Source organism: Schistocerca americana, chromosome 7, assembly GCF_021461395.2.
Source record: "Schistocerca americana isolate TAMUIC-IGC-003095 chromosome 7, iqSchAmer2.1, whole genome shotgun sequence".
NCBI lineage: Eukaryota > Metazoa > Arthropoda > Insecta > Orthoptera > Acrididae > Schistocerca > Schistocerca americana.
Genome location: NC_060125.1, coordinates 632,749,262 through 632,821,350, shown reverse-complemented (window position 1 = coordinate 632,821,350; position 72,089 = coordinate 632,749,262).

Sequence of the window (72,089 nt, the reverse complement as noted above, 5' to 3'; positions counted from 1 at the left end):
AATCTAGGTTTAAATTAAGTTTCACAAAAGAGAAAACTATCAAAATGGTCTACAGTGACCCTAAATTATCTTTAATTACTTATCTAACTTGTCGTAAATTACAGTGACTTCTCAATAATTATATAACAGAAAAATCATCGCATTTCAGATTTTCACTTATATAGCAAATGTGAATACCATGAGCTTCAATTGACGATCGACACTAGCATTACATAAAAAGGTGATGTAACAGATGAGACTTCTGCAGTTCTGAGTGAAGCCTTATGCACTCAAAAATGCGGCATCGCATGCGTTCATTACCTTGTCGCTGTTCGTCAGGGGGCGGCGGACGGCACAGCTCCCCGCACCTTGCCATCTCGGAAGCAGCTCTTTCCTACCTTCTCCTTACTACAATTTACCGAAGTTAGTTTTAAAAAACAACTATCTGGCTGTGTTTTCATCTGACCAATCTGGGTCTCAATGTTAACCTTAAGCTCCGCCTACAAAAATTCTGTCTATCCAATGAGAAACGTTATAGTTTTCGTGGTGGGGCAATGTTTCTAACGTTTGCAACGTAACAGAAATGCGAAAAAGTCTCATGCTAAAACTTGCATCTGGTGTGGCCCTTTCAGTGTTATCGTAAGATATATACTGTTCTTCTGGAGGGCTCTAGTTTTTTACATGGGCTGGGGGGGTGGTCCTAGCGCCTACTTTTCGTGGTGGGGGAATGTTGTTTAGGTTTGCAACGTAACAGACACGCGAAAAATTCTCACGCTAAAACTTGGGGCTGGTGTGGCCCTTTTAGTGTTATTGTAAGATCTATACTGCTCTTCTGGAGGGCTCTAGCTTTTAACATCGGCTGGGGGGTGGTCCTGGTGGTTAGCTGCCGACATGGGTGTCCGTCCCTTATCGTAGGGCCTTCTAGCTTAACACAGTTCTGCTCTCGGCTTCTGTTCTCGTTTCTCCCCTCGGAACTGCGTCTGTCTCACGGTGGGATGGTATGACATGCATTTAGGCATTCTTGTGTTAGTCTGTGGTTTTCTATTTGCCACTCATTACTCGTATTACTTTGGTTAATTTAATGTCATGAATTATTTGGAGCTATGTGACATACTACTGGATTTGCTTATCATGTCAGAGTTTTCATGGAAGGTGTTGGATTTGCCTGACACCTTACATATCACCACCCTTCGAACTTAATCTTTGCACTGAAGTTAGGCAATGATTGAATCGTTGTCTAAGTCAGTCAAAAATTATTCCTTTATCTAAATTTTGTTGCTTACTGTTCATCCACATTATTCTGGTTCTATGCTAGTTTGCATTACTAATTTATATTTTTGTATTCTTCCACATTATTCTCAAAAATAAGTTTATACTGACAAGAGAAGAATTTTTTTGTTATTATTATTATTATTTATTTTTAATTATTTGCTTTCTTTACGTAAGTGTGAAGTTTGTTTTTTAAGATGTTTGTTGTCGAAAGTGGGGAGTCTTTCACATCGAGTTTCTTAGAAATATTTTTTTTATAAATGTAGTAATTAAGTAAAATCTATTCCTAATACATTTTCTAAATATCACATACAAGTAAAATGTTTTTGTTTCTAGACACTCATTTCAACATTGTTACGCTAACAAATAAGAATTATTTCCAAGAATTGCTTTGACAAAGAAATATACATACACAAGTATTGAGATATTATCCTAACAAATGGTACAAATATTAAAAAGAAGGGAAAACATCCAACAAGATAATTTTTTATTCTTTGTTTTTATAAGGAGAAAATAAGTAAAATATAGTTATTCTTTTATTTTTATGAGGAGAAAATAAATGGCATATAGTTTTAGTGTTTATTATACCTTACTTTTGTTCTTTATATACTGTCCATATCAGAACTAATGACTTATTTTTATCGATAGTCTATTTTTTACTTAAGTCCATAGTCAATGACTGTTATTTTGTAGTTTATTAGCTGTCTGGTGTGCTTAACTTATTTAGTTTTTCACACATTTCTTTTGCACAATTCCTACATCACATAATTTGATTTCACACATTCACACAATCCTATGAATGTTTAAGCATGAGGTTGGCAAATGTTTTTGCACGAAGGTGATGCACTTGAGCGAGATGGATGTGGGTAAGTATTTGATGTACAGCTTCGTTCATCGTTCCTTGTTGCCTTTGCAAGTGTGTGTTGTTGTTGTGGAGGTCCCATAATGGAATGGAGCTGTGAGTGCAGAATCTTGTGGTTTACTGGCTTTGTATGCGTGAAAGTCATCGTTATGTGTAGCTGAAAGCGGCTGTTTTACGGTGTAATACTTCACAGACGACTAGTTTATAATAGGATAGGGATTTGGGAAGGTATGTCATCTATTCTTCACCCATCTTCTTTCTTTGTCTCAATCTTGCGAATCTTCAACATCTGTTCTTCCTGTTTTCTGCTTCTTACTTGATTCTTGGTTCTTCTCTGGGGAGGATATGGGAATATTTATTGATAACCAGTTGCTTTGATGTTCTCCTCTTAGTAACAGTTTGATAAATTGTTTGGACATGTCATTTCTACTTTGTGGACGTTTTCTTCAGTTTCGTGCATCAGCATGCTGTTTAATAGCAGCAGTGTGACTTTTACACATATTTTTTGCCAGTGGTGGCTTGCCCAAGCCGTCTTCTCGTCAGGCCGTTTTTTGCTTGCTCCACTGAGTCGGGGCATCCCAAGACCCTCTTGGCCTACCGTGTTCTGTCACAGCAGGGTTCTGCTTAGCGGGCAGATTTACTGCCCACATCAGATACAAGAGCCCACTGTTGGTCTCTCTGTCCTTTCCCTTCTCTCGACGCTTCTGCCTTGTAGGAATCATGTCTTGTTAATTACGTCCTTTTCTTTCTTGATACTTCTCGTGTTGCAACTTGTGGGTCCTTGCATCTGGTTGTTGCTGGAGTTTTTACCATGGTTCTTACAAAAAGTTTTACTTATATCCATCTAACATATGTCTAGTACCTACATTGTTTTACGCCTTCTTGAAAAGCTTGACAAGTTTTGGCGCCCTTTCCATGTTACAATTCTAAGATATTTTGAGTCTTAACTTCTACAAGAATCCTCAAATTCGTTTTTTATTTTTGTGTAGTATCGTGGTGTATAGCATTTTAGTATTTCATGCTGTTAGACTATCTACGCTTTATCCCTTCACCTTAATCTATGGTACTATTGGTGTTATTTTTGTTTTTGTTTTTATTGAAACTACTTTCTTTTTCCCACCTTCCTATCTCTTCATTCTTCTTTCTCCTGACGATCTTTTCTGCAACATAATCTTGAAATATTGTGCTGATTATTTACCAGTAATAAAATTAATCTTCAAACTTGTACTGAAAGTGTTTAATACTGCCAGTCTTAGGTAAAAATACCTCTGCTTTATCTCGTAAAATATCCTCTAATTCTCTTTTACTGTGTTCCAAATACCTTGAACCTCTTGCAATTTTTTGTCGATTTCTTTATGGACTTCTAACATGAGTTGAGGCGATTCCCCCTTTTGTGCATACTATTCTAATTCTTCATCCTTTTTATCTCACATCATTCTTAATTGTTTGTTTATAACTGGTATTTCTTCTAATTTTAGCTTTTGCTCAAAGAGAAGTGTGACAGTCCCGAATGTTACGCTACCTTTCCCCATATCTATTATCGCTCATCTCTCATTTAAAAAATCTGCACCTATAATCAAATCTACAGTTAGTTTAGGTATAATCACGAAGTTGGCTTCGATCTTTTGACCTTGGCACGAAAGAGTTAACCTTGTTTGTCTCATAATTTCCGCAGCATTGTTTCTAATAGGACCTCTTACTTTAATCTTACGTGTTTTCAGAACTGGCAAGTCCTCATTGGCATTACACTGTATGAATAAATTTTCTGAGATCGCAGTCAGTTCACTTCCGCTATCAATTACAATATTGACTGGGATATGCTTTACCATGGCCTTCACAATTGGTTGAATTTGAAAGGGTTGGTTCTGTTCTTCTTCTTCTTGCATAAACGAATCCTCCACTGAATCATACATGAGTCTTTTCAGGAATTTACCTTGTGAATTCGAACTTTCTGTAGGATAAGCTTCGACTGCTACTTCTCTCTCTTTTATTTCCTCTTCTCTATTTCTTCCTTCATTTACGCTTTCTTCAACATCCTCTACTTTTTCCTCATCCTCTTCTATCTTCTCCTTCTTCGTCGCTGCTTCCACATAATCGCATCTAAATGCTCTAATTATCGCTTCATAACTTCCTTCATTACATATGTTGGGTTGTGTGCCCACTAGTAACTTATTTTCAACTTCTGTCGACTGCGCATTATCCTCATTGAATTCGCTTTCCCTGGTTTCCATCCCAAATAGCTCTGAAATACTCTTTACCTCGTCCTTCCCTCCTTCATTCGTTGTGCATGCCTCTGGTAATTCATCTTCCTCGTCAGTATTCTCCCAATTAATTTCATCCCAACACGATATTGTTATTTTCCTGTCTTGGTTTTCATCTGGTCCCTGCGGTTCTGTTTCTTCCTTCTTCTCTTCTCGTGATAAGGTATTTACTTCTCTGTTCAAGATGCTGCAATTGTCCTGGGTCGGTGCGTCATTCTCTTTGGCATGGGTGCTTAGTTGTCAATTCGAACGTTTATCAGGGTTTGGTGGTCTTACCTCCACCTCTTCTATCTGTATTCTCTTTTCTTGTTCAGCTTGTTGATATCGGTTTCTTTGTTGGTAACGTGTCGGTCTATTGGCGCTATACCCGTTCCGGTTGTCGTTATTCCCTCTGTAATAGTTGTTGCCGTTCCTGGGTGAATTATAGTTATTGCCATATTCTCTTCTAAATCCATTACCGGTTCTTTGTTGAAATCTATTGTCGTTCCTTGGTGCGAAGTTATCACTTGGTTCGTAATTATTATTTCTTCGTACTGTGTGTTGTGGATTCCACTGCTTTTTGCTTTCGTTTTCACGTGCGCTTCGTCTTTTTCTTGCGTCATCTTCCGAAAATATGAACTCTAGTTCCCTTAGAATACCTTTAAATGCTTCGACGTCATTGCCTCCGCGACCTACTAATGATTGCTGGTATTTCAATGGTAGCTTCATCGCGCACAATTTAATCAACTCTCCGTCACTGTATGGTACATCTAAGCATTGATTTTTCTTTGCCATTAATTCGAAAAATTTCACGGGACTCTTCTCTCCTGAATTTTCAAAATATGGGTTCTGTAATAATTCGTACTTCACTCTGTTCTGTGCTTCGCTGGACCAATATCGTGAGAGAAACTTCTCTCTGAAATCTTCGTACGATCGGCATGTCGCTGCAACATTCTGCATGGTTTCTGCGACTGTTCCTGACATGTGTGCACATATAAAGTCTAATTTGTGTGCTAGCGTCCAGTGTTCTGGTAATCCTACCCGGAATTTATCAATAAAAGTTAGTGGATGTAATGAGTTTCCTTCTCGAAAGTGTTGAAGTTTTCTGACTGTGAGGAAATGATCGTTGTCGTACTTCGTCATAGTTCCATATGAAATTCGTGATTCTTCGCCACTTTTGTTTCTGATCATTTCTCCCGTCGTTCTTTCCGGTTGTGGGAGATCCATTGGATATTATCCACTGTAGCTTTCGCCTACCCTTGCGTAGTATCGTTGGAGTGGTACGCAATAATTTTCTTCCATCGGTTGTGAAGGTGTAGCTGAATGCATTGCACTGTACTCTTTGCGACCTGGCTTTCCATTGTCAGGTATTGGTTCGGTATCTTGTCTGGCTAACCTTGCTGCTTCATTGCACGATCCAAACTGTCTTGAAACATACATTTGTGGTTCCGCATGTATTTGTGATGACGTTTGTTCATCAAGACTTTCGAAACGTGTTTGTTGCAGACAGGCTGTCTGATTTCACGTATGTTACTTTCCGCCTGTGATTGGAATCGAAAATGCATGATATCTTCGTTAATTGCTTGTTTTTCCGGTGCTGTTACAGATACGGATGTGGTTGCAGACTCTGTGCTTGTTCGATCCTGTTCACTACGCTCTTCAATGGTTTGCAACAACTCTGTTCGCAATTTCTGAAATTGTCGCTTCGTTTGCGCTTCTATTTTGACTATGCGGTTATCATATCTTTTCAGGGCTGTTTTTGTGGTACGTTTGTGTAACACACTGTTTTCAACAAATTCACGCGCTGTACCTGCTGCTTGTCTAGTAATTACGTTTATCTGTTTCTCTAGTTTCTTGGCTTCTCCCTGGGTGTTGTTACGTAATGTGTTGATCTTGTTCTGAGTGTCATTACCCAATGTTTGTACGTCCGCTTGTACCTTGTCAATGTCTGTTCTCAATTGATTGTGACCTGTTACTAAGTTTCCTATCACTTCTCGAGATTCTCTTACCTCGTCTTCAATATGACTTAGGTGTAACTGAATTTTTTTGTTGTGTTCTTTAATCTCACGCATTTGCCTCGTGGTTTCTGCAATTTGTTTCGTCGTTTCTGCATTCTGAACTTTAATTTGGTTCGCAGTTTCTTTATTTTGTCTTGTCATGGTTTCCGTCATTAATTGTAATAATTCTGCCAGATTGGGGGGTCCTATTGCGTTTTCTTCCGACGTCCTACACTCTGTGTTTTCGCTCAATTGTTGGTTTGCAACCGATTGCATTGAACTGTGCGGTGACACGTTTCTGCTCGCATTCCTTGTACTCTGTGGTGAAGGAGCTCTGATTACTTGTACTATAGATTCTACGTATTCAAGACGCAAGTTAGAATCCTCATCGCCTGTCTCTCTACCTTCCTCCTCCTCTGTCGTATGCTGACTTATGTTTTCTATGCCTTGACGTACATTATCCTCGTTATGGTGCGTTATCTGTCCTATTTCTCGCGATACTGCATCGTCTGTTGTACTGTCCTCTATTCTCTGTCCGTCTTCATGTTGGGTCTCTACCTCAATTCGGTCAAGGTCTCGATCTGCCATTGCTAATCTTTCCGAATCCCTTATTTTCTGTTTTAAAAGCAATTTACGCGCCCTACTTCGCGTCAACATGCGCTCATACGATCTCACGCATTTCAGAAACTTTTTCAACACACGACTTGACAATCAATTCACTTACTTGTTGGGTCAGAACCAACTTGTCAACGGTGTATCCGCCACCTGTGTGCTTGCATTGGAGAGAAAACTTATTTCTAACAATATTAAAATTCATAACTTAATTATGCTATTGTGTCTGCTAGAATGTCTCACTTTCTATTGAATACTTTCTTACTATCTATCGCTGCAGCTACTGTTTTCCACTATACATAACTTTAAGAAAAAATTTTTTACTACGAAAATTTTTCAACAGGATATTTTTCTGACCTAGTTAGGCATGTCGTCGACCTTCAATCATGGTATTTTACCATCCTGGCAGGGTCGCCATTCTCTAACATTCTGCATGGTGTCTGTTGTTCTAAGTCATCTCTCCCTACCACTTTCACGCAACGATACTCTGAGTGTGTTTTTTAGGGAATTGACTAGTTTGGACCTGGGACCTGTTGCTGGTAAGGAGACGCCAGACCACATATGACATGTAGAGTTCAGAAGAGTTCAGTGAGACTAGCGATGATATAACCAAATACTTAATGATTTCAGCGTCAGCTCCACTGCACTCCCTGTAAAAGAATCTTAATACTAACTAAATTTAGTGGAAGGGGTTCAAGACTTTCCTATTTTTAGTTAGCTGGTAAAATAACGCCGAAAAAGCAGATAAGCTTACCATTGGAAATTTTTTTCTACTCACAAAACATTGTTTATAAATTGCACTGTTGATAAAAGGAAATACTTTAATACAGGATGAACTGCGTTCAACAAAAATGTGAACGAATATTCCCTGAGTGGGTTTCCAAGTTCTACAATGGATCAAAGGATGACCTATGACATTTCACATCTATAATCTAGGTTTAAATTAAGTTTCACAAAAGAGAAAACTATCAAAATGGTCTACAGTGACCCTAAATTATCTTTAAATACTTATCTAACTTGTCGTAAATGGCAGTGGATTCTCAATAATCACATAACAGAAAAATCATCGCATTTCAGATTTTCATTTACATAGCAAATGTGAACACCATGAGCTTCAATTGACGATCGACACTAGCATTACATAAAAAGTGGATGTAACAGATGAGACTTCTGCAGTTCTGAGTGAAGCCTTATGCGCTCAAAAATGCGGCATCATGTGCGTTCATTACCTTGTCGGTGTTCATCAGGGGGCGGCGGGCAGCACAGCTCTGCTCACCTCGCCGTCTCGGAAGTAACTCTCCCTAACTTCTCCTTACTACAATTTACCGAAGTTGGTTTAAAAAAAACTATCTGGCAGTGTTTTCATCTGACCAATCTGGGTCACAATGTTAACCTTAAGCTCCGCCTACAAAAATTCTGTCTATCCAATGAGAAACTTTATACTTTTCGTGGTGGGGCAATGTTTTTAACGTTTGCAACGTAACAGAGACGCGAAAAAGTCTCACGCTAAAACTTGCAGCTGGTGTGGCCCTTTTAGTGTTATCGTAAGATCTATACTGTTCTTCTGGATGGCTCTATCTTTTAACATGGGCTGGGGGATGGTCCTGGTGGTTAGCTGGCGACGTGGGTGTCCGTACTTTATCGTAGGGCCTTCCAGCTTAATACGGTTCTGCTCTCGGCTTCTGTTCTCGTTTCTCCCCTCGGAACTGCGTCTGTCTCACGGTGGGAAGGTATGACATGCATTTAGGCATTCTTGTGTTAGTATGTGGTATTCTATTTGCTCACTCATTACTCGTATTACTTTGGTTAATTTAATGTCACGATATATTCGGAGCTATGTGACATACTACTGGATTTGCTTATCATGTCAGGGTTTTCATGGAAGGTATTGAATTTGCCTGACACCTTACAAGATGTTAATATAAAAGTAAACATATGTCAAGCAGAAGTAGATGCAATCAAAACTGATACTACTCGTATTTTGCAAATAGTAGATAATGTTGAAATGAGAGTAGGAAATTTTAGTACTAACTTTGCTAACATTCCTAACATTGCTCTGCAGATGACGAAGAAATTGAAGAAATGTATGATGAAATAAAAGAAATTATTCAGATAGTGAAGGGTGACGATAATTTAATAGTCATAGCTGACTGGAATTCGGTAGTAGAAAAAGGGAGAGAAGGAAACGTAGCAGGTGAATATGGATTGGGGCTAAGGAATGAAAGAGGAAGCCGCCTGGTAGAATTTTGCGCAGAGCATAAATTAATCATAGATAACACTTGGTTCAAGAATCATGAAAGGAGGTTGTATACATGCAAGAACCCTGGAGATACTGAAAGGTATCAGATGGACTATATAATGGTAAGACAGAGATTTAGGTACCAGGTTTTAAATTGTAAGACATTTCCAGGGGCAGATGTGGACTCTGACCACAATCTATTGGTTATGACCTGTAGATTAAAACTGAAGAAACTGCAAAAAGGTGCGTATTTAAGGAGATGGGACCTGGATAAACTGAAAGAACCAGAGGTTGTACAGAGTTTCAGGGAGAGCATAAGGGAACAATTGACAGGAATGGGGGAAGGAAATACAGTGGAAGTAGAATGGGTAGCTTTGAGGGATGAAGTAGTGAAGGCAGCATAGGATCACGCAGAGAAAAAAGACGAGGGCTAGTAGAAATCCTTGGGTAACAGAAGATATATTGCATTTAATTGATGAAAGGAGAAAATATAAAAATGCAGTAAATGAAGCAGGAAAAAAGGAATACAAACGTCTCAAAAATGAGATCGACAGGAAGTGCAAAATTGCTAAGCAGGGATGGCTAGAGGACAAATGTAAGGATGTAGAGGCTTATCTCAAGAGGGGTAAGATAGATACTGCCTACAGGAAAATTAAAGAGACCTTTGGAGATAAGAGAACCACTTACATTAACATCAAGAGCTCAGATGCAAACCCAGTTCTAAGCAAAGAAGGGAAAGCAGAAAGGTGGAAGGAGTATATAGATGGTCTATGCAAGGGCAATGTACTTGAGGACAATATTATGGAAATGGAAGAGGATGTAGATGAAGATGAAATGCGAGATACGATACTGCGTGAAGAGTTTGACAGAGCACTGAAAGACCTGAGACGAAACAAGGCCCCCAGAGTAGACAACATCCCTATTGGAACTACTGACGGCCTTGGGAGAGCCAGTCGTGACAAAACTATGCCATCTGGTGAGCAAGATGTATGAAACAGGCGAAATACCCTCAGACTTCAAGAAGAATATAATAATTCCAATCCCAAAGAATGCAGGTGTTGACAGATGTGAAAATTACCGAACTATCAATTTAATAAGTCACAGCTGCAAAATACTAACGCGAATTCTTTACAGAAGAATGGAAAAACTAGTAGAAGCCGACCTCGAGGAATATCAGTTTGGATTCCGTAGAAATGTTGGAACACGTGAGGCAATACTGACCATACAACTCATCTTAGAAGCTAGATTAAGGAAGGACAAACCTACGTTTCTAGCATTTGTAGACTTAGAGAAAGCTTTTGACAATGTTGACTGGAATACCCTCTTTAAAATTCTGGAGGTGGCAGGGGTAAAATACAGGGAGCGAAAGGCTATTTACAATTTGTACAGAAACCAGATGACAGTTACAAGAGTCGAGGGACATGAAAGGGAAGCAGTGGTAGGGAAGGGAGTGAGACAGGGTTGTAGCCTGTCCCCGATGTTATTCAATCTGTATATTGAGCAAGCAGTGAAGGAAATAAGAGAAAAATGCGGAGTAGGTATTAAAATCCATGGAGAAGAAATAAAAACTTTGAGGTTCGCCGATGACATTGTAATTCTGTCAGAGACAGCAAAGAACTTGGAAGAGCATTTGAACGGAATGGATAGTGTCTTGAAAGGAGGATATAAGATGAATATCAACAAAAGCAAAACGAGGATAATGGAATGTAGTCAAATTAAATCGGGTGATGCTGACGGAATCAGATTAGGAAATGAGGCACTTAAAGTAGTAAAGGAGTTTTGCTATTTCGGGAGCAAAATAACTGATAATGGTCGAAGTAGAGAGGATATAAAATGTAGACTGGCAATGGCAAGGAAAGCGTTTCTGAAGAAGAGAAATTTGTTAACATCGAGTATAGATTTAAGTGTTAGGAAGTCATTTCTGAAAGTATTTGTATGGAGTGTAGCCATGTATGGAAGTGAAACATGGACGATAAATAGTTTAGACAGGAAGAGAATAGAAGCTTTTGAAATGTTGTGCTACAGAAGAATGCTGAAGATTAGGTGAGTGGATCACGTAACTAATGAGGAGGTATTGAATAGAATTGGGGAGAAGAGAAGTTTGTGGCTCAACTTGACTAGCATAAGGGATCGGTTGGTAGGACATGTTCTGAGGCATCAAGGGATCGCCAATTTAGTATTGTAGGGCGGCGTGGAGGGTAAAAATCGTAGCAGATTCAGAAGGATGTAGATTGCGGTAGGTACAGGGAGATGAAGAAGCTTGCACAGGATAGAGTAGCATGGAGAGCTGCATCAAACCAGTCTCAGGACTGAAGACCACAACAACAACAACAACATTGCTAACATTGAGAGTATAGTAGCTTCAGTAACTTCTGGTAATGGTAGTATACAACAAGTTGTAGCTGCAAACGCCGCATTTATCTGATGTCCGCAGTTCTTGCGGTTCAATCCAGATAAAAATATCCACCCGCTAGATTTCTGGAACGATTTTGAAGATGTGATGCCACCAACTTGGTCTGAACGAGAGAAAATCTCGTTTATTAGAAGCCATTTAGCAGGTGACGCCATGCGTTGGTCCGGTGATGTTATGTTGAAATGTAAAACGTTAGCGGAATTTAAAACAGCTTTCATTAATGAGTATTGGTCTAGCAATAAGCAAAATGAAGTGTTGAGAGAATTTTGGAGTGGAAAACGCTTCAATGCAGGCAAGGAATCTATTAAAGAGCTTGCTAGTTCATGGATTTCATGTTTGTCACATTTGGCGGAAAAGATGAAACTTGAAATGATAATACTAGGTCTTGAAGCCAAACTGTCATGGTATTGGCAAACTAGAATTATATCTGCCCCTAGAGACAATCTTGATCGTTTCGTTGAGTATTTGGAACGTGTAGAGCGTGTTGCTGCCAATGAGGAGCAAGCATGTAATAACAGAAATGGTAATAACACTAGTAGTAATTTTAAGAACGAGCAGAATGGCAATGTAAACATCAGAACAGTAGGTGTTCGCCATCCTAAGAGAGGTAGGAATTGGAGAAATAATTATCAGAACCAACAATGGCATCCAAATGATAGTAATTTTGTTCCGAACAAAATTATGCAGGTAAAAACAGTGCAGAAAGCAATGCTGTGCCAGTTAACTATAACGGAAATAAAGGAAACAGCAGTAGGCCGAGGCAGGAAAACTAGTTCCCGTCTATGAGGACACTGGCGCTCACCAGGCTGTTACTTTTCCTAAGCCAGTAACTACAGTAATTGGTAAGACAGATCAGAATTCTCAGACTGAACTTGTGGATGAGGGGTCGGTAGCATCCAATGATACTGCAGAAATATTAAACCACTCACAGTATTTAATAGATACCATGTTAGAGAAGCTTTCTAAGTGGGAAGAGAAAGAGAAGGCGCAGCAGTGTAACGGTAGGGAGGAGCTACAAAATACTGAATTGTCAGGTGAAGAAGCAGAATAAATTCATGCTTATATTTACGATAAGGATGATGTGCTCTTATCTAAAGTCCCTGTGCAGGATGTTGATACTGTACTAATAGATTTAGGACAGGAGGTAAGTGAGAATGTAGAGGATAGCCTGTTGTGGGTCGATGAACCCAGTAGCTGTGACCAGTTGTCACTTGAGAAGGAACCCGACGATAATAGTGAAAGTGGTTTAGCTGTAACTAGTGTTATGCCCGGTCTGGAGGCGCAGAATCGCTCAGACTACAGTAATTTGGGTCATGTTCAGCAAACTAAATGTAATAAAGTTGTGCGGTGTTTCGATTTGAAATTAATAGACCGACTGGAAAAGGCAGCTGAAAATGTAATTCAGGAAACCCCTACACACTTTGACCTAAATGTAATGAAGACAGATGTCGATCACTTTAGTTGGAGACAAATACAAAAGGAACTATTGGATGAGTTTGAGAAACCACCTGTAGAACCTAGAATAAGCCACCCTATAATAATAGTGAATATGTTGGGTATCAATGTACGTTGTCTCTTAGACAGTGGAAGTGAGGTGAGTGCTATATCTCAGTCCTTCTTTTATGCATTACCTAGTAAAGACAAGCTTACCGTAATGAGGGTATCAGGTCTAAGAATAATTGGTGCTACTGGCAAGGTGTCAAAAACGGTAAAACAAGAAGCTTTGCTGCCCTTTAACATTAATGGTAATTTAATTGATCATTCATGCTTAATTGTAAACAATCTCAGTATTGATGTTTTAATTGGCGTAGATTTCTTGTCGAAATATCAAAGTGTTGTTGACTTTGAAAGAAGCCAGTTAAAATTGGTCTTGCCGATAACCGGAGTAATTACGGTACCTTTTATTGATAAACATGTAGTAACTTGGGAGCTCCCTATACGAGTTCTGAAAAATAGGAGATATTGGGACGGAGGTGTTAATCTTAGTAAAAGTAAGCTAAACCCCAATAGAAGAAGAAGAAGCCATTATTTTGGACAAAATAGAAGCTAAATTTCAGGAAATTGATAAAATTTCAGCTAATCAGAAGGAAGAACTGAGACAGGTTTTAAAAAGGCATCATAAGGTATTTTCAAATCGACCTGGCGTGGTCAAAGGTTATGAATGTCAATTAAAGGTGAAACCTGGCCAATTGTTTTTCAGGAAGCCATACCAAACACACGTAGTTAGGAAGGAGGCGGTTCGAAAGGAGATACAGAGAATGCTAGAGTGGGGTGTTATTGAAAAAGCGGTCAGTGAGTGCAATAATCCTCTTGTTGTTGTACCAAAAAGAGACGGGAGTGTCAGATTGGTCTTGGACGCTCGTTGGTTGAATGAAATAGTGGTTAGGGAAAGTGATAGACCGCAGAACATGGACGAGTTATTGCAAAAGTTCCGGGGAGTAAAATTCTTAACTTCTATGGACATCACGAGTGGATATTGGAATTTGCCACTGGAGGAAAGTTCAAGGAAGTACACAGCTTTCTTGTACGAAGGAGTTTGTTACCAATACCGTGTGGTACCTTTTGGACTTAATATCTCTGTTTGTGCCTTCGTACGTGTGATGTGCCATGTTTTAGGACCAGCCTTAATTAATAAAATCACAGTCTACGTAGATGATCTGTTAATAGCAACTCCTACCTGGGAAGAACGCATAGTTTTATTAGAGGAAGTGTTAGAGGCTATTGAGAGAGGTGGCATGAAACTAAAGATTGAAAAGACAGAGTGCGTTAAAGAGGAAATAGGTTTCTTGGGATATATGATAAGTGGAAAAAGGTATTCTGCCTGACCCAGGCAAGCTAGCAGTCATTGAAAAATCTGAGGCACCCAGAAACAAGAAGCAGTTGAGATCGATGTTCGGTCTTTTCAGCTTCTATAGGCGTTTTGTTAGTGATCAGACTTTTAATGCGCCCTGTCTTCACCTCCTGCTGAAAAAGAATACCCCTTGGGTTTGGACAGCAGAATGCCAATAGGCGTTCGAGGTGCTTAAACAATCTTTAATTAATAGTCCTATTTTACATCATCCTGATTTTGAAAAACCATTCTGTATGTCTGTTGATGCTAGTGGTTATTGTATAGCTGTGGAGATATTCCAAGTAGAAATAAAGAACGAACAAGAAGTGCACAAGACTATAGCTTTCGCAAGTCGATCTTTACAGGCAGCAGAGAGAAATTATGGCATCTCAGAACTGAAAGCATTGGCAATTGTATTTGGGGTACAGAAGTTTGAGCAGTATCTATTAGGTCACAAGATAATTGTTTACAGTGACCATAAGGCGTTGACCTTTTTAAAGACCTGTAAGTTGAGGAATGCTCCTTTGGTAAGATGGTCATTGTATCTCCAGCACTTTGACCTTGAGGTTAGATATATTCAAGGGAAAGATAATTTGGTAGCTGATGGGTTATCTAGAAGGGCGGAGTTCTGTGATGACGCGGAATTACAGCAACAGACCTAAGTGAAGTACGAATGTTTGCGTTGCACGAAGTAGAGGAAGAAAGTGCATTAAAGAGGGTGATTAAGAAAGTGAGACTTGAGCAGAATGCAGATGACCAACTGAGATTAGTAAAGAGCTATTTGGGAGATGCGAACTATCATAAGGTTTCGAAATACTACTGTCTGCATAAAGGTATTCTGTTTAGGAGGAAAAAGGTAGGTGTTTCTGAGTGGAAGCTGTGCTTTCCCTCACAACATGTAGACTTACTAATCGACTATGTACACCTGAGGTATGGGCACTATGGTGCAAAGAAGTGCATTGCAAAATTAAAAGAGAAAGTTGTGTTTGACAACATGTACCGCCGTGTTGCCAAGCGTCTAGCATCTTGTGTAGTGTGCCAGAAAGTCCGTGCTGCTAACACCAGAATACAAGGGGATATGCATTCAGTAGAGCCAACTGAAACCCTAAAATTACTGGCTTGTGATTTGTTTGGCCCTCTTCCTACTTCGAGAGGTGGGTGCACCCATGTTTTTGTTGTTGTGGATGGATTTAGTAAATATGTTAAACTATACCCAATTAAAAGAGCAAATGCAAAAACGTTGATAGAAAAGTTGGAAAAAGATTTCTTCATGATCGTTGGTGTTCCGAAGAGTTTGCTGTCAGACAATGGGCCTCAATTTACTTCTGATAGATTTAAAGAATGTCTGGATAAGGCCGGAGTGAAACATCTGAAAATATCTGCGTTTTTCCCCCAAGGAAATATGAGTGAATGTATTATGAGAGAATTGAATAGGCTTTGCAGGACTTATTGTGCTCGGAAACACTCAAGTTGGGCAGAGTACATGAAGTATTTTGAGAATGTGATTAACAACTTAAGACATGATGCAACTGGTTTGGCGCCTTGCGAATTGATGTTTGGCCAAGAACCACACAATGTGATTGCAGATATGGTAGAACTCCCTATTCTAACGCAAATATCCACAGACGAAAAGAAGTTAAGAGCTAGGGCAAATATAAGGAAAAGAACATTAGAAAGAAAGAAGCGTCATGGCGCAAAAGCTGTACCCACCAGCTTTGAAATAGGTCAGTTAGTCCTTGTCAAAACCAAGGAAAAATCAAAGAAAATAAATGCAGAAACAAAGAAATTCATGTTCGTATACCAACGACCTTTCAGGATCATAGGAAAACCACATGCCAATGCATATAGGCTAAAGTACCCTAAGAGTAAAAAGCTATTAGGTCTCAGGAACGTGATCGACCTAAAGAAGTTCATAGGTAGTGAATGAATTCTGTAGGGAGGAGGTTGTTCTGTAACCTCTACACAGTGTGGCAGCTGTGCAGTCCCAGCTGTGTGAGATCTTCTTTCCCATTTCAGATTTCACTCTCTCTCCATCTTTTCTATCCTCCTAAAATTTCGACCTCTTCTTTCCAACACATTAAATTTTCCGTTATGGTTATCAAGCCAATAATAAACTAATGAATTCTGTAGGGAGGAGGTTATTCTGTAACCTCTACACAGTGTGGGAGCTGTGCAGTCCCAGCTGTGTGAGATCTTCTTTCCTTTTCAGGTCTCACTCACTCTTCATCTTTTCTATCCACATAAAATTTCGACCTCTTCTTTCCAACACATTAAATTTTCCGTTATGACTATCAAGACAGTATTAAACTGATGAATTCTGTAGGGAGGAGGTTGTTCTGTAGCCTCTACACAGTGTGGCAGCTGTGCAGTCCCAGCTGTGTGAGATCTTCTTTCCTTTTCAGGTCTCACTCGTTCTTCATCTTTCCTATCCACCAAAATTTCGGCTGTTGCTCTCAAATACTAAAATATTCCGGTATGACTATCAAGCCAGCATTAAGCTAATGAATTCTGTAGGAAGGAGGTTGTTCTGTAACCTCTGCACAGTGTGGCAGCTGTGCAGTCCTAGCTGGGTGAGATCTTCTTTACCATTTCAGGTCTCACTCTATCTTCATCCTTCCTATCCACCAAAGTTTCGACACCTTCTTTGCAATACAAACATTTTCCGTCATGGCAATCAAGCCATGAGTTCTGTAACCATTCTATCCACCGATTAGTGAAGAAAATACCTAATGTGACAAACCTAACAGTGACGTAAACAACAGAGAAGTATGATGTAATTAAGATACAAAGGTATTTGAGTAACAAGTATGTATAGAACCCTGGTAATATTATAAGTACAAAGTTGTTGTTTTATTGGAAATGATCCACCAACAGTAATTTAAAAAGATATACAAATTTGTGTACAAGCAGGATCTGAAGTGGCAGTGAAACCTATTGTATGCTGTAGAGCTAACTAATTAATAGTAAAAGAGATTGCTTAGTGTTATGAAAAATATGCAGATAAGTTGTAAGAATGAACTCACCTTGTGTAGCAAGGACTGGCAGTGTAATAGAATTGCCGGCCTGAGTGGACGATCGGTTCTAGGCACTACAGTCTGGAACCGCGCGACCGCAACGGTCGCAGGTTCGAATCCTGCCTCGGGCATGGATGTATGTGATGTCCTTAGGTTAGTTAGGTTTAAGTAGTTCTAAGTTCTAGGGGACTTATGACCTCAGCAGTTGAGTCCCATAGTGCTCAGAGCCATTTGAACCATTTTTGTAATAGAATTGAACAGTGTTTGTGGTTGAGACGTGAAGGACACGTCCCTAGAGTATTTATAAGGTTGGTGCTGGCCGTTATTTGGTGTAGTGTGTGACAGGACACACCTACATGTATTGAGGTTATGAATTGGAGGCGTGAATGCGACCATAGGTACCCTTATGTTAGATGAGACAGAGCACTTCATGGTGTCGTATAGGTTTAAGGAATTTACGCTCGGCCATAATTACTTAATGCAGTTTAGTGGTAGGTCGAGAGAGATTACCTGTGGTTTCAGCATCCAATCAAGTGGGAATGGATTGCAACGTGAGCAAACTGATCAGCTGCAATACACTATAGATATGAAATAAATGTACTATCCTATGCTTTAAATTTTAATGGAGTAAGTATTTTTTAAGTTCATACACTAGCAAAGTAAGTAAGTACATAATTGCAGATGTGGAACTGACACAGCAGCAGAAGACCAATAAGTGGATTTAGTAGTCAACTAAACGTAGTGTGTTTTAAACACTCAGAACTGTACTATTACCACAAGCTACTCACATGTGCAAAGAAGCTGAGAAGACAACTACTAATCAAATATACTCATGCTATCTCTAAGAATAAGGTAATCGAAGATGAGTCAGCTAAGTAAATAAAATACAAATATATCAAGAATGTACCGAGCATTGGTTCAGTGTTCTGGCCCAGAAATAATAAATTCAGATTAAATAAGATTCATGATTGTATGCCTTGAGCATAAATATTCTCTAGTACGTGACTAATGGCGTTTTGAGCCATTTGTTTACCGATTTTATGACAGTTAAGTAACCGCGAGAGTAAAATTGAAAAAGTTCTGTTAACTTTGTTCCAACAACATATTGAAAGATAAAATGTATATATCCCCAGTTCATTGTGACCCACCGTTAGATTTTAAATGAACAGAGTCTGGGGCACTCTTTTTGTTTGTTCTACAGGACAAACCAGATAATGGCAGCTTGGTAGTTACGTGAAAGCGTGGAGTGACTTGGACGCAACTCACAATGACCCCTCCCCTTTCCCCATGTAAGTTAGAGTGGACGTGAAGGACGCACACCATAGCAACTTCCCCTCCTCTACCCTTGTGAATGGAAGTGTAGAACGCCAGCCAAAGAAGCTACAACCACGTGTGGAAAAATGAAATTGTCATGATTTGTGAAATTTCCTTTTAGGTTTAGAAAAGACTGCTAAGATATACTTATCTGTTTATATATCTTGAATAACCGTGTTATTTTCTTTGAATTTGTGTATGTAAAAAAATATTTACAGACAATTTAATGAACTTAAGATTTTCATAATTTTACATATTTTCATGTGTTTGTCTGTCTAAGGCAATATGTATGCCAAAGTGTTTCATTGATTTTTGCTTAAATTTTGAGTGATAATGTTGTTTAAGAGGCAGTGAACAACCCAGCAACTTAAATAATTGAAGTAGGTGATAAGTTTTCTTTTAATATTTCTATATGTTTTCAATTTTAATTTTTCATAGGGAGTTAAGCTGTACTCTTGCTTCCCTTTTTCTAATTAATTTTTTCATTTACATTCAAAAAAATTAAGTAGAGGGTGATGTAGGGAACCAGCCTATTCACGCCTTATAAAATTCACATCAGTCTTTCCATTGTGTCCCAGCCAGTCCACTGTCACTAGCTCTGATGTCATAAGTGTTGCACAATACTTTAAAAATCAAGTAAATAACCTGAAACGTTTCTAGCATGTCAGGAGTAATACTAAATCAAGATGTGTTGACTATCAGTTCAATAACTTTAATCATTTTCGAAATTTGGACGTTTTTCTATAAAAATCATTGGCGCAACAGAAAAGAGCTAGAAACTTAAAAATTTATATTTAGATTCCTTTTGCATAATAATTTAGTAGAAACAGTATACTGGATCTCATAAATTAAAATTTTAGTTGAAATTCATGATTTTCTGGTTTTTATGTTAGAAATTAAGGAAGCAAGATAGATTAAGTAGGCGAATAAATAAAGCTAGGCTGTTTAAATTTAAGTAGAAGGGAGATCCGCTATAATCATAAAGATGTGAGAAGTTTCAACTGAATAACTATAAAACTATAGCGATAGCGTATCTCCAAACGGCAAGTTCAGAGCTCATCTACTGCGTTTAGTGTATTTAAATTAATTATCTCGCCCAACATATTTGACTTAGCCACGTCAGACTTTTATTATGATTACTTACCTGTGTGCTGATTGCAGATTTAAGTTGAGAGCTTCATCGGCCATCAGCAAAGGAAGCAATGATTTATTCGATAATTTAAAGTGGTGCATTACTAGCCCAGCGGCTAGTCGGGAGAGCAGATTTGATCAGGCGTTCCCATAGCCGTCCGCACCGCGGCTTTCTATATAAGAACGCTGCAAGAGGAAGGCAGGCCCCAGTTCTCTCCAGAAGCCGATTAGCGCACCACCTGTGTCAGGAGTCGCGTCGCGTCGGTATCGTTAGATATAAACAGCCTCGTATACAGTAATAAGTTACTCAGGATACGCGGAACCATGAAACCGTGTTCGAGTGAAGTGTTAATTTTAGGATGACGTTAATGATCAATCTTTAGTTTGCGTATGTCGTATTTTCACGTGCCGCCGCAGGACAGACATCCTACCATTATTAGCGTGGCGTTTGATGAACATTATCATCAAATTATGGCGAGCATTCACTTGAACATTTAATTTGAACAGTTATAGTTGCATCAGCGCATTAGACTCTGAACTGCTCTGGTAGTTGGATTCTGTGGATTCTTTTTGGTCTGTGACTTTGAGAATATAGTGAACATTTTAGAGAGAATGGTTTTTGATTATGAGTCCCAGACAATCTCCTAATTCCTCAGAGCTATAAGCTCTAGCTATAAATGTATTTCTCAGGTGAAGTGGGCACTAGGAATTCTAATTACAGGCTTCACGTTTTGCTAATCACTTTCTGGTTGCCAATATTGTAGTTAGAGAGCCAGTGTTGAGAACAGCAAAACAACAGCATTAAATAAATAATAGGAACATTAACAATTATTCCACCCGCTACCCCACAATGTGATTACATTTTCACGCAATTTGGGTGCATAGATCCTGAGAAATCAGTACCCAGAACAATCACCTCTGGCTGTAATAACGGCCTTGATACGCCTGGGCATTGAGTCAAACAGAGATTGGATGGCGTGTACAGGTTCAGCTGCCGATGCAGCTTCAACACGATACCACAGTTCATCAAGAGTAGTGACTGGCGTATTCTGAAGAGCCAGTTGCTTGGCCACCATTGACCAGACGTTTTCAATTGGTGAGAGATCTGGAGAATGTGCTGGCCAGGGCAGCAGTCGAAAATTTCTGTATCCAGAGAGGCCCATACAGGACCTGCAACATGCGGTCGTGCATTATCCTGCTGAAATGTAGGGTTTCGCAGGGCTCGAATGAAGGGTAGAGCCATGGGTCGTAACACATCTGAAATGTAACGTCGACTGTTTAAAGTGCCGACAATGCGAACAAGAGGTGACCGAGAAGTGGCACCCCATACCATCACGCCGGGTGATACACCAGTATGGCGATGACGAATACACGCTTCCAATGTGCGTCCACCAATGTGCGACCATCATGATGCTGTAAACAGAACCTGGATTCATCCGAAAAAATGACGTTTTGCCATTTGTGAACCCAGGATCGTCGTTGAGTACACCATCGCAGGCGCTCCTGTCTGTGATGCAGGCTCAGGGGTAACCGCAGGCACGGCCTCCGAGCTGATACTCCATGCTGCTGCAAACGTCGTCGAACTGTTCGTGCAGATGGTTCTTGTGTTGCAAACGTCCCCATCTCTTGACTCAGGGATCGAGACGTGGCTGCACGATCCGTTACAGCCACGCGGATAAGATGCCTGTCATCTCGACTGCTAGTGATACGAGGCCGTTGGGATCCAGCACGGAGTTCCGTATTACACTCCTGAACCCACGGATGCCATATTCTACTAACAGTCATTGGATCTCGACCAACGCGAGCAGCAATGTCGCGATACGATAAACCGCAATGGCGATAGGCTACAATGCGACCTTTATCAAAGTCGGAAAAGTTCAAATGGTTCAAATGGCTCTGAGTACTATGGGACTTAACAGCTATGGTCATCAGTCCTTTAGAACTTAGAACTACTTAAACCTAACTTACCTAAGGACAGCACACAACACCCAGTCATCACGAGGGAGAGAAGTCGGAAACGTGATGGTACGCATTTCTCCTCCTTACACGAGGCATCACAACAACGTTTCACCAGACAACGCCGGTCAACTGCTGTTTGTGTATGAGAAATCGGTTGGAAACTTTCCTCATGTCAGCACGTTGTAGGTGTCGCCACCGGCGCCAACCTTGTGTGAATGCTCTGAAAAGCTAATCATTTGCATATCACTGCATCTGTTCCTGTTGGTTAAATTTAACGTCTATAGCACGTCATCTTCGTGGTGTAGCAATTTTAATGGCCAGTAGTTAATGCGGATGAGTAGGAAGATAAAACGTGTAACGTTCGGATGCAGTATTACTACAGTCCTGCACGTCACAGTCAAGTCGCTTAAATATCTGGGCGTAACGCTGCACAGCGGTATGGGGTGGAACGGGCATGTGGGAACTGTGGTAGGGCCGGCGAATATTCGACTACAATTTATTGGGAGAACTATAGGCAAGAGTGGTTCACTGTAAAGAAGAACGCATATAGGGTGCTGGTGCGACCTGTTCTTGATTACTGCTCGAGTGTTTGGGATCCGTACCAGGTCGGATTGAAAGAATACATCGAAACAATTCAGATTTGGTCTGCTAGATTTGTTATAGGTAGATTCGAATAACACGTAAGCCTTACGGACTTGCTTCAGGAAGTCAAATGGGAAGCCCTGGAGGGACGGTGACGTTCTGTTCGCGAAACACTACTGAGGAAATTTGAAGAACCGGCATATGAAGCTGACTGCCGAACGATTCTACTGGCGCCAGCATACGTTACAGAGGAATGCAAAAACTGGTAGGAGCCGACCTCGGGGAATATCAGTTTGGATTCCGTAGAAGTATTGGAACACGTGAGGCAATACTGACCTTACGACTTACCTTAGAAGAAAGATTAAGGAAAGGCAAACCTACGTTTCTAGCATTTGTAGACTAAGAGAAAACTTTTTACAATGTTGACTGGAATACTCTCTTTAAAGTTCTAAAGGTGGCAGGGGTAAAATACAGGGAGCGAAAGGCTATTTACAATTTGTACAGAAACCAGATGGCAGTTATAAGGGTCGAGGGACATGAAAGGGAAGCAGTGGTTGGGAACGGAGTGAGACAGGGTTGTAGCCTCTCCCCGATGTAATTCAATCTGTATATTGAGCAAGCAATAAAGGAAACAAAAGAAAAATTCGGAGTAGGTATTAAAATCCATGGAGAAGAAGTAAAAACTTTGAGGTTCGCCGATGACATTGTAATTCTGTCAGAGACAGCAAAGGACTTGGAAGAGCAGTTGAACGGAATGGACAGTGTCTTGAAAGGAGGATGTAAGATGAACATCAACAAAAGCAAAACGAGGATAATGGAATGTAGTCGAGATAACTCGGGTGATGGTGAGGGAATTAGATTAGGAAATGAGACACTTAAAGTAGTAAAGGATTTTTGCTATTTGGGGAGCAAGATAACTGATGATGGTCGAAGTAGAGAGGAATAAAATGTAGACTGGCAATGGCAAGAAAAACGTTCATGAGGAAGAGAAATTTGTTAACATCGAGTATAGATTTAAGTGTCAGGAAGTCGTTTCTGAGAGTATTTGTATGGAATGTAGCCACGTACGGAAGTGAAACATGGACGATAAATAGTTCGGACAAGACGAGAATAGAAGCTTTCGAAATGTGGTGCTATAGAAGAATGCTGAAGATTAGGTGGGTAGATCTCATAATTAATGAGGAGGTATTGAATAGAATTGGGGGAAGAGGAGTTTGTGGCTCAACTTGACTAGAAGAAGGGATCGGTTGGTAGGACATGTTCTGAGGCATCAAGGGATTACAAATTTAGTATTGGCGGGTAGCGCGAAGGGTAAAAATCGAAGAGGGAGACCAAGAGATAAATACACTAAGGAGATTCAGAAGGATGTAGGCTGCAGTACGTACTGTGAGATGAAGCAGCACACAGAAGTGCATCAGCACAAATTAGCATAGACTCGAATAATGTCTGAAGTAGTGCTGTCGAGAACTGACACCACGCATCCTGCAGGGCTGTCCACAAATCCGTAAGAGTACGAGGGAGTGGAGATCTCTTCTGAACAGCATGTTGCATGGCATACCAGATATGCTCAATCATATTCATTTCTGGGGAGTTTGATGGCCAGCGGAAGTGTTTAAACTAAGACGAGTGTTCCTGGAGCCACTCTGTAGCAATTCGGGACGAGTGGGGTGTCGCATTGTCCTGCTGGAATTGTCCACGTCCATCGGAATCCACAATGAACGTGAATGGAAGCAGGTCATCAGGTAGGATGCTTACATACGTGTCACCTATCAGAGTCGTACGTGGACGTATCAGGGGTCCCATATCACTCCCACTGCACACCCTCCATACTATTACAGAGCCTCAAACAGCTTGTACAGTCCCCTGCTGACATGCAGGATCCATGGATTCACGAGGTTGTCTCCAAACCCGTACACGTCCACCCTCTCGATACAATTGAAAACGAGACTCTTTCGACCAGGCAACATGTTTCCCGTCATCAGCAGTTCAAAGCTGTACGCCAAGGCTTCGTGCTGTCATCAGTGGTACACAAGTGGGCTTTCATCTCCGAAAGTCGATATCGATGAAGTTTCGTTGAATGGTTCGCACGCTGACAGTTGTTGATGGCCCAGCATTGAAATCTGCAGCGATTTGCGGAAGGTTTGCACTTCTGTCACGTTGAACGATTCTCTTCAGTCGTCGTCTGCCCCGTTCTTGCAGGATCCTTTTCCGGCCGCAGTGATGGAGATTTGATGTTTTACCGGATACCTGATTTTCACGGTACACTCGTGAAATGGCCGTTGGAGAAAATCCCACTTCATCACTACCTCGGAGATGCTGTGTTCCATCGCTCGTGCGCCGACTGCAACTCCACGTTAAACTTTCTTAAATCTTGACATCCTGCCTTTGTAGTAGGAGTAACCGATCTAACAATTGCGCCAGACACTTGTCTTATGTAGGCGTTGCCGACCGCAGCGTCGTATTCTGCCTGTTTACTTATCGTTGTATTTGAATGTGCATGACCATACCAGTTTCATTGGCGCTTCAGTGTAGAACTAGCCATTTGCTTTGAAATTCTCATTGAGTTTGTTTCTAAGTAGCCATTTTTAGTTTTTGTCATTGCACGAAGGATGGAGGACTTTCTACACTAACTTTATATCATGCTTTGGAAGCACAGATTTATCAATATACTTCGATACATCCTCTGATTAAAAGCTCAAAAGAAACCGACGAGAAAAATTTAACAATTTGGTAAATTGCTAATATGGTCTCTGGAGACTAGGTGAATAATAACAGGAGAGGGACAATAAATGAGACAAACTAAGAATCTGAAGACGGTTACACAAGTGTGGGGATGCAGTCAATAGGAGTACTGAAGAAGATTAATTAGCTCGTATAGTAGGTGAACCAGCAGACTCATAAGAAGAGTTGAAAGACCTGCAGATGAAATTGGAATTGTGCATAAAGGAGAAATGAGTGGCACATGGCAATAATGTAGACCACTTTGCCACTGACATAAATGAGATGGTAACACAATGGCCATGTTTTCCCGTAAGTCCAACAGATATCATACTGTACGTTAACTAAATTAAAATTAGGCCCACAACAGCAAAGGCCACTATAAAAAGTTGAGCCCATACACGGAAGAAGGAAGCCAGTATATATAAAAAAGAAAGAACTAAAAGGCCCCAGCCTGCTAAAATGAATAATGAGAAAACAAAGACACAACAAGAAAACTATCCAGTAAAGTGCTAGATCCTTCTTGGAGAATACAGTGAAGAAGCAAGAACACAATGTATTGTGACGAAACTTTCTCGAACTCTAAGAACATTGAGCTCGCGTGTTGCTTGTAATAGGGATGATGACATCTTTTGGTGCGTATACTGTATTAATACTTGACTTTTGTTCCTAATTTGTCTTTGAAAATATGTGAAGTGTTAGTGTGTAACTTGGAAACTGAAAATGTGTTAACATTTTGCATTATTTCGTAAATCATTAATATATTCTTTTTTTAGATTCGGATATATTTCATTCTAAAAATGTGTACCAATCCCTTCCTGTTCACATTGTCCTAAAATCTTCATTGAGTCTCTCTCTTCTTTTCACTATCTCTGGCGAGATTGATTACCTACCGGCAAATGTTGCCATTTTGCATACTTTCACTGAAGCTCATATTTCTGCTACAAAAGGGGGATTTGAATAACAATACAATTCTTTGGTATTAACAGAACCTGTACAGTTTATGCAGATATGCTTATCTATCAAATGAGGTCAGGGAAAAATAATATTTTCCTTAGGGTTGCCACTTTTCCCAGCTTTTACCTACCTATCTACTAAAACTTTCAACATATCCTGTGGTTAAAAGCCCACAAGAACCTGGCAACGAAAGTCATAGATTTTTCAAAAGCTTGCCAAAGTCATGTGCTACAGAATTATGAAGCAGGTTTCGATTGTTGTGTCTAAGCAATACAAGCTCTGAATTACGGAAACACCTTGAGACTTACAAATAAAACAGATTTCTGCGTCAGTGGAACGCTGAAAATGTGTGTAGGGGGCAGGGTGCAACATAGGCGAAGCAAGGAGAAAAACAGCACATTCTATATTTTTTGCTACCTGTAAGCAGCTTTTTTTAAATAAAAGTTATACTCTCTCAAAATATTATTATTGTAAGTTTATAATACATATATATATCTTGCGTCTGAGCTGACGCGGATTGTTAAAATGTACAAAAATGTAAACTACCAATGCTAACAAAATATAGGGGATCATATTAAAATCGCTTTAATAACTTATTTTTCAAATTATATGTTGTAGTTTTTGCCTTTCTTATGTTTTGAGATATTACTTTTAAAAGTTGCAAATAAAAATGCATTTATTGTGCCCCACTTTCCCGTAAGCCCTATACATATGACACCATAATGTAAATTTTACTAACAATTTTATATTGTTTCGATAGTGTTCAGTAGGCATACAACAAAAATTGACAGAAATCTGTTTTATACGCAGGACATCTGCAGGTGCTGAAGATCATGACAAATGAAAACATCGCTGACAGCTGGTAGAGCTTGGTTTTAATTGACCAATCTAATGGTCTGGCAGCTTACTGCCGCATCTTCAAGTGCGACCTACATATTTAAGAATTGAAATATGATTATAAAATGTATTGCATAATTGTGCTTTAGTATAAAGATCACTCGTATTTGAAAGCTTATACTCAAAACTGAACACGTAACACGTCAGCCTCAGTTGCAAATAGCAACCAATCCTTACCCAGGTTTCAGCCAAAATAATTTGCCCTTCTTCAGAAGCCAGTTACACTGAACTATTGCATGCCAAAGTTTGCCATGTCAAGTATAAAACTGTAGCACCGTAGAAACCAGTCGTAAATCTACAGTACTTTGGCCGAAGATTTATGACTGGTTGCTACGGTGCTACAGTTTTATACTTGACATGGTCAAACTTTGGCATGCACTTTAGAGAATGTGTATTCGGGGTAGTCCATTCTGCTGGAAACATCATATATTTCACGCTGCTGTTCAGGAAAATGATACTGGAACCCCTGCAGGGCCATACGTAAAGTAATTTTTCCCTCAGTCCACATTTCAATGGCATAGAACAAAAGATTGATGAGAAGTAGCCTCGGCCGTGCACTGTACGGCAGAGGGTATGTACACGCGGGTAGATGAAACGGTTTCTCTTTCCATGACACGAATCTATGTTTGTATTCCTTTTGAGGATTCTGTTTACACCATACACTGATCAGCCAGAACATTATGACAACCTAGCTAATAGCTGGCATGTCTACCTCTGGCACGGGTAACAGCGGCGGCGCGTCTTGACATGGAAGAAATCAGGCCTCGCTAGGTCGCCGGTGGGAGTTGGTACCGTATCTACACACACAAGTCACATAGTTCCCGTAAATTCCGAGGACAGTTCGATGAGCTCTGACGCCACGTCCAGTCACATCCCAGGTGTGTTCGATCGGCTTCAGAACTGGCGAATTGGGGGGTCCGTCACATCATTTTGAACTCGCCACAGCGTTACTCAAACCACTGCGTGACACCCCTGGCCTTCTCGCTGAAAAATTCCACTGCCGTTGCGAAACATGATCGTCATGAAGGGGTGTACGTGGTCGGCATCTAGTATACGATACACCTTTGCTGTCATGGTGCCTTGCCCGAGATGCACTCGACCCATGGGCGCCCGCGTGAATGTTTTGCAGAGCATAATGGAGTGTCCACCAGCATGTCTCCGTCCCACAGAGGAGGCGTCAAGGAGCTGTTTTCCTGTAATGCGAGGGATTCGGGCCCTACCACTGGCATGATGAAGAAGGTATCGGGAATCATCAGGCCATTCATCGCTCTGTCCCTGACAAGACGCCCAGTGCCGATGGTCAAGCATCCATTTCATAGTTGCCGACATCGTGGTGTTAACAATGGAACATGCACTGGTCGTCGGTTGCGGAGACCCACCGTTAGGAGCGTTCGGTGCCCTGTGTGTTCACACACACTTGTACGCTGCCCAGCATTACATCTGCTCTAAGTTCCGCCACAAGTCGCCGCTTGTCCGGTTTTACCAGTCTGTCCATTCTAACATCTGTAATGAGGGGCGACGGTCCTATCCCACGATGCTTGGACGTTTTTTCACCTCGGTTTCGCCATGTATTGAAGACACTCGCCACATGAATCCTAGAACACCCGCCACGCACCGTACGGTGGCTTGCAGAGTTTGTATGTAGATGTAGAAATCGTTCAGTTTCCGAAATGCTCGTGCCGTGCCTCCGACTGTCTGTCCTTCGTCAAACTCAGACAGATCGCTCGCCTTTCCTATTCTATACACAAACAGCACGCTCACTGGTGCTACATGTACCGTGCGTGTGTCTCACCAGGAGTCATTCTACATCTACATCTACATCCGTACTCCGCAAGCCACCTGACGGTGTGTGGCGGAGGGTACCTTGAGTACCTCTATCGGTTCTCCCTTCTATTTCAGTATCGTATTGTTCGTGGAAAGAAGGATTGTCGGTATGCCTCTGTGTGGGCTCTAATCTCTCTGATTTTATCCTCATGGTCTCTTCGCGAGATATACGTAGGAGGGAGCAATATACTGCTTGACTCCTCGGCGAAGGTATGTTCTCGAAACTTCAACAAAAGCCCGTACCGAGCTACTGAGCGTCTCTCCTGCAGAGTCTTCCACTGGAGTTCATCTATCATCTCCGTAACGCTTCCGCGATTACTGAATGATCCTGTAACGAAGCGCGCTGCTCTCCGTTGGATCTTCTCTATCTCTTCTATCAACCTTATATGGTACGGATCCCACACCGGTGAGCAGTATTCAAGCAGTGGGCGAACAAGCGTACTGTAACCTACTTCCTTTGTTTTCGGATTGCATTTCCTTAGGATTCTTCCAATGAATCTCAGTCTGGCAAATGCTTTACCGACGATTAATTTTCTACTTTTTTATGACCAAGAGGCAACACATTAACACAACCCAAATTCAATTACAGTAGATTCTCAAAAATGCCTCCATTGACACGTAAACAAAGGTTACACCGTCGGATCATATTCTGTCTGACACGGGCAAAAACCCCAGGAGTATCCTGAATTGTTCCTGCTTCTGCTTCTATCCGGGCAACTAGATCTTCTTCTAATGCAACAGGAGTTGCGTAAACAACATTGCGCATCTCTCCCCACACAAAAAAGTCCAGAGGTGACATATCTGGGGATCGAACAGACCATGGTACCCGACCACCTCTGCTAATCCACGTTTCTGGGAACCGTCTGCCCAGGAATCGACGCACACGATGACTGCAATGTGCCGGCGCCCCGTCATGTTGGAACCACGTGCGTTGTCTTGTAGGGAGCGGGACGTCTTCCAGCAATTCTGGCAATGCTCTGGCGAGAAAATTGTGATACTGCCTGCCATTTAATGACCTAGGAAGCAGATACGGCCCAATTAAACAGTCCCCAAAAACACCGACCCACACATTAACGAAGAACAGCACTTGATGAGCGCTAGTAACTGTGGCATGTGGATTATCCTCACTCCAAACATGTGAATTGTGCATATTGAAGACTCCATCACGCCCGAACGTTGTTTCATCGGCAAAGAACACAGAGGATGGAAATGTAGGATGCATTTCACACTGTTCCAGGTACCACTGCGAAAACTGTGCTCTGGGTGGATAATCAACTGGTTCCAGGTTGTGGACACACTGTAAGTGAAATGGACGTAACAATTGCTCTCCAAGGACTGTTCTTACATTCGTCTGATTCGTCCCCATGTTACGTGCAATTGCACGAGTGCTGATCGAAGGATCCCGCTCCACATGCTGCAAGACAGGTTCCTGAAATTGGAGCGTTCTTACCGAGCGACGGCGTCCCTGTCTAGGTAACTTGCTAAATGACCCGGTCTCACACAGGCGTTGGTACACAGCAGCAAAGGTCGTATGATGCGGGATACGGCGATTAGGATATTGTTGTTGATGAACCCGCTGTGCAGCTCGTCCATTGTGGTGCGCTACGTAGTACGCACCAACCATATCAGTGTACTCACTCCAGGTGTATCGCTCCATTACTAAACAGAGAGAATGCACTACTACACTGGTGGACAGCAATTGCCTACAACTGAAGAGCGTAATACGCCCTCTAACAACTGAAGATCGTAATTCGACCTATAACAACTGAAGAGCGTAATACGGCCTCTACCGGTTTAAATAATCCTCATAGAAAAAAATGACATTAGGGAAAAATATTTGTTTTGATGTCCACTACAACCTCCCAGAGTTTGTCGGTTTAAATACTTTTCACCCTGTATATTGTAGCAGGTCGGTGGTAATAATGTTCTGGCTGCTCGGTGTATGCTGATACACACAGTTGGGCCAGTTGCCAACGGGCTTGGTTCCCGTCAGATCAGAGACGGTAGGCTCCGTCAGACTTTGGCATCACTTGTGTGGCTGACGGTCCGGATCTGCCGTGTGCTGTTAGCAAGAAGGGTGCTCTCAGCCCTTGTGAGGCCAGTTGAGGAGCTACTTCATTCAGAAACAGTGTCTCTGAGTCACTAAGAATCATTAGTGAACGGTGTGCTGGCCCTACCCTCCTAAATATCAGCAAGAGATGACTCCTTTAGTCTGAGGATGGCACGGCGGTCGGTCGGTACGGTTGGGCCTTTCGAGGCCTGTTCGGATGGAGTTTAAATTTAGTTTTTAGTTGAGCCAATTAGATGTCGAAACTGTTTTAGTACAAGATATGCTGTGATCGAACAGAAATCCGATGTTGTGTGGTAGGGCTGGATGAAACTTGCGACACTGCATATGGTGAACCATATGAACAGCTATGGGTGTTACATGGTGTGGGGTGTCGCTTGTGCTGTTTTGCATACCTCTGTGATACTAGAGTCTGAAATGTGGCGTCCTACAGAGAAGGGAAGCACACCATATCACCATGAAATTAATTATAGGAAATTATGTCACACCAAGGAATGTCCTACTGAGTGATAATATGGATGGTCTAATTAAGGAGTACCATATCAGGCACATAGACATATTATTGATAGGAGGGATCATCTAACCTGTAACAGAAACAAGTGATCAGCATAACAGCCAGTGTCATTATCGAGACGGAAGACGCTTGGGTTAGCCAATGCGGCAAACAACATTTAATACTTGCACAAACGAATCCTAATGATGGATTCTAACCTTTGCACAGGTGGGTGAGACAATAAATGTAAGGTTATGTGGATAATACACGAATACTACCAGCGACTGCAAGCATGGTTAGTAAATTACTGGAGGAATACGGAAAAATAGGATTGAATACCAATGAGATTGCCAAAATGCATACTGAAAGGAAACTAGATGGCTGGGAAGTATTAGAACGGAATATCGCGTCCCTACAGAATCGGCGCTGGCAAGGATGGCTCACCTTACTAAACTCGTAGAGAGAGGCAGCGGCAGTAGTTGCTGGATACTGTGAGTTCAGCTCTCCCTCAGTGTACTCAGTACTCGAGCGTGAACACCCTCCTTTGCGACAGCGAGGTTCGCCTCATACGTCGCCCACAGCCCGTGTCATTACTCTTCCGCAGCCTAGCGTGAAGTCATCTCTCTCCCGTCTCAGCGGGGCTGGGCCTGTCGTCAGTGTTGTTGTTAACGCTATCGTTAAGTCCACCTACCTCGATCCTCGATAGGATTCTTTCCGATGTCCCTTCACTCTGTGCTAGCAGATACGTGCTAGGCAGTGTAAAGCAGCTTTGATGACATCACCACCTAATACTTACCACACAAAGGCCGCGTATCTCTAGTTGAAAGTCAGTTCCTGAAAGTTCATATTTAAAACATCGATGTTCGGGGTCTTCCGTCTGCTTGCAGAAAAGCGTTTAAAATTAGATTAACTCTGCTTTTTACTCATACTGAAACACATGAAATGGCTATCAAGTCTGTATTTAATATGGTAAAACGTTATCATTCAAAGTTCACTGTCTTTATAACAAATATTCACTCGAAAAGTAGCCAGAATTTTAGTAAGTCCGACCCGACTAATTTTCACGTTCTTCCAGTCACAGACCCACAACTATTCACTAGTTAAACACTCGGTCGTTTCAGAGGTCTTCTTCGTAAGAGGTGCTCGCCAAAATATTCCGTACAGAGCACGAAATACGCCACGCGGCGTTGTTACTACGACCAGAAAGATCACACGCTCATATCTCTCAAACTATTTCATTTAGAAACACCAAACTTTCATTAAAATGTTCGTAACTCCAGTTGCTTCAGGCACGATATGCTAGAATCGAAATTAGCTCACTATTTCCTCATCTTGCAGAGTACTTACAAGGAGCGATCTGACATCGTCTTACCCGTAGACCGGTTAGCAAGCGACTCTTCTCGAGGTACCCACCAATATGCCCAATCCTCTTTTCGCACGAGAACAGCTTCATTTTGATTGACTGTTGATCTAAACGATCATTCAGAACGTTCCTTCCAGATCATTCTCGCGGCAAATCTTGCGTTATCCAGTCACTAATTTGATAGTCATTAATGTAGATTTCTTCTTTGAAGGGACCGTCGTGTCAAGAAGAAATCTATTGATACCAGTCATTGAATACTGTCCCCCGTTTTGACTGGACCAGAGGTGGAAATACTCCTATACGTCGGTCAGGGGACTTCAAGACGATGTAGCGCTGAAACTGGTTGCGCAAATAAAATAACAACTGGAAATTTTGACGACGACTCAAGGTGTTCTGATCCGACATTATATATTGAACAGCAGAGGTCCCGCTACCATCCGCATGAAGATGTACTTACAGATTACTATCGCGCCACTTTGAGTGACGCCTCATCAGATCTCTCTGCCTTCCTACGAGCGGTGCTACAGACACGAAAAAACAGTGACCCGAGTATACAATAATTTTCCTTTAATTTACGTCTATGATCACAAACTTTTTGTTAACAGATTACCGGTTTCGGTCTATAATGACCATCATCAGATCTGTAGCAAAAAATGGGAAAAACATAAATACACTCGCAGATCGTATACAGCTTTTTGTGTAATAAGGCCTCACTTTGGTTATTCGTGGTAGCTTTCCCACTTTAGTTGGGACAGGACCAATGCTTCAAACCTGTATAATAATTTCCTAAATCTGACTTTCCTTAAAACCATAATTCATGTGTAGTTCATTTGGTACAAGACCAGTGCTTTAAATCCTGCACATAGACTGACGGGAACAAAATCTCAAACCCAAAGATAATAAATTTATGGTAATGAAATTTCGGAAATACGTCTGCCTAGGTACGTATTAAAGTGATTAACATTGCAAAATCACAGATTAACGTAGGCGCGAGTTAAACCATTGCAAATGTGAAATATGGTACAAAGACAACTCGTGTAACCTCCAGAATGTTGAATGGAAGCATAAAAAAAAGTCCATGCATTGTGTTGTACAGGTGCCGGATGTCCGATTGTCGGCTGGAGTTCCATCCCTGTTGAACTTGGTCGGTCATAACAGGGACAGTTAATGCATTTTGTGGATGACGTTACAGATGTGCAAGAACGGAGACGGAGTTGGTGATCGAGCAGGCCAAGGCAGCATGTCGACACTCTGTAGAGCATGTTGGGTTGTAACAGCGGTTCGTGGCAGAGTGATATCCTGTTGGAAAACACACCCTGGAATGCAGTTCATGAATGGCAGCACAACAGGTGGAATCGCCAGTTTGAAGTACAAATTCGCAGTCAGGTTGCACGGCAAATCACGAGACTGCTCCTGCAGTCATACGAAATCGCGCCCCAGAGCATAACTCAAGGTGTAGGACTGGTTCCGGGCCGCCAGCTGACCTCCATGTAACCAATACACGACCAAAACTGGCACCGAGGCAGAACCAGCTTTCACCAGAAAACACAACAGACCACTCAGCCCTCCAATGAGGTCTCGCTTGTCACCGCGCAAGTCACAAATGGTGGTGGTTTTGGGTTAGTAGTGGACGGTACGCTAAAGGATGTGTGGCACGGAGCTGTCCTTGACGTAACCGGTTTGTAGGACCTCGTCGTGTCACTGCGGTGCCAACAGCTACTCAAATTGCACATGCAGTATGACGGCCTTCCGCCTCGGTAGCGCCACGTTGCTGTCAGGGGCCGGTCTCCTTGGAACTGCACATTCCGAGACCACAGCTGTCAGCAGTCAGGTACGGCGGCTACATTCCCGCCAAGTCTTTCTGCAGTCTCGCAGAAGGAACGTCCAGCTTCTCGTAGCTCTACACACGACCTCGTTGAGTCTCCGTGAGGTGCTGATAATGGCGTCTTTGTTGCCCTAAAGGCAATCTTGACTAACATCAACTCACCACGTCCAATTTCAAAGGTAACTAAAGCTCAAGACCGTTACAGTGTGTATTTAAAGCGAACCTAATTTGCATCCCCACAGTCGCACTGCTAGCCCACTCTTATCCGAACGGCGCGACATTTGAATAGACATCATCTTTCAGATGTAGGCAACGGCCTTGCCGCAGTGGATACACCGGTTCCCGTCAGACCACCGAAGTTAAGTGGAGGTTCGAGTCCTCTCTCGGGCATGGGTGTTTATGTTTGTCCTTACGATAATTTAGGTTAAGGAGTGTGTAAGCTTAGGGACTGATGACCTTAGCACTTAAGTCCCATAAGATTTCACACACTTTTTTTTTTTTTAAGTTAAGCGTTGCTGGGCGTAGCCGGCACTGGGATGGGTGACCGTCCGGGCCGCCATGTTCTGTTGCCATTTTTCGGGGTGCACTCAGCCTCGTGATGCCAACTGAGGAACTATTCGACCGAATAGTAGCGGCTCCGGTCACAGAAAACCGTCATAACGACCGGGAGAGCGGTGTGCTGACCACACGCCCCTCCTATCCGCATCATCAGCTGAGGATGATACGGCGGTCGGATGGTCCCGACGGGCCACTCCTGGCCTGAAGACGGAGTGCTTTTTTTCAGATGTAGAAACATGCCCACCAACTTCCGTTTACATAGCACTACTCGTTGTTGGTGTTGCGAATTTTTTCTCGTCATTGTATTAATTGTCTAGTGCTTAACATTATCGAAGAGTAGTAGGCTGATTACATTTTTACAGTCATTTATAATTTGAGTTCTAAAAGCAGATATTAGCACACATTAAAGATGAAAAGGAATCAGTGTGTCCTTACGAAGCCAGGGACAAACGTACATGAAAATGTGACAACATTCCCTGGGAGCTTCGGAAACTACACGTAAAAATAAAAAATCGAGCCGTGGTGGTGATCAGCTATGGCGAACTGTTGGCCCTCCGCGCGCGGCACAGCATTCGCACTCGAGTTTCAATCTGCGCGTTTATGCGCCACCCCCTCCCTCCTCCCCCCAGCTCTCCAACCTCCAACTCCCCCCCCCCCCCCTCTCCCCCTCCACGCTCGACACCGTTCGCCAGCACCATCCCCCCTCGCCCCTCACCCCTCGGCGCTGTTCAGCGCGCTCGTCAGCAAAATAATTTGTGGAATTATTTTCGCCGGCTGGCTGGTAATTTGAAAGATTAAACCGGTCGCTCCCAGCGCCACACTCTCCACCCCTCTCGCTGCCCGCACCGCCCCCGTCACTCCCCCGCGCCTCACCCCTCCCTATTTTCCACCGAACCGTCACAAAACCCTCGCCGCCCGGCTGCCCCTATCTTGTTAGCTAACAACAACAAAACATCATCTATTTGGAAATGCGGATGTGCCGCCAACAGGGGTGTGAGAGCTCACAGGTTATGTAAGGGCCATGAAGGGGGGAGGGGGGGGGGGTAGTAGGGGAGAGGAGAGAGGGGTGGGGGGACAACTATGGAGGGGTGCGATCGGGGTGGGGTTTACAACGGGCCAGTCGGAACAGGCGCGCTGGGAATCGCTGCTCGCAGGGGTGGGAGAAAAAATATGAACACGCTTGTACACAAGGCCGGTATTGTTGTCGAGTGGACGTGTCGGACAATGTGTACACGGTCGCCCGGGGTGGGGGGCGGGGGCGGCGCTGTTTCATAAATGAAGTGCTATCCCCCACGCCGCCAGCCCTCACGAGAATTATCATCTTTCAGATCGCAGACTAAGAGCGGTCTCTCCCCCTGCTAAAGGAAGACCTGAGCTGAGGCAATGTCTTAAGAGGGAGGGAAACAAATTTACAATAGACACCACTGGGTACATGGGTACAGACTAATCTATGTGTACTTTATGTTGTGTTGGCAGAAGAGCCAACACCGTGTTACAACTAGAGGCCGAAATGCACGCGTTTTAGCTCACGCAGGCTGGCGTGGGGAGGGAAGAACTATACTGATGTGAGGTCTGGAACATGACAAGGAATGAGAGTTCAGAAAGCGGACATAATTTGTTTGATACTTAATTTTAATCCATTAATGATTAACATCGCTCTTGACGGTACATGAATCACAAAGTATCTGTTCAGAAGACATAGTAATTGAATATGGCGCCTTGCTAGGTCGTAGCAAATGACGTAGCTGAAGGCTATGCTAAACTATCGTCTCTGCAAATGAGAACGTATGTAGTCAGTGAACCATCGCGAGCAAAGTCGGCTGTACAACGGAGGGGAGTGCTAGGGAGTCTCTCTAGACTACACCTGCCGTGTGGCGGCGCTCGGTCTGCAATCACTGATAGTGGCGACACGCGGATCCGACGTATACTAACGGACCGAGGCCGATTTAAAGGCTACCACTTAGCAAGTGTGGTGTCTGACGGTGACACCACACTTTATACAGCATGCGTACAGGGTAACAGTTATTAAACTATATGAAAAAAACGTTAGTTACAAAGTACGGCATGCAACACACGTTATTCAACATTTAAACGTCACTACAGATATTAGGATTCAGGTTATGACATGTTTGATATGTCTGCCATCATTGGCGGTCATATGGCGCAGACGAACAGCAACATTCTGCGTGACCCGCTGAATTATTGGAATATCGATGGTGTCGATGACCTCCTGAATGGCTGTTCTCAGCTCAGCAGTGGTTGTGCAGTTATTGCTGTACACCTTGTCTTTAATACAGCCCCGCAAAAAAAGCGTCCGATGTCTTCAGATCCGGAGAATATGGCGGTCAATTGGGACCCGTGCCAGTGGCCTCCGGGTACCCGACAGCTAGATTGGTGCAGCTAGAGTGCTCCTCGAGGACGTCAAACACTCTTCTGATTGGATGGGGTCCAGCTCCGTCTTACATGAAGCACATCTTGTCGAAATCAGTGTCACTTTAGATAGTGGGGATGAAATCATCTTCCAAAAACTTCACGTACCATTTGGTAGACACTATGCCCTCAACAAATATGGCACTGACTATTCCGTGACTGGACACTGCACACCACACAGTCACCTCTTGAGAGTGAAGAGACTTCTCGATCGTGAAATGCGGATTCTCAGTCCCCCAAATGCGCCAATTCTGCTTGTTGACGAAACCATCCAAATGAAAGTGGGCTTCGTCGCTAAATCAAAACCATAATAATTCCCATCATGCCCCACGGCCAACCGTGCAGTTTGAATATCCCAACGCAAAATTTTCGGAAGTTATGACCATTTTATTTCATATAGCTCAATAATTGTCACCCTGTATCTCACATATTCTACGTGACGAATATCTGGATATCTATTATAGAACATTAATATGTGGGCGGGGGTGGGGGGTTCAGTTATGCTAGAAACACTTTCAATCATCTTTGAATATCTATGGGAGAAAGGCAGCCTATTCCTCCTCAAGAGCCACAAGGTGGCGATGGACTCTGTGGTCTGGAGCGAAGGGACATTCTAACTCACCCCAAAAGTGTTCCATTGCATTCAGGTCGAACCTCCAGGGAGATGTCCGTTTCAGGAATGTTATTGTCCACAAATCATTCCGAGACAGAATACTACGTCGTGCTGATAGAATCAAGCACTGTCTCTCAACTGTCGCTCTGTTGTATGCATTACACTGTGGTACAAAGTATGTCCATATCTCTCCACATTCAGCGTTTCCTTAAGCCCAATGAGAGGAACACACCCAAACCACGAAAAACATTCTCATACCTCAACACCATCTCGTGTGTACTTCACTGTTGCCACTACACATTATAGTGGCAGGCAATGTTATCCAGTCATTCACCAAACCTACAACCCACCATGGGATTGCCACGTCGTACAGCATATTTGTTCTTTCCAGTCAGCTGGTGTGTAGTGGCGTTCTCTTTAAACCGCCTCAAGCGTTGCATAGCATTGACATCTTCAATTTTTTGGTCCTGTCCTCCTCAGTTGCGCGTAATACTACGGTGTGTTGATGATTTTCACTTATGGACCATCTGACAGCAACTGAATAAAACACAATTTTAGTGCCATACGCGTTTCGCCTTTATTTTCTGCAAGGCATCATCAGTGGCAGGTTGCGTAGACAGTTTCTTACATATTACGCTCCTGTTACATTTTTGGTCTTATTCTTCTTCCTATGAGCGCCAATTTGCTGTTTTTTCTGCATTCCACAGCACTATGCACTGAACGCTTTTTTGCGTTGGTGTTTATGTATTCCTTGGTTTTTGTGATGTATTGCTCTTTATCCATGAGTACTGTTACATTTCCCTTGTCTGCTCTTGTTATTAATACGTTGTTGTTTGTTAACTTTTGTTTTAACCTTTTCATAGTAGCTGCTTCTGTTTGGTTATTCTTATTGTGTGTCTGCTGTGTTTGTTTTATTATGCCTTTTATTTCTTCTTTTACTAGTTCTCTTGTCAGTCCTATGTTTATTTCACAATTATTTTGTTGTTCTTCACGTGTAAGGATGTGTTCGGTTTCTACTATGAGATTTTCTATGTATTGATTGTTCACCTTGTTATTGGTGCAGTGTTTCAAACCTTTTTCCAAGAGCATTTTCTCGTTTTCGTGTAGTTCTGTCTCTGTTAGGTTAACTAAGCGTGGATGGAATGAGTGTTGGTGTTCATGTGGTTTCACATTTAAATTGTAAATGTATTTTTGCGTCTTTTTTACTGTTAGTTTCATTATCTTGTGTTTATGTTTGTTTTGTAAATGTTTCATTGCTATGTATGTGTTGTGCTCAGTTTTTTCTACTAGTGCCATGAAAACTGCGGCGTTTCCTACGTTTTTTGCCAATTCTAGATGAGTTTCATAGAGCATCATGTTTAGGTGCTGTTTTTTCGAATAGAGCATCTTAATTTCATGTAGTAACCAAAATCGTTCTGCAAATGATTTTGACTTTTGTGCCACTGTAGAACTGTTTTTAACCTTTACATTAATGTAGCTTGGAATTAAATCGTTCTTTTTGCATGTTCTGTTGAATTTTATATGCTGTATCGTCTTATGGAGTCTCAGATGTATTTTCTTGAACCTGTTGTACACGTTGACAGGGAATGCTTGACATAGCTGTATTGACATCTTCAATTTTTTGGTCCTGTCCTCCTCAGTTGCGCGTAATACTACGGTGTGTTGATGATTTTCACTTATGGACCGTCTGACAGCAACTGAATAAAACACAATTTTAGTGCCATACGCGTTTCGCCTTTATTTTCTGCAAGGCATCATCAGTGGCAGGTTGCGTAGACAGTTTCTTACATATTACGCTCCTGTTACATTTTTGGTTTTATTCTTCTTCCTATGAGTATGAACACCAACACTCATTCTATCCACGCTTAGTTAACCTAACAGAGACAGAACTACACGAAAACGAGAAAATGCTCTTGGAAAAAGGTTTGAAACACTGCACCAATAACAAGGTGAACAATCAATACATAGAAAATCTCATAGTAGAAGCCGAACACATCCTTACACGTGAAGAACAACAAAATAATTGTGAAATAAACATAGGACTGACAAGAGAACTAGTAAAAGAAGAAATAAAAGGCATAATAAAACAAACACAGCAGACACACAATAAGAACAACCAAACAGAAGCAGCTACTATGAAAAGGTTAAAACAAAAGTTAACAAACAACAACGTATTAATAACAAGAGCAGACAAGGGAAATGTAACAGTACTCATGGATAAAGAGCAATACATCACAAAAACCAAGGAATACATAAACACCAACGCAAAAAAGCGTTCAGTGCATAGTGCTGTGGAATGCAGAAAAAACAGCAAATTGGCGCTCATAGGAAGAAGAATAAGACCAAAATGTAACAGGAGCGTAATATGTAAGAAACTGTCTACGCAACCTGCCACTGATGATGCCTTGCAGAAAATAAAGGCGAAACGCGTATGGCACTAAAATTGTGTTTTATTCAGTTGCTGTCAGACGGTCCATAAGTGAAAATCATCAACACACCGTAGTTGCATAGCATTGGTTCAAATGGCTCTGAGCACTATGGATCCGATTATGCCCAGTAAGCCTAAAGAAACTGTAGTGACAGTACGTACAGTGTCAAGTATGTAGTCGATCTGTATGACCTTTTCTCAAAATATGTCAACCATATGCCATAAAATGCACGACACCAAACACAATCATTAAACAGGTAAGTAGAGATTATGTACCTAGCGTTGGAAACCCTGTAGCCATTCTTTCAGACAATGCATCATATTACGCAGGTTATATGTGAAGGGAGTTTTGAAATATCATGACATCAAAATTATCCTTATCTCAAGATTTAGCCCTCATTCTAATCCGTGTGAAATGGTTCAAATGGTTCAAATGGCTCTGAGCACTATGGGACTTAACTTCTAAGGTCATCAGTCCCCTAGAACTTAGAACTACTTAAACCTAACTAAGCTAATGACATCACACACATCCATGCCAGAGGCAGGATTGGAACCTGCGGCCGTAGCGGTCGCGCGGTTCCAGACTGTAGCGCCTAGAACCGCTCGGCCACTCCGGCCGTCCTGCTTAGCATCGACTAGAAGAATATGTGGCTTACGAAGAGCCTCTCAACGGCCGTGATTTTTAACTTCCAAACACAGTCATTGTGTTGCCTGGACTACAGGTAGCACTTTGGAACTCACGGGTCATTCCTTCCACGGGTCATTCCCAGTCGGGTTCGGCTGCCAAGTGCAAGTCGTATTTCCGTCGGCGCCACGTTGGGCGACTTGCGGCCGGTAATGAGGATGAAATGATGACGAGGAAAACACAACACCCAGTCCCCGAGTTGAGTGAATCTCCAACACAGCCGGGAATCGAACCAGGGCCCAGTGCAGAGGAGGCTAGTACGTTACCTCCCAGCTAAGCAGGCATTCCTTTCACTGATTCCGTGCCGCTTTTTACAGCCACCCTGTGCTACACTAGACGGGCACTGACCGATAGTACATGAGGTCTACGCTGTCTTGGTTTAACTGTGGGTGTTCCTTCGCATTTCCACTTCACAGTCACATCATTCACAGTCGCCTTAGAAGGGTTGAAACGTACCTGATGGATCTGTTACTCAGGAGACACCAAGTGAACAGTCCACGCTCGAAGTCACTGAGATTTACTAACTGACAGATTCTGTTGTCGGTGCTTCTTCACTCATCAACACTGTACTCCCCGCCACATTTTACACTGGCGAGACTGTCCCTCGTGACGTGTACTGGTCAGCTGCGCACTACACAAGGGTGTCCGTACACTTTTGATCAGGTTGTGTACTTTTACTACGCTACTGGCCATTAAAACTGCTACACCACGAAGATGACGTGCTACAGACGCGAAATTTAACCAACAGGAAGAAGATGCAGTGATATGCAAATGATTACCTTTTCAGAGCATTCACACAAGGTTGGCGCCGGTGGCGACGCCTACAATGTGCTGACATCACGAAAGTTTACAACCGATTTCTCACACACAAACTGCAGTTGACCGGCGTTGCCTGCTGAAACGTTGTTGTGATGCCTCGTGTAAGGAGGAGAAATGCGTACCATCACGTTTCCGACTGTGATAAAGGTCGGATAGTAGGCTATCGCGATTGCGGTTCATCGTATCGCGCTGCTCGCGTAGGTCGAGATCCAATGACTGTTAGCTGAATATGGAATCAGTAGGTTCAGGAGGGTAATACGGAACGCCGTGCTCGATCCCAACAGCCTCGTATCACTAGCAGTCGAGATGACAGGCATCTTATCCGCATGGCTGTAACGGATCGTGAAGCCACGTCTCGATCCCCGAGTCAACAGATGAGGACGTTTCCAAGACAACAACCATCTTCACGAACAGTTCGTCGACGTTCGCAGCAGCATGGACTATCACCTCGGAGACCATGGCTACGGTTACCCTTGACGCTGCATCACAGACAAGAGCGCCTGCGATGGTGTACTCAACGACGAACCTGGGTGCATGAATGGCAAAACGTCACTTTTTCGGATGAATCCAGGTTCTGTTTACAGCATCATGATGGTGGCATCCGTGTTTGGCGACATCGCAGTGAACGCACATTGGAAGCGTGTATTCGTCATCGCCATACTGGCGTACCACCCGGCGTGATGGTACGTGGTGCCATTTGTTACACGTCTCGGTCACCTCTTGTTCGCATTGACAGCACTTTGAACAGTGGAAGTTACATTTCAGATGTGTTACGACCCGTGGCTCCATCCTTCATTCGATCCCTGCGAAACCCTACATTTCAGCAGGATAATGCACGACCGCATGTTGCAGGTGTTGTACGGGCCTTCCTGGATACAGAAAATGTTCGACTGCGCCCTGGCCAGCACATTCTCCAGTTCTCTCACCAACTGAAAACGTCTGGTCAATGGTGGCCGATCAACTGTCTCGTCACAATACGCCAGTCACTACTCTTGATGAAGTGTGGTATCGCGTTGAAGCAGCATGGGCAGCTGTACCTGTACACGCCATCCAAGCTCTGTTTGAGTGAATGCCCAGGCTATCAAGGCCGTTATTACGGCCAGAGGTGGTTGATCTGGGTACTGATTTCTTAGGATCTATGCACCCAAATTGCGTGAAAATGTAATCACATGTCAGTTCTAGTATAACATATTTCTCCAATAAATACCCGTTTATCATCTGCATTTCTTGTTGGTGTAGCAATTTTAATGGCCAGTAGTGTAATTTAGCAGTTCTTCAGACCATATGGAGAATAAAGTTTACATATACATACATTTTCAGCAGTTGCAATACCTCATGACGGGAGGCAAGAAATATCAGACTGGCATGAAGTGTACTACTGAAAGAATGCATGCTGTCTGGCGTACATCCTTCGAATAATTAGCTAGTGCTAACTGCTCATCACTTTACTTAACTCTGATTACCGCAACTGAATCTGAGAATTGTATTTGATAAATATGCAGGGGGTTTTCACCTACATTCACATGTACATCATACTGCGCAAGCCGCCTGATGGTGTGTAGCGGAGGGTACTTATGTATCAGTGAAACGCCCGCTAAACCCGCTGGGCAGAACAGGTGATTAGGATTTTGGAAAGGGCCAAATAAGGTTGGGGGCACTTTCACCTTAAAATTGTAATTTTTCCAGACAAGAAATCTGAAAAATCAACAAGATAAAAATGCAGTTAAAATACCAAATAAATAAATGAAATATGTATTATCACAGTTAGGGTGAAAGCCTCAAGGCAAGGGTGGACAGACAAACATAAACAAGATGCAATACAAACGGCTGAAGGCCAACAATAAAATTTTCAAGATTTTAAAATAAAGTACCATAACCTTTCCAAAGTAGAAGGCGGCAATGCTTAAGCTTGAGAGATAAATTTAAGAATAAGGTTCCAACCCGCAATCTTTAAGCTTGAAAGGTAAGTGTAAAAATAAGGTTGCAAGTCTGAAGGCCCTCAGTGAATTTTCCAAAGATTAAAAAAAAAAATATAACCAATTGCCTTAAGTATCTGAACCCGGACTAAAAGAAAAGTCAACACACGGCAATAACCTTTCAGCAGATATTCACTTGCCAGAATTCAAACTTACTTGCATAAAACACACTAAAACCAAGAGTTTTTATCATTGGTGAGAAAAATGACAGTAGAGACAATAGCACTCAGAAGCCTCCAGGGGGTGGGTCTACCCTCGCTCACTTAGGTGAGACAGGTGGTGAGCCAAACCACACTTGATCCGTCGCAAGGCAACCAAGGGACAGCCATGGACCAACCGACAAACGACTTGCTTGCCACCAATCGGCACATGAGAATTCAAACACAAAATGTTAAGGGCGTGATTATCCACAATCAAATATGTATATGTATTAAGCTGTCAAAACTACACACGGTGTTGGACAGCGACAACAGGTGAGGAAAGAACACTGCCTGAACTACGTCAGTGGCCAGGGCCCGTAACCAGAACACTAACGGCCACATGGCAGAAAATTCCGCTGGTGCACTTGAACTGTTGTCATCCAATACAGTTAATTCCACCGCATGGTGGCTAAATCTCAGCAATACCAGCACATGGTGTTGCTCACAGGAAAACCTCACCAACAGCGAACCACCGAAACGAACACCACAACATGAACGGACGTGGCTTGGGTGCTTGAAACCACTACTCAGCTTCGACGTCTTGGGTCGGTGAACCACGAAACTCGTAGCGATCGGAAAGCTTCAGACACGCTCGGACACCGCGCATGGATCGCCAGCGGACCCAGCCGACTGAGCCGTACAGATATATCCTCCGTGGTCTGCACCAACCGACCGACTCCCCTCAGAATGCCGACAACATCTACAATAGTCGTGAGTGGAAATAACGGCAACTACACACACAACCTCACAACCTGACAAACACTTGTACGAAGATCTGAATGATACCCAGCAGTAACTAAGCACGCACGAAGGCAAATCTGGAGTCGATGCTCACACACACACACACACACACAGCCGATTCATGAAAGATCGACGAGCCCAAACGCGTCGTCCGAAAGGACGACCGACCGACGATCCACCAAGACCGTGGCCCGGCTCAAGGGATGCGTGGCCGCAACGGTCGGGCGAGCCATGTGGACGCAGACCTCACTGCTGCTCCAACCCGACTGCACCAGTGCCGCTCTGCAACTCCCCGACTGGCAGGTCCGGACTGCTCTCCAGACGCGTTCCAACTGACTGGCAGCCAGAACTCGCGACCCGAACTGGCTTGCGAGAGACAGAGTCCGGGAAGTAATAGCAGTCGAGCAAAGATACTACGGGAGGGGATAGATATATCGATACGCGCTGCTAGCGCCGGTCACGGTCAGGCAAAGCAGCCACACACTGACACCAGTAATTTAAATTAACGTAGTGAGGTGGAAGTACGTTAAAAACAGGGTGTAAAATATATGACGGCGCAGCGGAGAAAGCCAGAAACATTTGCGCTGTGTATGGGGATAATGCCGTAGGACTACGCAGCGGATGAACACGAGCCACGCGCGGCTCAACCAGCAACTGAGCCCTCCAGCCCTGTTCCACTCTAGAACAGCTTGTGGCTAGAATGATTGCCAATAGGCCACTGTATTTTGTCCTCGAGGTCATTACGCGACACGTATGTGGGGGGAATTAATACTCTTTCCGGAATGCGCTCCCTCGAAATTTCAATAGTAACTTTCTCTGTGATGCACAGCACCTCTCTTCTAATGCCTGCCAATGGAGTTTGTTGAGAATCTCCGTAACGCTCTCGCGCAGGCTGAACGATCCCTTCAGGGCACGAGCCGCTCTTCGTTGGATCTTCTCTATCTCTTCTATCATTCCTACCTGGTAAGAATCCCACATAAGTGAACAATACCCAAGAATCGGGTGAACAAGCGCCTTATAAGCCACTAGTATCGTGGATGAGTTACATTTTCTAAAGATTCTTCCTATGAATCTGAGTCTGGAATCTGACATTCCTTCTTTTATGTGGTGATTCCACTTAAGGTCGCTCTGCGTAGTTGTTCCAGGATATTTTAAAGTAGATACTGCTTCCAGGCGAAGTCACAGCTGCAAAATACTAACGCGAATTCTTTACAGACGAATGGAAAAACTGGTAGAAGTGGGCCTCGGGGAAGATCAGTTTGGATTCCGTAGAAATGTTGGAACACGTGAGGCAATACTAACCTTAAGACTTATCTTAGAAGAAAGATTAAGAAAAGGCAAACCTACGTTTCTAGCATTTGTAGACTTAGGGAAAGCTTTTGACAATGTTAACTGGAATACTCTCTTTCAAATTCTGAAGGTGGCAGGGGTAAAATACAGGGAACGAAAGGCTATTTACAGTTTGTACAGAAACCAAATGGCAGTTATAAGGGTCGAGGGGCATGAAAGGGAAGCAGTGGTTGGGAAAGGAGTGAGACAGGGTTGTAGCCTCTCCCCGATGTTATTCAATCTGTATATTGAGCAAGCAGTATAGGAAACAAAAGAAAAATTCGGAGTAGGTATTAAAATTCATGGAGAACAAGTAAAAACTTTGAGGTTCGCCGATGACATTGTAATTCTGTCAGAGACAGCAAAGGACTTGGAAGAGTAGTTGAACGTAATGGACAGTGTCTTGAAAGGAGGATATAAGAAGAACATCAACAAAAGAAAAACGAGGATAATGGAATGTAGTCAAACTATATCAGGTGATGCTGAGGGAATTAGATTAGGAAATGAGACACTTAAAGTAGTAAAGGAGTTTTGCTATTTAGGGAGCAAAATAACTGATGATGGTCGAAGTAGAGAGGATATAAAATGTAGACTGGCAATGGCAAGGAAAGCGTTTCTGAAGAAGAGAAATTTGTTAACATCGAGTATAGATTTAAGTGTCAGGCGGTCGTTTCTGAAAGTATTTGTATGGAGTGTAGCCATGTATGGAAGTGAAACATGGACGATAACCAGTTTGGACAAGAAGAGAATAGGAGCTTTCGAAATGTGGTGCTACAGAAGAATGCTGAAGATAAGGTGGGTAGATCACATAACTAATGAGGAGGTATTGAATAGAATTGGGGAGAAGAGAAGTTTGTGGCACAACTTGACTAGAAGAAGGGATCGGTTGGTAGGACATGTTTTGAGGCATCAAGGGATCACAAATTTAGCATTGGAGGGCAGCGTGGAGGGTAAAAATCGTAGAGGGAGACCAAGAGATGAATACACTAAGCAGATTCAGAAGGATGTAGGTTGCAGTAGGTACTGGGAGATGAAGGAGCTTGCACAGGATAGAGTAGCATGGAGAGCTGCATCAATCCAGTCTCAGGACTGAAGACCACAACAGCGACAACAACAAAAACTGCTTCCAGTGCTTTAATAGTGTAGCTGTACAGTAGTGGATTTCTTTACCTATGTAGGCGCAATATGTTACGTTTATTTACGTTCAGTGCCAACTGCCAGAGCCTACACCATTTCTCAATTCTCTGGATCATTCTGCAAATCCTTACTGTCTTCTGGCTTTGCCACTTTGTTACAGACATTCACGTCATCTACGAACAGCCTTAAAGAGCATCCGACTCTTTCTACTAGATCATTTATATAGGGCGGTCCATTGATAGTGACCGGGCCAAATATGCTACATGAACTTTATGTATCAGTTTCTGCACCAAAGTTCTCGAAGAAAAGTCAGCTCCTGAAACGTGGAAGAATTGTACAAAAAATACTGCTAGCAATCCTATGCTGATTAACTGCATGAATCATATGGAAAACAATTCCCACGGAATAAACACTCTTGCTGAAGGCAAAGATAAAAGTAGGAACCTGTTACTGAATAGTTCATAAATGCATGTCCATATGGCTTCTCGAAAAGAAATGTTACATAAACGCTCTCGGTTTAATAATGGCTTAGGTGCTTGAATAAAAGTAGAAATATTTTTATCAATTTTTAATTGTTGCATCCATGTTCTTGATTGTACGTGAAGAAGATAGTTATCCAAACCGCGTGGGATCTATGGCATTGCAAGACAAACACTTCGCTCACAAGGTGCTTATGAAACCGCTAAAAAATGGTAAGAGTAGCTGGATGAATGTAGAGTGAATTTACTGTACATAGCTTGGCTGTGGATCAGATCAATAGGATAAAGAAAAATAATTATGGCCCACTTTAATCGAAACTGAATGTCCCACAGTATCACTCATAATAGCTCAGTACAAGTGTACCTTGCATCAATATGGCAAGGCAAGCAGCTCATTGCAGAATATTTCATATTATAATCCATCGCTTGTGACCAAATGATGCAGTTTGAAGTTCTCGTTATGAGATTTCACGTACAAACCCACGTCGTAATCACCAAGCAATTTGTTTCCCTCTCAATATCACTCAGAGCACCCATACCTCTACCTTGCATCGAACACAGCACAGAACAGCGCAGAACCAAGTTTTCACCTTCAAACACAGATCAATGGCTCTGTTGTATTCGCATTGGCCAAGACTCACTGCTCACAAAAGAGCGTAGTTAAGGCAAACCACCACAACTGAGCAACAACTGATATACTACCGATACCGACTAGTGGGCATGGATCAAGGCGATTAGAATGTATGGAAGTGCCCTAAAACCATTAACGTCAAGCCAATGAGTGACGCATGCACTCTGCCATGATGTGTTGCCGACCGAATCACTGTGAGTACCGTGTGTGTGTATTGTAGTGTTATTAATCGAAATACAAACGTAAATTTGTGCAAAAATGGTTACTCGTGTTACTTACAAATGCACTCTAAGGTAAACAAAGAAAGGGAAGGAATTACGCGAATGGGACGATACCTGTCATATGCATGATTATACTTTCATAAAAACGGGATGATTATATTTAAGAGAAAGACCTTCATAAATTGAGCAAATCAATAACGCCATGGTCCACCTCGGGTCCTCATGTGAGAGCAATTATTCGGCTTGGCCTTAATTGATAGAGTTATTGGATATCTTTCTGAGATATATCGTGCAAAATTCTTACCAATTGTCGGGTTAGATCTTCAAAATCCCTCCCTGACTGGAGCGCCCTAGCCATCGTGCTCCACACGCTTCACCTAGCTGAGGTGTAAACCCAGGACAGCTCGCGTGAAGGGCAACCAGATAGGGCATGGTGATGAGTCCTGCTTCCAACTGAGCCCCGATGACCACAGAAGGCGTATCTGGACACCAGTGGGATAGCAACCTGAGTGTCGCACGCCATACGGCCCAACAACCAGCAGTGGTGGTCTGGGGAGTCACTTCTTTTCACAGCAGGACCACATCGGTCGTCATCCCGACGTCCTTACAGCTTGTCAAACACTACCGCGTCCAGCAAGGTCGCTCATCTCTCCCCAGTTGAGAACGTTTGGAGAATTATGGGCAGATCCCACGATCCATCTCAGGATTTTGACGATCTAACGGTCAACTGGACAGAAATTGGCACGATATGCCTCAGGCGGCCATGCAACAGTTCTGTCAATAATTTGTGAGAATATTTCTCTCGGAGAAACTGGTGCTTGTTAACGAAAGTTGTCATGCATCAAAGACTTTAGCGTTTTTCATTGAAAATGGCACAACTGAAGTTAACGAAGACCCAGCTCCGATATTTCAAAAAACGTTTAAAATTTTTTTACAAAAACAAAAAATTGCACTGAAGCTAATGAATTCACAGACACCTAAATTAAGATCCCAGTTAAAGGTATACAAACATAATACGCCGAGTCGTCCAACTGTTAATCATATGAACTGTCCATCGTACAAGCCTAATAAAAAACTGAATGATATTTTGAAAGTTTTACGCTTTTAAAGAGAACTTTGGCATAAAGAACAGATATAAAAATTGCGGCAGCCAACCTACAACATTGAAATTCCTGACAATGCAAAATTTGCTTCATTAGACATTAAGAACCTGTATACTAACACACTAGTCCCCGAAATAATAACCATTATTAAAAATAATTTACTTCAAAATAAGGCTATAAGTACAGGAGAAACAAAAGAGTTCATTGAGTTGCTTGGAAATGCTAATGCTTTCAGCTACTTTTCATTCAATGGCAAACTCTGCTTCCAAAAGGAGGGACTAGTAATGGGCAATGCAACAGCCAGTACCATAACTTATGTCTTTATAAATCACGAAGAATTACAATTTTTCAGCAACAATCTGCAAATAACGAATGAAGTTTTATATTATGAGAGAAAGATTGACGATTGTTGTTACACTATTGGCCATTAAAATTGCTACACCACGAAGATGACGTGCTACAGATGCGAAATTTAACGGACAGGACGAAGATGCTGTGATATGCAAATGATTAGCTTTCCAGAGCATTTACACAAGGTTGGCGCCGGTGGCGACACCTACAACGTGCTGACATGAGGAAAGTTTCCAACCGATTTCTCATACACAAACAGCAGTTGACCGCCGTTGGTTGGTGAAACGTTGTTGTGATGCCTCGTGTAAGGAGGAGAAATGCGTACCATCACGTTTCCAACTTTGATAAAGGTCGGATTGTAGCCTATCGCGATTGCGGTTTTCAAATCTATGATAGGGAGAACACTTAAACTACCCATGAAACTAGATGCAATTCAAAAAGAATTAAACATTTTAAAGTAAACTGCCAAAGCTTACTGTTTTAATCCGAATAAAGTTAATTATTTGTTCCGTTAATTGCAACAACCTGACAACAATCTTACAACTCCCAACAGCAAATTTACCAAAATGATACACATGGGCTTAATTTCTGACAAAATTAATAAACTCTTCAAGAACAGCTATATGACAGGAGCCTTTGCTGCTAACAACCTTTTGCAGAATAGACTGAAACGTACAAAAGGAAACTGCAATAATAGCTATTAAATTCCGGTGTTTATAAAATGTTATATAATGACTGTGACAAACATTATATTGACCAGACGAATTGGAACTTCACTGCTCATAAGGAACATACTTCACGTGCGTCTCATAGTAAATCAGATTTGGCCAACACCTGACACATAACAGTCTCTTAGAAGGATCTATAACTAAGTACTTAAAAATTATTCACAATGCATCTGGAGGATTGTTCTTCAACACGTTAGAAGAGAGAAATTTATGGTTCTTGTCCATACTAAACGAGCAATTGTACTTCATAGAACAATATTTCTATTACCTTTTTGAAGTCTTCCTGTAAAGCGTGCCTGCTCTTCTGATCATTTTTTGTTCTTTCTTTTATTTTTATGATATGTCTTCATAGTTGTATAAAACCTTGTTTATTTTATTTTAAACTTTTTTGCTGACTTCGGTTTCTCCTTTTTATCCATTAATAGGTCCAGTTTGTCTTACGACAACACTGTGCAGTGCCTCCCTTGACGTAATATGATGATTTTGCTCTAGGCTGGCTAACGAATGCTTCTTTAATAAATGAAAAGCGCTAATTTGCTTTCGTTCTACAGTATTACTTTTACTGGGTTAACCAGTTTTCGGCTTACAAGGCCATCTTCAGACGTTAATGCAATAAAAGTAATACTGTGGAGCAAAAGCAAATTAGCGCTTTTCATTTATTATAATGTTGTTCTACCAAGAACCGACGGAAGATTCAGTTAACATAATGCCATTTTACATCTCTTCGTTTTTATTCCTCTTTAATTTCCCCAAATAATAATTGTAACTTCACGCTTATTGCTATTTTATGGGCTTTTTGTGACTGTAAACAGCTATACTCAAGAGTCTTTTAACTTTTGACTGTTTATGCGTTTGTTTTACATTTACGTCTACTTAGATGGGTTCATGATGTATGATGTCGTGGTGATGTAACCTACATTTCCGTGTAACTGATGTTATGTACGCGTATTTTATGGAATTTCGTGCAATATTTATGACTGTAAACAACTATGTTAATAATCTTTTTAAATTTCAACTTCTTATGCTCTTTGTTTTTTATGTTTTTGACTACCTCGATGTGTCAGTGAGATTTTGTGCCGTACTTCTTTTGATGTAACTTATTTTCCTTGCTTTACCTTACTTTACTTGTTATCTTGTTGGCAACTTGCTCAGTCTCATCGCGGGGGGGGGGGGGGGGGGGGGGGGCGATCAGACATGTATTCCTGCTTGAATGCCGGTATTTTGTAACGGCTAGTCGCTGTCGCTGTCGCAGTTTTGAATTTGTTTTGCGTCGAAACGTGCACACCGACAACTCCATGCAGCTTCCATGGTAAATAACGTCATTCAAGCAGTATTTTCATCGACACTACACTCTAAGAGCAATTTTCAATACCAGACACGATTTTCTACATGTCGGCCTGCATTTCAGTTCGTATTTAACATCCAGTCGCTGTCACAGTTCTGAAACCGTCGCCTTCATAAGAACCATTGGCGTCGCTTTTCCACTAACCTCGCTGGTATAAAATCTACGAGTTTGGATAAAATCCCACAGACGGCTATCAGTGTTCTCACAACCGATTATGATTGCTTATCTCTTGTATATATATTTTATCACATATCGACTAAATGCTTTTTGTAGCAGTTACTTTGTATAGTGTACTATACGTACCTATTTCTTCATTCCTCATTAGCTTTCGTGTAACTGTTGTGTATATACCTTATTGTAAAACTGTTTTACGTCATGTATGCCTGACTGGCTATCGCTGACCTAATTCGGTGTGCAGTGACCGGATCATATCGTATTTAAGCAACAACTACGTAGCTCTCCTCAACAGTTGATGTTCGTGGAGTTACAAAACCGCCTACTCTCATGGGTATAATTTCTTCTTTCAATATTCGCTATATATGAAGTATTTTATATGTTAGTACTATATCACACATCCGTCAAAATCCATTCTATATTCACATTTCAGTATGAGGACCTTAGGATGGTCGAAAACTGACTGGAGCCTGTTACCATAGAAATAAATATTTTTGCGGTTGAGACTGTTTTGTGTCCATTAAAAAAAAACTCTAGCAATCAGTGCTAAACGAAATGACTGCCATCATTAGGGACAGAGGTGGACCATTGCGTTATTGACTTAATCGACCTTTCTGAAGCTCTTTCTCTTGAATAAATGATCCAGTTTTTTCTGATATTGTAATCATTTGATAGTCTGTACACGTATATCACATAGACCAATCCCATTCAGATAGTTCCTTTGCAATGAGATTTTTTTCTTTAAGAGCGTAATAGCTTTTATTTAAACATGAATTAGTGCTTTACATATTTTTCACAGACTAACTTTAATGTTTACAATATGTAGGTTGACGAAGGCTAGTGCAAGGAAAACACTGCAGATCAAGGATTGCAACTACATATAGCACCCTGGTGTAATACAGCACAATATGTTCAGAGCATTTCCGTAAATCCCAGTTTGATCGTACTTCATCGTCTTGTGTTCGCATCAGAGCAGTGTGTTTATTATAATTTCTCACAGTTTCACTAGTTTTTTCATAAGTTATTGCAATTTTCCATTGCATAACACCTTTTTATTTGACAGTATTTGATGATAAATTTGTTTTTCTTGGCTTTTGGCAGCTGGTGTCACAGTCGCTGCCTATGCATTGTAGACTTTACTAGATTATTTACGTTTGAAATAATTGAGAATGCTGTGACTAGGCAACAAACTATTAATTAAACACTTTCAACACATTAATTCTTTTTCTTATGCATACGTGAGTACTCTGATCTGTGAGTTTTCTTTATTTTGGGAGCTGCTGCTGCAGAAAGTAATAGTACGTAGTTTAGTTACAACAAAACTTTAATGCTAATTTCATGCCTGTTTGTTTTCTAAAGCTACCAAAAAATCGTCCACTCAATCCAGATGCTCAACCTCATGACCATGACTCTGTTGTTCGTCTCAACAGGAAGTTTTGTACTGTTTGCGAAGTAAACATGTAAAACAGAAAGAAAACCAAACTTCTTCAGTAGCCAGACTGTTGCCTCAAGAAAATAAATTATCAGTTGTATCATATGATTAAGGCCTTGCAGTAAAATAACTACAAAGTTATGGCAATGTTTGAAAAAGATGTTAGGAACAGGCGTGAAAATTGCAGGGAAATATGTATTATGAATGCAGGATATAAAATATATGCAAGAATATAGGTAAGAGAGTACGGCCCATCACAGACGTTTTATTACTAGAAGCACAAAACAGTTTTAGAAAGGTCAATCACGTACAGATGCCATTTTCACAGTTAAGCATGTAATAGAAAGGAGAAGATAATATAACCTTCCAACATATTGCTTTTATTGATTATGAAAAAGCATTCAACTGTGTAAGCAGGAAAAAATTATGCGAAGTCGTGACTGAAGGTGGATATCCGAATCATCTAACTAAAGCATTAATATCTATATACAACGACGCAACAATCAGCGTATATGTCGGAAACCGAAAAGTGTAGCATAAAGATACATATAGACCAAGTGGCAGGGTTGCCACTTGTCTCCCACTTCGTTTACAGTTCATATCAACGCTCTCATTAGATAGTGGATGTATAAACCTAAAGAAGGCATTTCTATTGCACCTAAAGACGATGCTATTCTCTGACGGTCAGATTATTATAAGTAAAACTGAAGACAAACTGGGAAGAGTAGTATATATTTCACAGACGTTATGTGAGAATTATAATCTTAAAATTTATTTAATAAGACGGAAACTATGGGCCTTCAAAGGTAACTGTGCTGTTGGAATCAAAATTGTAATCGGTGACGCTACATTAGAAGAAGTTATGGGTTTTAATTACTTAGGAATGTATGTCAGTTATAAATATGAAAAGGGTTTTAAAGACAAATTGCCAGTGTTCCAGCAAACATAAACTCTAAATCCGTCTGAACAGACCAGGCAAGGCACAATGGTGCCGACCGACCGCCGTGTCATCCTCAGCCGATAGGCGCCACTGGATGCCGATATGGAGGCACATGTTGTCAGCGCACTGTTCTCCCGGCTGTTGTCAGTTTCCGTGAAGGGGGGCCGCTACTTCCGAATCAAGCAGCTCCTCAGTGGGCCTCACAAGGGCGGAGTGCAGCCCGCTGGCCAACTGCGCCCAGCGGACACAGACGGTCACCCACACAGGTGGTAGCCAAGCTCGACAGCGCTCAACTTCGGTGATACGATGCGAACCGATGGTATCACTGCAGCAATGCCATTGGCTTCCAGCAGACATGCGGTGCAATAAATAGAAGCCTACAAACTACACTACTGCCCATTAAAATTGCTACACCACGAAGACGACGTGCTACAGACGCGAAATTTAACCGACAGGAAGTAGATGCTGTGTTATGCAAACGATTAACTTTTCAGAGCATTCACACAAGGTTGGCGCCGGTGGCGACACCTACAACGTGCTGACATGAGGATAGTTTCCAACCGATTTCTCATACTCAAAGAGCAGTTGACCGGCGTTGCCTGGTGAAACGTTGTTGTGATGCCTCGTGTAAGGAGGACAAATGCGTACCACCACGTTTCCGACTTTGAGAAAGGAGGGATTGTAGCCTATCGCGATTGCGGTTTATCGTAACGCGGCATTGCTGCTCGCTTTGGTCGAGATCCAATGACTTTAGCAGAATATGGAATCGGTGGGTTCAGGAGGGTAATACGGAACGCCGTGCTGGATCCCAACGGCCTCGTATCACTAGCAGTCGACCCAGTTCGACGACGTTTGGAGCAGCATGGACTATCAGCTCTGAGACCATGGCTGCCGTTAGTCTTGACGCTGCATCACAGACAGGAGCGCCTGCGATGGTGTACTCAACGACGAATGGAAAAACGTCATTTTTTCGGATGAATCCAGGTTCTGTTTACAGTATCATGATGGTAGCTTTCGTGTATGGCGACATCGCAGTGAACGCACATTGGAAGCGCGTATTCGTCGTCGCCATACTGGCCTATCACCCGGCGTGATGGTATGGGGTGCCGTTGGTTACACGTCTCGGTCACCTCTTGTTCGCATTGACGCCACTTTCAACAGTGGACGTTACATTTCAGATGTGTTACGACCCGTGGCTCTACCATTCATTCGACCCATGCGAAACCCTACATTTCAGCAGGATAATGCACGACCCCATGTTGCAGGTCCTGTACGAGCCTTTCTGGATACAGAAAATGTTCGACTGCTGCCCTGGCCAGCACATTCTCCAGATCTCTCACCAACTGAAAACGTCTGGTCAATGGTGGCCGGGCAACTGGCTCGTCACAATACGCCAGTCACTACTGTTGATGAACTGTGGTATCGTGTTGAAGGTGCATGGGCAGCTGTACATGTACACGCCATCCAAGCTCTGTTTGACTCAATGGCCACGAGTATCAAGACCGTTATTGCGGCCAGAGGTGGTTGTTCTGGGTACTGATTTCTCAGGATCTATGAGCCCAAATTGCGTGAAAATGTAATCACATGTCAGTTCTAGTGTAATATATTTGTCCAATGAATACCCGTTTAGCATCTGCATTTCTTCTCGTTATAGCAATTTTAATGGCCAGTAGTGTACATTGCTTCTTAGTGCCGACCAGTATGCTGGCGAAGACGTACGCCAGCACAGTTAAGTGTGATTTGCAGAGTAGCCATGTAGATCTAGATGCAGCTGTAGAATTTGAAATGAAAAATATAAGGGAAGATCTACGAACAAATTCTTCGGAAGAAAAATTTCTATGTATAGAAGTGTGGGAAAATGCATGTTGATAGAATGCTGATGTAGAGGATCCTTATAAGAATGATATGCTATAGGTCTAAGAGAACAAGATGTACGGGAAGACCAAGGAAATGACGGTCAGAAATGTTTCGAAGCCGGAACAGACTACATTACTTAATGCGTGGAGAGCAGAAGAAGAAGAGGGAGAATAGAAGGTCGCGGAGTCGGAAACGGCGGATGGTTTTTGCAGACGATACTTCCGCGACGCCAGTGTGTGGCGGCAGCCCGCTTGCCGTGTTGTGCAGCGTCGGGCGCTTCGGCGTGCCGCCCGCGGCTCTAGCCAGCCAGCCAGCCAGCCAGCCGTGTGTGGGTCGCTGGGTGGTGGAGAGCACGCCACGCGGCTGCGGCCGCGCCGTGTATTATTAACGCAAATCGCGGCTAGCGGTGTGTACCGCGCTGGCCAAATACTGCTGGTGCGCGCACACACCACACGCCGCCACTGTCAATGGCAGCCGCTCACAGCAAATGTTTGCCCCGAATTTTGGCACATCGCACGCATATCTGCGCTAACGCCGCGCAGCGACGCCATTATTAATAAAAGACACCCGTGTGGGCTCCGGCCCTCCAATATTAAACAGGCCTGTCTCTCCGACCACCCGGCGAACGTAACGTGCGTTCGGGATTGCTCCTTTCTTCTTTCTGTTTTTGCTTTCACCGAACGTGCAACGTTACGATATAATCGGGTATTTAATCGTTTATCGCCCGACATTGGGAACAAGTCGTGCGTAATGCTGTCCTACCCGATGGGTCTCTTGGGTCTGTAGCTTGGCATAATCACCTCCTGAGCGGGTGGCGAGGCAGGGGACGTATTCACTCGTGTGTGCAGTGATGGACGGAGACGGTTAGGAGGGGGTAGGCAGGAGCAGGTGTTCTGTGATTGCTTTAACAGCAAACAGACGAAAATGTACGCGATTTATACTTCCAAAATATTTTTAAGACACAAATACATCGTACTGTGTAACTAGCACAACATTTAATTGACGCCACTGCTCGCCTTCAGCAGGTGGTGCTAGCTGCTGCTGTCACTGCTGCAAGGCGCGGCTCATGAAATACACTACTGACGATTAAAACTGCTACACCAAGAAGAAATGCAAACGATAAACGGGTATTCATTGGACAAATATATTATACTACAACTGACATGTGATTACATTTTGACGCAATTTGGGTGCATAGATCCCGAGAAATCAGTACCCAGAACAAACACCTCTGGCCGTAATAACGGCCTTGATACGCCTGGGCATTAGAGCTTTGATGGCGTGTACAGGTACAGCTGCCCATGCAGCTTCAACACGATACCACAGTTCATCAACAGTAGTGACTGGCGTATTGCGACGAGCCAGTTGCTCGGCCACCATTGACCAGACGTTTTCAGTAGGTGAGAGATCTGGAGAATGTGCTGGCCAGGGCAGCAGTCGAACATTTTCTTTATCCAGGAAGGCCCGTACAACACCTGCAACATGCGGTCGTTCATTATCCTGCTGAAATGTAGGGCTTCGCAGGGATCGAATGAAGGGTAGAGCCACGGGTCGTAACACATCTGAAATGTAACGTCCACTGTTGAAAGTGGCGTCAATGCGAACAAGAAGTGACCGAGACGTGTAACCAATGGCAGCCCATACTATCACGCCAGGTGATACGCCAGTATGGCGATGAGGAATACACGCTTCCAATGTGCGTTCACCGCGATGTCGACAAACACGGATGCGACCATCATGATGTAAACAGAACCTGGATTCATCCGAAAAAGTGACGTTTTGCCATTCGTGCACCCAGGTTCGTCGTTGAGTACACCATCGCAGGCGCTCCTGTCTGTGAAGCAGCGTCAAGCGTAACCGCAGCCACGGTCTCCGAGCTGATAGTCCATGCTGCTGCAAACGTCGTCGAACTATTCGTTCAGATGTTTGTTGTCTTGCAAACGTCCCCATCTGTTGGCTCAGGGATCGAAACGTGGCTGCACGATCCGTTACAGCCATGCGTATAAGATGCCTGTCATCTCGACTGCTAGTGATACGAGGCTGTTGGGATCCAGCACGGCGTTCCGTATTACCCTCCTGAACCCACCGATTACATATTCTGCTAACAGCCATTGGATCTCGACCAACGCGAGCAGCAATGTCGCGATACGATAAACCGCAATCGCGATAGGTTACAATCCGACCTTTATCAAAGTCGGAAACTTGATGGTACGCATTTCTCCTCCTTACTCGAGGCATCACAACAACGTTTCACCAGGCAACGCCGGTCAACTGCTGTTTGTGTATGAGAAATCGGTTTAAAACTTTCCTCATATCAGCACGTTGTAGGTGTCGCCACCGTCGCCAACCTTGTGTGAACGCTCTGAAAAGCTAATCATTTGCATATCACAACATCTTCTTCTTGTCGGTTAAATGTCGCGTCTGTAGGACGTCATTTTCGTGGTGTTGCAATTTTAATGGCCAGTAGTGTATGAGAGCTGAATCTAATATGACACCTGAAAATGATATTTATGAAATAATTTCTACAGCTTCAGTTATTTTTTACTAAACACGACGCGTTTCGGAACAGGCTGTCATGATCTCGTGAATTCCAGTTACCTGTAGGCGCTGCATTACATTAACCCGAAGTGTCACTAAGATCTTGTGCTGCGTGTGCCAGTGAGATTATGTTTCGAAATACAATCTCGTAGAGAAACATACATAACCACGGCCGGAAAAAAATGGTTCACTGGAAAAGATGACGTCGATTTTGATCCGATGACGGCATATGCCACCTGCAGGATAGTAGATGTACTGATAATGGCTTCAACGTCGTCCGCCAACACATAGCGTAGTGGCATTGGTATCTGTGTCTAGTCTGTAACAGATGATGCAAACAACCTCAAGGCTCAGTATGGTGCAAATGTGTGAAGGAAGCAACTTGCCACAAAGGCGCACTAGAGCTTCCTACAACCAGCTGAGAGAGTTTGAAAGGAGTCAAATTGTGGCCTTGCAAGTGGGGATGGTGCCTCTGGAGAAATGCCGCACAAGGTGGACGTGCTGCGTCAGTTGTACAAGGATGCTGGTATCAGTGATCACGGCAACATTCTCACACGAGCAGAGGTGGTTCGGGACGTCCATGCAGCACAGGCCGCCGCTAGGATCGTCGTAGTGTAAGAGTAGCAGTGGCACACCGTACAGCTACCACAGCGTAGTAAACAGGTGGTGTGAGCCCAGACGTGTCAACACCACCTGTTGCGAACCAGTAATTAGCAGTGCGACTACTGGAACGCACTTCTTCCACTCACACCACAGCATCGCCGTGCACGGTTCGACTGGTGCAGCGTGATTTTCAGCCATGGAAGCAGATTCTGCCTACACGCAAGTGACAGTCGTTTGGACGTATGATGGACACCTGGTGACCGCTGTCTCGCAGAGTGTATTCCTCCAAAACACACTGCCCCACCCCAGGTCTGGAATGCGATAACCTATAACTCTCATTCATCTTTGGTCTCTCTGGAGGGGACGCCAACCAGACTCAGTACATGCAGAATGTTAGTAGTCCTGTTCTTTTTCCATTCTTGCAATGGGGAATTGATGTGTTGTTTCAACTGGATAATGCTAGCTCACACACTTCCCGTGAAACTCAACGTGCTTGCAAGACGTGCAGCAACTTCCCTTCCCAATAAGATCTCCGGATATGTCTTCAATCGAGCATGTGTGAGATATGACAGGATGAGAAGTGACTCATGTGACTTGTCAACCAACAACTGTTACAGAACAACGTGAAGAGGTTGAGCAGTCGTGGCAATACATATCCTAGGACAGTATTCGCCATCTCTGTCGACTGAATGCCAGAGTCAGCGCTCGCATTGCCACCCGCGGAGGGTACATCACTTACTAATATCGGTATTTCAGCATGGATGGATGCCTCGTACCTGTGAACCGCAAGCGCTATTGATCGGTAAATGCAATTATTTCGCTGGCCGCTGTGACCGAGAGGCTCTAGGCGCTTCAGTCTGGAACCGCGCGACCGCTACGTCACAGGTTCGAATCCTGCCTCGGGCGTATCTACATCTACATCTACATCCATACTCCGCAAGCCACCTGACGGTGTGTGGCGGAGGGTACCCTGAGTACCTCTATCGGTTCTCCCTTCTATTCCAGTCTCGTATTGTTCGTGGAAAGAAGGATTGTCGGTATGCCTCTGTGTGGGCTCTAATCTATCTGATTTTATCCTCATGGTCTCTTCGCGAGATATACATAGGAGGGAGCAATATACTGCTTGACTCCTCGGGGAAGGTATGTTCTCGAAACTTCAACAAAGGCCCGTACCGAGCTACTGAGCGTCTCTCCTGCAGAGTCTTCCACTGGAGTTCATCTATCATCTCTGTAACTCTTTCGCGATTACTAAATGATCCTGTAACGAAGCGCGCTTCTCTCCGTTGTATCTTCTCTATCTCTTCTATCAACCCTATCTGGTACGGAACCCACACTGCTGAGCAGTATTCAGGCAGTGGACGAACAAGCGTACTGTAACCTACTTCCTTTGTTTTCGGATTGCATTTCCTTAGGATTCTTCCAATGAATCTCAGTCTGGCATCTGCTTTATCGACGATCAACTTTATATGATCATTCCATTTTAAATCACTCCTAATGCGTTGTTGTTGTGGTCTTCAGTCCTCAGACTGGTTTGATGCAGCTCTCCATGCTACTCTATCCTGTGCAAGCTTCTTCATCTCCCAGTACCTACTGCAGCCTACATCCTTCTCAATCTGCTTAGTGTATTCATCTCTTGGTCTCCCTCTACGATTTTTACCCTCCACGCTGCCCTCCAATACTAAATTGGTGATCCCTCGATGTCTCAGAACACGTCCTACCAACCGATCCCTTCTTCTAGTCAAGCTGTGCCACAAGCTCCTCTTCTCCTCAATTCTATTCAATACCTCCTCATTAGTTATATGATCTACCCATCTAATCTTCAGCATTCTTCTGTAGCACCACATTTCGAAAGCTTCTATTCTCTTCCTGTCCAAACTGTTTATCGTCCATGTTTCACTTCCATACATGGCTACACTCCATACAAATACCTTCAGAAACGACTTCCTGACACTTAAATCTACACTCGATGTTAACAAATTTTTCTTCTTCAGAATCACTTTCCTTGCCATTGCCAGTCTACATTTTATATCCTCTCTACTTCGGCCATCATCAGTTATATTGCTCCCCAAATAGCAAAACTCCTTTACTACTTTAAGTGTCTCATTTCCTCATCTAATTCCCTCAGCACCACCCTGTAAGTAGGCTGTTTAGGTTTTTGTATTGGTAACGCCACGTAGCGCTCTGTATGAAAATCTCTGGCTGTGCTGTGTGCAGTCTGTGGCTAGTTTGTATTGTTGTCTTCCATTGTAGTATTGGGCAGTTGGATGTTAACAGCGCGTAGCGTTGCGCAGTTGGAGGTGAGCCGCCAGCAGTGGTGGATGTGGGGAGAGAAATGGCGGAGTTTTGAAATTTGTAAGACTGGATGTCATGAACTGCTATATATATTATGACTTTTGAACACTAGTAAGGTAAATACACTCCTGGAAATGGAAAAAAGAACACATTGACACCGGTGTGTCAGACCCACCATACTTGCTCCGGACACTGTCAGAGGGCTGTACAAGCAATGATCACACGCACGGCACAGCGGACACACCAGGAACCGCGGTGTTGGCCGTCCAATGGCGCCAGCTGCGCAGCATTTGTGCACCGCCGCCGTCAGTGTCAGCCAGTTTGCCGTGGCATACGGAGCTCCATCGCAGTCTTTAACACTGGTAGCATGCCGCGACAGCGTGGACGTGAACCGTATGTGCAGTTGACGGACTTTGAGCGAGGGCGTATAGTGGGCATGCGGGAGGCCGGGTGGACGTACCGCCGAATTGCTCAAAACGTGGGGCGTGAGGTCTCCACAGTACATGGATGTTGTCGCCAGTGGTCGGCGGAAGGTGCACGTGCCCGTCGACCTGAGACCGGACCGCAGCGACGCACGGATGCACGCCAAGACCGTAGGATCCTACGCAGTGCCGTAGGGGACCGCACTGCCACTTCCCAGCAAATTAGGGACACTGTTGCTCCTGGGGTATCGGCGAGGACCATTTCAACCGTCTCCATGAAGCTGGGCTACGGTCCCGCACACCGTTAGGCCGTCTTCCGCTCACGCCCCAACATCGTGCAGCCCGCCTCCAGTGGTGTCGCGACAGGCGTGAATGGAGGGACGAATGGAGACGTGTCGTCTTCAGCGATGAGAGTCGCTTCTGCCTTGGTGCCAATGACGGTCGTATGCGTGTTTGGCGCCGTGCAGGTGAGCGCCACAATCAGGACTGCATACGACCGAGGCACACAGGGCCAACACCCGGCATCATGGTGTGGGGAGCGATCTCCTACACTGGCCGTACACCACTGGTGATCGTCGAGGGGACACTGAATAGTGCACGGTACATCCAAACCGTCATCGAACCCATCGTTCTACCATTCCTAGACCGGCAAGGGAACTTGCTGTTCCAACAGGACAATGCACGTCCGCATGTATCCCGTGCCACTCAACGTGCTCTAGAAGGTGTAAGTCAACTACCCTGGCCAGCAAGATCTCCGGATCTGTCCCCCATTGAGCATGTTTGGGACTGGATGAAGCGTCGTCTCACGCGGTCTGCACGTCCAGCACGAACGCTGGTCCAACTGAGGCGCCAGGTGGAAATGGCATGGCAAGCCGTTCCACAGGACTACATCCAGCATCTCTACGATCGTCTCCATGGGAGAATAGCAGCCTGCATTGCTGCGAAAGGTGGATATACACTGTACTAGTGCCGACATTGTGCATGCTCTGTTGCCTGTGTCTATGTGCCTGTGGTTCTGTCAGTGTGATCATGTGATGTATCTGACCCCAGGAATGTGTCAATAAAGTGTCCCCTTCCTGGGACAATGAATTCACGGTGTTCTTATTTCAATTTCCAGGAGTGTACATTGTTTGTTCTCAATCAAAATCTTTCATTTGCTAACTATGCCTATCAGTAGTTAGTGCCTTCAGTAGTTTGAATCTTTTATTTAGCTGGCAGTAGTGGCACTCGCTGTATTGCAGTAGCTTGAGTAACGAAGATTTTTGTGAGGTAAGTGATTTGTGAAAGGTATAGGTTAATGTTAGTCAGGGCCATTCTTGTGTAGGGATTTCTGAAAGTCAGATTGCGATGAGCTAAAAAAATATTGTGTATCAGTTTAAGCACAGTCATGTTTAATTTTTCTAAGGGGACGTTTCATATGTCGACTCTTAGCCGAGGATACCTCACTGGAATCTTCTGATTTTTTTCTTGTAGTTTGTGCAATTAGTGAAGCCTTTGTTTATTGCTAGCGCGTAATTTCCTTTGTAGTTGTAGTTTTTCATTGTCGTACAGTAAAACAGTTGTGGCATGCATGTAGATTTCCAACAAGTATTTCGCAGCTGCGCTTGCCATTAAGTAGATAGTATTTTCAGTGCTACGTTAATGTGTTTTCTTATTTTGCTCTTCAAATTGTGCTTTTCTGTGTTGTCGTGTGAAATATTGTGACAATAATGGCGTGTGAAAAACGTAATACTAGGCTCCTCTGAGAAATGACAGTGAAGACGAAAGCAGTGTGTTAGCGCCACCGAGTAATGAATTAACTAATGTTCAAAGTAGTCATTTGGTAATTGTGCATAGGGAAATGGAGCGGGCGGCAAATAATGGTGTAGACAGCGAAACAATTAGTGAACAGGGAAGCATTATCGATCGATCGGTCAGCAACAGTTCGCCTCAGGAATCCGAAATGACAGGACACAATCTTGCAAATACTGTAGATTCAGGTTTTGGGTCCTCACCGTTTTCTCAAATAAGTCAAGACACATTTTCTGCTTGTCAAAATGTGAATGTTGCCGGTGCAACTTCACTGCCGAAAAGCACTGAGGAACATGTTTCAGACACCAGTCCATTGTTATTACATTTAATGCAACAAATGGGACAAAGGCTACAAAAGTTAAACACAACGCTTGAACAAAATCAGAAACAAATGGTACAAAATCTTCAAAAGTTAGACACAATGGAACAAAATCGTCAAAAGTTAGACACAATGGAACAAAATCAGAGACAAACACAGCAACAGCTTCAAAAGTTAGACACCACACTTGAACAAACACGTAAAGATTTAACTACTGAGTTACATAACATTGAATCGAAATGTCAAAAAGTCTGTAATGACGTAAAAACACAGATTTGTGAGCATTTTCAACCTATTTTTTCGCGGCATGAAAATGCATTATAGAATCACGAAGCAGCCATAAAAGAACTGCAAACTATTGTTCATGAAAATCATGAGACCTTGCAAGCTAAAATTGACTCAGTTGCATCTACCGATTTGGTTACGCAACTTGCAAAAACACAAGAAAACTTAAAGGACACAGTAGATACTCTGAAAATTGGTTAAGAAAGACACATGGAGGAGATTAGTTCATTATCAGAGAAAGTAGGTGAAGTTTCGGATCAGCTAAATAATTTATCTACGAAGGTAGATGATAATCTGAATGACACAAAACCGGTAGTCTTTAATGACACAGAAGAGTGCGAACAAATTAGGAAATTCAAACAAAATCAGAATCAAATTAATACGCAACACCAAAGAGAAATCCGGGAAGTACAAGATCAGCTGACACAGGTAATACAAGAATTACATATTTCAGAGGACACTCGCGCTCCAACACGGGAAGAGGGACTTAGAAATACAGAACAGTCACAAAATAATAACACAGCGCATTTCGGAAATTATGAAAGAAATTGGCAAGGTGCACCGAATTTTGAAATGGAACCGCCGAAACGACGTAACAATGACCGATATGCGACTCGCCGACATGATGATTTTGACTATAAGCTGTTCATTACTACACGTAAATTTAAAACATTTAATAATTCTGGCAACAACATTCATCCACAAGCGTGGCTCCATCAATTCTCTCATTGTTTTCCTCCCAAATGGTCATTAGAGCACGGATTAGAATTTATGTGTGGCTATTTAGAGAATGAACCAGCTGTGAGAATGCGATCGGTCATTCACGATTTTCACAGTGAAGGGGAATTTTACCATGCCTTCCTCTCAGCATATTGGTCTCAAACTACACAAGACCGAGTAAAATATAGCATCATAATGATGAAACATTTCGAACAATCTGAATTTTCCAGTCTTGTGAAATATTTTGAAGACATGTTGCACAAGAATCAGTACCTGTCAAACCCATACAGCCCCTCAGACCTCATCCGCATTTGCTTAATCAAATTACCTGAACATTTACGACATATTATTTTGGCAGGACGTTGCAAAGACGACATTGAAGCTTTTTTGGGACTGTTACAAGAATCAGAAATTGACACTGATAATCGCGGAACGCGAAAACAGGAACACAACAATTACAGGTCACATCCGTCGCAATTCCGCGATGAAATAAATAATAACTGGACACGACAAGGCTATTCTCACAACACAAATCGTGACCAAAACAGACACCACCCATACGACAACCGTTGGCAGAGTAGTAATAACTACAGGGAAAGATCACCTCTCCGCGGTAATGACTATCACAGAGAATACCATAGAAACAGACAATATGGGAACAAAAACAATTATTATCACGGGAGACAGAATAACTTTAGACGCAACGGTCCAGAGTGCAGTTACGATTCAGAGAGAAATTCTCCACCACTTAACCGACAAGAAAGAAACTACAGGAACTACCGACATGACGACAGACGATATAATCATAACGACAGACCTGAATTTCATCAGAACTGGCGGGATTCTAATAGGGCAGAGCCCTCTCGACAAGGTGAATTTGTAGAAGTTAGGCCTCCTAATCCCAATAACGATGCGCACCAACAAAGAGACAGACAATGACTCGCACCGCAGGCAGCCACGTGCGCCGGCTGGCTCAGAGAAAAATTACATAGACGCTAACCTTGAGAAATTCCAGTATTCTTTACCGACGTATACCGCATGATAATTGCATTCAAGTTGAAGCTCTGTGTACTACGAAGAGTAAAGGATTGCACCACATTTCAGATGTAAAACCCTTTATTGAGAGATAACCTGTTTTTTTAATTTAGTCTTTACTATAAGCTTTGTCACACTTACAAACTGTTAACATGCAACAATGTTTGAAGTTAAATATTCAATCAAGAACCAAGAGAACTTATTTAAACAGAAATTACGAATGCATTGTTATTGTGAACAGACGACACAGTGTTATTGTGTGTGTACATTCTTGCTTGTTAGTTCACAATTACGTAATGACTATAAGGCTTACATACTCAGAACATACTGGTACTGCTAATGAGATTTTAATGCAACATTTTGGTTTACTGGAAAATACATTCTGGATTTAAAGTACTTTCTGTGAGATACCAGATAACACAGTGGTTAGTTTATGTGACAGCTACACGATTTTATCACGACGCTACTAATGAGTGACCATTTACAATGTTGCTTTTGCGGTGCTTCTGTTTTGTATCTGCACAGTTTTTCTGTATTATTCTGGAAAGTAAAACATGTTTTAGTAGTAACTTTTGTGGTATAGCTACAATGAGACAGCCTTTTCCGTAGCACAACAATATGATACATTATAGTACTTTCTTCATCACGGCAATAAGCATAATAACTAAGATATCTATACATAAAGCATTTCACTTTTGTTTATCATGAGGTAAGTACATTGGCTTTTGCGGAACTTAGCTTTCAGAGGACGATAACTACGACACTTCCACAGAGATTATCTTACAACAAGACGCACAGTTTAGCGCTACAGTACATGTATTTGAGTGATTAATTTTGTACTTAAAACATTTATTTTTAAAGATATTTGAAGTACAATGATACAAAGGTTTTCCGTGATACATTTCATTCCATTGCTGTAATCTGTAACACTTGATGGCATAATTACATTAACCCTCAGGAGGGTATACGCTTACTTTGTGTACCATGTGTTTGGCAAGCACAAGGAGCCCTAGCTAATATGGTATTTGCTTATACAACTTTACACATCGGTACCATATTTCTCTAACACATAAATTACACGGCTGTCTGATTATTTAACAGAGAAACAAACATTTTTTTACTACATCAGTGACACATGTTTACGCAATTACACAGATGGATAACTTCACACTTATGAAATTGTATTTCGTCTGTACTTTGTGAACTGTTCGTATTTTTTCGGAACCATTGTGATACTATGAGAGCTCTGAATAATGTATTTGGTATGGGATCATGATTTTTAAAGTACGTTGGAGGTAGATGACACTGTTGAAATGAGCAGAGGTTTTTATTTAGGTTTTGACGTTATTGCAGAAAGCTACGACGTTTTTGAGATTTGACTGAGGTGTTATGATGTTATTATTATGATGACTATGTGTATTATGCTGTTGCGGTATGTTTATGATCAATAAGCTGATGCTATATGAGTTATTTTATTATGCTACGTATCTGTTATGATGAAATATTGAAGAAGTGTCGACGAATAAGGTAAGGAATAATGAGTAGTGGTTAGGGACTCTGGTTTGTGAAAAAGGTTGTTGGAAACCAAGAATCGTACTTTAAGTGTTATGAAATGTATGTAAATGCATGGATGTATTACAATGCCGACGAAAACTTTTTGGACACTGTTATATCAATTGGATTTTGTTTCTACAGATTTGTAACGCAAATTCTTGACCTGTGAAATATTTTTATATGAGACTGTCACTGTAGCGGAAACTGCTGTCGTAAATATTTGGGCAAGAAAGGTAAGTTACCTTGACAATGCGTTTTGGGCGCCCTGCTGAGAGATAGTCCTCTGACAAAAGAAAGCCATTAGATGGAGAAAAAAAGATGCCATTATCCTCACTATTGTCATTCCTTTGTAGAAAGCATCGCAAATACGACACGCTCATTACTTGGAAAGATACTTACATCTGCACACCTGATTATGACAAGCGTGTTTCTACGAGAGTTGAGCCAGTTTCTACTAACTTATGAAATGTCACATGACTATTGAACGATATTTTTATGCTTTGTACATAGTTGCTTATTTTATTTGATACCTGTTTTCCAGCTGTGTTGCAGCATTGGTTTTATAAAATAAAAATAAATGCATTTGCTAATGTGAACACTTTTTGTCAACAGATCTATTAAATAATTACTTTATGATCCACGTAAAAGGAGCTCTTGGAATGGAAAGAACAATAAGGGACTAATAACAGTAACTGCATATATAATTTTCTTTTCAGGTACTTGGTAATTTCGTTTTTGTAGAATAAATTGTGATGAATCACTCTAGTGTTAAGATGTAACATAGGTATTAAACATGGCCATTTTTACTGTAATATTTTTTTCTGCTTGAGCTATGTCATGTTTAGATATAAGTTATTGCATTTGCTGCTGCTGTTTGCCAGGCATAGTGCTACTAAATTTCACTTTGTATTACTCTGTTAACCTAGTTTTACTACTGATTTATTTTTCTTGTTGCTGCATATTGGCTCATATTAGTTGTAATGTTGCATTTGCTCTGCTAATCTAGATTTACTGCTGCTAGCTTTGCCAATTTGAACTTTTTGTCATTGCTGTTTGTGTTAATTGTTTTGTGCTGCAGCATTGCCTCGTCCCTTAGTTTAGCATCTGAGCTCAGTAGATTTAACTTAGCTTAAGGGGATACGGAATCGGATTTTGGGTTAAAAAATCGAATTTTTTTTATTGGCGTATTATATTCTGCCATGTTTCCTCTTTAAAATGACGTATCATACATAGCTCTACTACAATTATAACTATTTTATTTTTATATATTTGTGAGATCGGGTATTGCGCTTTAGTTATACACGTCTCTCGTGGCTGACCATGAACTTTTTGGCAGTACCTTTAAAGTGACATGAATTCAAATATCCCGGTTTCCAGCGACTATTTATACACTAGTTGCCCGAAAATGTTTCTCTCTGGTTTCCTCAAGTTACTCTTTGACTTTGTGGCGGGACTGTTTTGTAAACAGTGTGATATAAGAAAGTAGTTGTTGTTGAGTTATTTCGTATTTAGTGCTTCATTTTTCGCAGTGAAAATGCCTAGAGCTAAAGCAAAAGTATTTAAAAAGCGTGTGAACCGGCAAAAGAAAAGAAATAATGATTCATTAGCAAAGCAAAGCAGTTCATCATCATCACTGCTGGAAAATGTGAATCCACTTATTACTGATTTGCCGAACGAACTTACACCAAATGAAAACAGTGCTTCTCATAAAAAACTAAGAGATTTGGAAGAGAAATATAATTTACTTGATAGAGGGAATGAAGTTTTTGAACTCATTGATACGAATATATTGTGTGAAGCTCTTGAAAACAGTTTGTGCTGCAAAAAATGTCATGGAAACGTTTCTCTGAAAGTAGAATCCCATGTTGGCCTGGCTGCCCAGTTTAATTTAATATGCAGTGTTTGTAAATACAGCTGTAAGTTTCCAAGTTCGGTTTCAGTAACTGTAAATAATGGATACAAGAAAACTGAACTTTATAGTGTAAATATTAGGTTAGTTTATGGATTGCGAGCAATTGGTAAGGGCAAAGCAGCTGGTGATATGCTATGTGGTGTTCTAAATCTTCCAAGTGCACCTTCAAAGTTTGAAGCTTACAATTATGTACTAGGATCTGCAGTTGAAGATGTAGCACAGAAGTCAATGCAGGTTGCTGTGGAAGAAGCAGTGGAAGAAAATGACGGCAGTCGTGACCTCACAGTGGCGTTTGATGGCACGTGGCAGAAAAGGGGCCACACCTCCAACAATGGTGGTGTAACAGCAACTAGTGTTGATACTGGCAAGGTTATTGATGTTGCAATAATGTCTAAATACTGTAGGTGCACAGGCAGGCTGAAAAATGAACACAGTGATGACTGTATTGCTAATTATTATGGTAGTAGTGGTGGCATGGAGGTTGCTGGGGTGAAGAAAATTTTTCATCGCTCTTCACAGTGGTATAATGTTCGCTATGTCAAATATCTGGGAGATGGTGACTCTAAAGCATTCAAAGAAGTTTTGGAAAGCAAACCATATGGGAACAGTGTAAATATAAGCAAACTTGAATGTATAGGACATGTGCAGAAGAGAATGGGTGCCAGGCTGAGAAGGTTAAAATCAGTTATGAAAGGGAAAAAACTAGATGATGGGAAAACCTTGGATGGCAGAGGAAGATTGACTGATTCCATAATAGACCACATTCAGAACTGCTATGGCCTTGCAATCAGGCAAAATACAGGCAATCTTGAAGAAATGAGGAGAGCTATATGGGCTTTATATTTCCACACCGCATCCACGGATGAGCATCCACAACATGGTTTGTGCCCCAAAGGTGAAAACAGCTGGTGTAAATACAATAGGGGACTAACAACAGGAGAGAAATACATTCACCACCACAGTCTACCATCAGCCATCATGGCAGAAATAAAGCCCATTTTCAGAGATCTGGCTGACAGAAGTCTTCTGATGAAATGTCTTCACGGAAAAACGCAGAACCCCAACGAGTGCTTGAATAGTGTGATATGGCATCGTCTCCCAAAAACAGTGTTTGTCGGAATTAATACACTACATTTTGGTGTGTATGATGCTGTGGCAACCTTCAATCTTGGAAATATAACTAAATGCCAGGTCCTTCAAAAGTTGGGTATGTGTGTTGGTTCCCGTACGGTACGTGCTATGTTCTTTTTAGATCAGCACAGACTAAGGCATGCTGATAATATAATCAAGACATTAGTGAAAAAAGCAAGACAGGTGCAGAGGGGTGCCAAAAGAAGACCTGAAGATGATTATGAAGACTGTGAAGGGGGTATTAGCTACGGATCAGGAATGTTTTAATCTTCTTTCTCCGTTTCCCATAAGTTTACTTTTTACTTCATCTAGGAACATTATCTCAGGTACTGGTCAACCTAGAAGTCTGAAATTTTTATGACGTAGTGACATAGGTCCCTATTACATACTGAAACAACGATTTTTTAATTACTTGATTTACAAAAGACTTAGGGGTGATAGTCTAGTAAAAACGATGGAAAAAATTTACTTAAAAATAAATGTACAATATCTCTGTAAGAAAATACTTTGACAATAAACTGTTGTTTCAGTATTGTTGTAACATATGAATGCACATACAGTAAAATTTTTACCTCTCTGTCTCCAGTAGTTTGTGAGAAAATGTTCCCTATAGTAGGCATATATTAACATTGCGGGGATAGGTGATTCCGTATCCCCTTAAGATGGGGTAGGCTATATAAGAGAACGAGTTGTGATGAATTGGAAGAAATGCATTGAGAAGCTA